Source organism: Gossypium raimondii, chromosome 10, assembly GCF_025698545.1.
Source record: "Gossypium raimondii isolate GPD5lz chromosome 10, ASM2569854v1, whole genome shotgun sequence".
Classification (NCBI taxonomy): Eukaryota; Viridiplantae; Streptophyta; class Magnoliopsida; order Malvales; family Malvaceae; genus Gossypium; species Gossypium raimondii.
This window is the reverse complement of record NC_068574.1, coordinates 21169356-21241444: the sequence shown is the minus strand read 5'-3', so window position 1 is coordinate 21241444 and position 72089 is coordinate 21169356. Positions and strand designations below refer to the sequence as shown.

Sequence of the window (72089 nt, the reverse complement as noted above, 5' to 3'; positions counted from 1 at the left end):
AAGCTATCGAAACCATTTTTCAGAAAACGGGGTCGACTTTTATTTTGAAAATGAAAACGAAAAAACAGGAGTCACCACCGACATTTTTTCCAAGGTGTGATCGGATCACCTTGCAATTTAATCATTTTAATAAAATGTTTTATTTTACTAAAACAATAATTTTGGTCTACGAAATTCGAGAAAAATGGGTTCCAGAGTCGGTTACGTGCGAGGAAGGATTAGCACCCTTGTCATGCCCAAAATTGGTACCTAATTGATTAATTAACGTCTTAATGTCGAAAGTTGAAAACTTTAAAGAGATTTAAAATATGATCCTTTGTTACAATATCGCTTAATTGAATTTTTCAAAAAAATATTTTACATTAATTGAGAAAAAGGATTACGTCACGTAAGTTAGGACGCAATACCTTAAACCCTCGAAATGAGAATAAATACCAAAAATTTATTTATTTTAAAAGATATTTGATTATCTCGGTTTTAGAAAGAAACCATATCCCGTAAGTTAGAACACGATCTCTTCTTAATTCCCGAGGTTATTTAAAAACTTATGTTTTTAAAAAAAGGTTCATTTATTTGGATTTATCGAGAAGATTGAAACCCCATAAGTTAGGGAACGACTTTGCTAATTCCAAAATACTAAATATTGCTCGTTTTTAAAATTTTATATTTTTTACAAATATGCGATATTTGAATCACTACATGAATAAAATGTTACATTAACATGTAGCACTAATGTGAAAATCTGAATAAACAAATAATAGTATACGGGATGCAATAGTCACAATGCATGCCACTTTAATGTCGATATCAACAATCAAAGAAAACGAAATAATATATAGAACAATTTGAGGTAAATAATATAAAGCAATTCAAAGTAAATAATATGCAACGCAAAATAAAAATAACATACAAAGCAAATTAAAATAAATAACCAAGAAGACAATTTTAAAAAATATGTAAAAAGTTTAAAATGAATAATATGTAAAAAGAAATTTGGAATGAATAATATACAAAACAGTTTTCTTTTCAAATAATAATAATAGAATGAAATAAAATAAATGATATGTAAAAACAATTCCAAATAGATAATATATATGGTTTAAAATAAATAATACATAAACTTAAAACGGATAATAGTTTAATATAGTTTAAAATGCCTAATATGTGAAAATTTTAAAATAAATAATAATAAAATAATTTAAAACAAATAATATAAAAATTTTAAAATAAATAAATTGCAAAAATAAATTGAAATCAAACAGATTTTGGGACTAAATCAGGACAAAAATGAAATTAAAGGTGAAAACGAGGGTAAATTAACGAATAAGGACTAAAATGAAAGGCGTGAAAAGGCCGAGGACCAAATGAATAAAAAAAATCCCTAGACACGTGTCCACTTTCCAGCGCATCAGTGGGTTGGGGACTAAATTTGGGGTCAATTTAAAAAAAAAGTGAAAATAAACAAAAGAGACTAAATTAGAAATAACAGAAATGCGGAAGGGCCAGGGGAGAAAATAACTCATCGAAGCAAAACACGAGGATCCTCCCCCTGGGTCAGGTCGACGCATGGGTAAGGAGGCCGTTTTGGCCCCTGAACTTAAAACTCAAAATGGCGTCGTTTTGATAAAGGTATTTAAGCCCAAAATTTTTTAAAACTTCATTTGATCCCCTTTTCACAAAAAAAAAACTCAAAAACACTCTCCCCCTCTCTCTCAACCCTCCAGAAATCTGGCCAAGTTTCGGCGCCCAACCACCGTGGCAGCCGCAGATCGCTGGTGATAGCACCGCTGTACACGGTGGTCAAAAAATCAAAAGAAACCCATTTTTTGGGCTTTTCGACTTCCTGACTCCAAAAAAAGGGTCGATTTTCATCAGAATCGGCGAACCTCTCCCTCCGGCGAAGCAAAGAAGGTTCCTTTTTTTTTTATCTTATTCTCTTTTTTAATTTCTATCTTCTTTTCAAAGCCAGTAAGCACGAAAAAAGAAAATAAATATGAATGAAAAAAAACAGTAGGATCTACCTTCGAAAAATATCCTGATTTTTTTTATTTCTTTCCGTTTTCTTTTGATCCCCCCTTTACAGTTTTGTACTCGGCTTTATATAGCTGCAACGAAGAGAAAAAAAATGAAAAATATTCAAAAATCTATTCTCTTATTCTGCTATTATTTTTTCCTAGAATATTGCCCTTTGTTGTTATTCGCATTTGTTGCTACTGTTTGTTTCTGTTCGTTACAGGTTCGGCCAGCTGGAGGTGCGTGGAAGGCGCGGCGCTCGTGGAGAAGCTGACGGAGGACCGGCGCGATCTGTTTGGCTAAAGAGAGGCTAGGGTTTCTGTTAGGGCCAAGGTTTATACTGGGCCACCGTAAATGGGTTTGGTTTATTGGGCTGGGCAAATTTAGGCTGATGTAACTGGACTATTATTAATTTTTTATTTGGTTTCTCTTTTTAATTTGGTTAATATTGGGCCCGGCCAAAATTAGCCTGTTACAATTATTCAAGTGAAAAGTAACATGATAAATAATAAAATACTGATAGAAAATACAAATTTAATAATTGTATATCTTAGTTTTCAATTTAGATATCTTTTTCTAAAGTCGTCTAGTGTTAAATCATTGTTACCAAATCACAATATACTTTATTTAATATTTTTTATCAAAATATAATTAAAATACTCGCCATTATATTACATCAATTTTAATGTTAATTTTAATATATAAATAAATATAATAAAATTTAAAGTGCAATATCAATAAAAATAGGCATAGTGACTTTTTGGCCCTCCAACTTTAAAAAAGTCAAATTACCTTAAAATAGATAGAAAATTTAACATTTGTTAATTTTGGTGATGTGGCATATCCACGTAATGACATGTCAAAGTTTAATTAATTTTTAATATTTAAAATATATTTTATAATTTTAAAATAAATTTAATGATTTTAATTTTAAAAATATTTTTTGAATTTTAAAATATTAAAATATTAATTAAATGTTGAGGTGTCATCCATGCTGCAATCCAAATGTATATCACATCAACAAAATTAAAAATATTAACTTTTCCATCTATTTTGGTGTGATTTGAGAAAAAGAAGGCAAGTCTAAGGACTAGAAAAGATGAAAAATTAATTGGAGAGCTAAAATGATTTTATTTTTATTTTTTAAGTTAGAGAGCCAAATAAATCATTATACCATAAAAATAAATATTTGATCACTCCTATTTTAATTTTCCTATATGTGTTTCATATGAGTTACTTAAAATATGATTATTATTTTACAATAAAATTTTATTAATTAATTTGGTGTAGTAATTTTAAAATGTATAATTGTTAATTTAATTTTTCAAATTATTATTTTAATATAAATATATATTATCAATTGGGTATTAAAAAGATGATGATATTTATAAAAATATATCCATTTTACTTTGTTCATAATAAGTTATATAAAATGTGACAATTACAATCATAAATTTTAGTTTTACAATGATATTATTTTTATGTGTTATATCGTTTATTATTTTATGTATTTTTATATTTTATTATAAATTATTTATTTTATTATTATATTTATGTTATTAATATGCTATGAAATGGTATTGTTTATGATGATCTTATACATACGTTAAAAATAATTATGACTTAACATATTAATAAATTTTCAAATAAATAAACGAAATAATTTTAAAAATTAATATATATTTCCTTTTAAAAATATTTATTTATTTATAATATTAAGACACTTATAAAATCTAAAAATTCTATATACAGTACACCAAATAATTTCCCTTTTTGAAAAATCAAAGGACAAAAAGAATGTTAAACGTATGAGGCAAGGCTAGCTGTCTAATCTCAACTATATGATGATTTTATTAAGTTCACACTTCATCATACTACAATATGTTAGTTCCATAGGAAAGGGTTTGGGAAGTTTCCCCCATTGATTTTGAAGCCTAATTAATTATCATTTTCATTTGTGTATTTGGATTCACCCAAACTATCATAATAAGTCTTCTACCTTGTTACTTCAATCGTACCTCTCATTTTCACTATTTATCAATTATTTCTTAGTCTTTATTCAAATATGTGAATTGAAATAATTACAATATTATTAAAAGAATCAATAAAGAAAATCAAAATACAAGAATTAGTATAGTTTTACGTTTACATATATAGTTAGTCGTCTCTATAATAATTACGGGCTATGATGCGGAAACCCGGATCTAAACACAAGAGAAACACAAATTAGAAATAAAACGAGAATAAATAAAATTAGTTAAATAATAATAATAATAATAAGGATAGATTTGCCCTATGGAACCCTTGGTTAACTTGTAACCAAAACGCTAATGATTGAGCGACTGCCTACGAAACCCCTAGAAGAAGAACCTCTAGAAACACCGATGAACGGGAAAGAAATTTGAATACTTGTAACTCCGAAATACCCTCGAAAGTAACAAACTCCAAACTAAATAGCAAGAGAAGAATCAATCTACTCTCAAAAATTTGCCTCACACAAATTTGGAAGAAAACAAATACTCTTTTTTTTTTTTCATATCCTTCAATGTGTAGAAAGCAAGCCTATTTATAGGCAAATTACAAGAGTAATTGAATCCTAATAAAACTTTCAAGAGTAATTGAATCCTAATAAAATTCTTTAAAATTATCTAAGAAAATAAATAAATAATAACCTAACCAATAAAATTACTTAACTCATAAGTGATGTGTCCCAACCAATGAGAATTAAGTAAATAATAATAATAATAAGATACATAAAAGATTAATCCACCAATTTATGGGCTTTCACCATTCCAAGGTTGGTCCAGTGAATTGCATTCCCGTATTTGTCAACGTCACGAACATGATGACTTAAATTTGTAGCAACAAAGTCTTGGACAAAAGCATTCATCTTTGATTTTAATTGCTGTGTCTTGCTTCGAGTGATTGGACCACAAGGAAAAACAACCCCTTGAGTGTCACCTCCTTGGCTCGTATCAGGCTATAACAACATTTCGTTATAACAATCAAATTTATAGTAGAATCGATTTTTTATATTTTATTTTAACCCATTATAACAATTTTTCACTTATAATTGTTAGTAGTTTGCAATATTGTTAGTAATCCCATATAAAGTATAGAGAATTTTTTATAACTTGGGTAAATGAGTTGGATGCCTAACCCATCATATAAGTGCAACAACGTTGATAGTTACAAAGTATGTTCTTTATTAAATTAATTCTCTATAATAACATATTGTCTTAGATATAAGTAAAATTGTAATTATTCCATATAAGCAAATTACCTATTAATTATAATTTATTAAATAAAAGTGATCTTAATTAAAATATTATTTCAATAACATGTTTAAATCTAACATGAAAAATCTACTAATCATATTTGATTAAATGAAAATAATCTTCAAATGGTAGAATTAAATATATTAATGCAATTAAATATTCTACAAACATCATAAATTTATAAATTGATTACTTGAATTTAATAACTTATGATAAATAAATTAATTAATTTGATAACTCATACTATTTTTTGAAAGGTAGATAATCCATACAAATTAATTGAAGTTGTTAGTTTAATGAACTTCATAATTAATCACGTGAAAGAATGTAAAATAAAATATGCATAAATATAATAATGATTGCACCCACTATACTTTTTTTAAAACTTCGTTGATTTGATTCTTTTTTTTTATTTGATAGAAATTCTCTATATGAATTCTATGATAGGTTTATAACAATTATCTCTTTATAACAGCATGTTGAGTAGTAAATATAAGGTTTTAAGCATGTAATTAGTGTGAACTCAAATATCATAATATGCATATTTTTTGTATTTAAAAAATAAATTACCCTATGATAATATAGAATATTTTAAATATAAAATAATATTTTTGTTATTTCTCTAACTAAATTAGTGCCCAATTAACTCATGACTCTAATTTTATTTCTCATAAAAATTTTGTTCTATACGGTATTTATATATTTGTGTATCTATACTATTAATAAAATCCTTAACGAGTTGGTGTCATGAGTCAATCGGGCACCAACTCGATTATGGAAATTACAAAATGTCCTTCCGTAATTAAAATAAGTTATATTATTTTATGGTACTTTAAATTTTATTTTAAAACCATTAAAATATGCATATTGTGGGATTGGAACCCAAACTAATAACATTAGTAAAACATTTAACTTATCACTTAGCTAAAACTTTATTTTGACATTTTCATACATTTTAATTTTGTTATGCACACTTTATTACTTCAATCAATTGCATATATATAAACACCAACTAAGGATTGATGATAAATAAGTATATTCATTCAGTCTTCTTAATAAAATGAATTTATGTGTTCAAATTTTGTTTTACTTACAATTTAATTTAATTTTAAATTTTAATATAACACATATTTCAAGTGTTATTATTAAGTAGTTTCAAAGCATACATTTCATTTGTTATTATTTATTATTTTTACACATATTTATATTTTAAATTTGTCATTTTCAAATACAGATGCGTATGATAAAATTTCTACCTTGATATATTTATAAATTTTTGAAATGGTTTTTACAGATTCAAATACTATTAGGTAATTAATTTAAAAAGAATACAAATATTAATCTTTTCATATTTATTATTTGAATCACTGTCATTCCTCAGTAAATCTGGAATTTTTTTGATATATTAGATCTGTGAAATTTATGTAAAATTAAATATTTGAGGCTTGTCATTTTAAAAATAATATATAAACTCACTAATTATTTTTACCATGAATCATGCCAACAATGTTAATGCTAATTTGATTAATTGACTTCAATTACTTTAAATTTCATAAAAAACTATAATTATTTTATTTTCCTATTTTTACTGCTATTTTATAGAAATAATAACTTAGTAAAAAAAAAAAAGAAAAGAACAAAGCGACAAAAGTAATTGACTAAGCGTTCAAGTTAGGCAAGAAAAACCCTCGAATAACCGAAAAAGACGTAGGAAGCATCGTAAAGCTAGTTGTGTGGCCTCAACCAGCGCACTAATCAGGTTTCAGAAAATCTACCAAATTGACCCAAGCCCTACGTTAAAAGACTTGCATCCTTACAAATTGTTCCGAAATTCCATGTTTCATTGTCAAAGACTTAGCAGGTATTTCTAAGTCAATGCCCATGGCAATTATTTTCAAAATTTAGTTTGGTTTTAATTATGATCGAGGATCTCAATCAAACATATCAGTCATTGTATGTGGTCCTCATCTTTTTACTTGATCTGCACGGCTGAACTCCCAATTATCTCTAAAAAAAATCACAATTTATTATCAATTAAAAATAAAAATGCTATTGTGGAATTATACCTTATATTTTTCGAGTTTTTTCAGTTAAATTATGCTTTTAGTTTTTTTATTTAAACTTTGATTAATGAAAGTTATTTTAATATTATTTAACCTACAAATTTAATTTATAAATAGACTTTTTTCACTCTAGAAAAATAACCCATTACATATTTAAGTATTAACTTTTACAATCTTTTAAAGAATTTTGTGTTTACATTTTGAGGGTTCTTATTTTGAGTTTCGGAGTTTAGTTTTATCTCTATCTTTTGTACTCTTTGTTTTTTCGTTTTAGTGAAATTATCTTTATTTGTGGTTTTTTATCCTTTGGAAGGGTTTTTTCACGTAAAATATTTGTGTTTGATTTTTCAATTTATTTGTTATTTTAATTGTTCGTTGTTTAACCGAGTTTATCCCTAACAAACTGATATCAAAGCTAGTTTGATTTTCGCAATCAACCCGTTTAGATATGACAGCAACAATGTTTGATATTGATAAGTTCTATGGCATCACAAATTTCAATCTGTGACGAGTTCGGATGACAACAATTTTGATTCAAAGCGATCTTGAAAAGGTCCTTACAGAGAAAAAGCTTACAGACATGGATAAATCAGAATGACATAGGTTAGGTAAAAAAAAACTATATTCATGATTCAATTATGCCTAACAAATAATGTGTTGCAAGAGGTTTTGATGGAGAAAACGACATTCACCTTATGGAAAAGGTTAGAAACCCTTTATGCGACAAAGCGTCTGGCTAACCGATTGGTGTTGAAACAACGTTTATACACGTTTTTCATGGACGAAAGTGTGAACCTTAGAGGGCACATCAGTCAATTTATTACTCTTTTGAATGATTTAAAAAACATTGAGGTCTAGATTAAGGATGAAGATTAGGCTATGCTATTATTGTGCTATTTACCCCTTTCATACAAGTCTTTAAGGGAGACCTTGATTTATAGCAAAGATAATCTCTCATTCGAGGATGTGAAGAGTCATCTTTTAAGCAAATACAAACTCGACAATGAGTTTGGTTTAGATAGCAAGTCCGACAGGTAAGTCTCGATTTTGGTAACATCAAGGAAGCGAGATAAGAGATGTCACTATTGCAAAAAGTTAGGTTATGTCAAGGCAAATTATTACAAATTGCGAAATAAAAGGGTTATTGAGAGTAACAAGGAAGATTTTGCTGGTGCTAATTTGGCCAATGACAAGGGTGATGATTTCTTGTTGGTGTCAACAAGTGAAAGTTCGAGCTTACCTCTTAATGGATCCAGGATTCGAGGTGTTCTTTCCACATGTGTTCCAATAAAGACTGGTTCTATACATACGATTCAGTTGAAGGTAAATTTGTGCGTATGGGGAATGGCTTACCCAATAAGGCAACTGGTATTAGTATTATTTAGATTAGGATGCATGATGAGAAATTAAGATATTGTCAGTTGTCAGGAATGTGTCTGACTTAAAGAGAAATCTCATATCCTTGAGAATTTTGGACTCAAATGGTTGTAGAATTAATATTGAGTCAAGCGGCATTAAGGTATCCCGTGGGGCTCTCGTTTTGATAAAAGGTAAAAAGATTGATAGTCTTTATATTCTGAAAGATTCAATAGTGATCAGTGAAACAGGGCATCCCTCGTCTGTTAAAGAGTCGAAGTCGACTCGCTTCAAGTAGAGACAACTTGGTTATAGAAGGGAAAAAGGTATGAATGTTTCGTACAAGAGATGTTCTCTTTTGGATGCAGGTTTTGAAAAGATAAGGCACTACGAAAATTTTCAAGTCCACATGGTTGAGGAATTAGTCTTCGAAGAGCCGATTAAATAAATTTCCAGGTCATCAAGCTAACGATGTTAAACAAAAGTGCTTTTTGGGAGGCAACCCAAATTTATTTTCATTTATTTAATTTTGAGTTTAAGTAAGATTTAGGTTGTAAATAAATAAATAAATAAATAAATTTTTATTTAATCTAATTAACTTAATGTTCTAATGGAGATCGTGAATTTTTCAAAAGTCGGATAATGATGTTGGCATGGGCACGACATGCTAACTAGTGACAATTATGTACATACAAGAAAAATGCCCAACATCTTTAACCTCTATAAAAACCCTAAAACCCAAATCCAATACCCACCCACCAACCCACTTAACTTACCTACCCATACCCAAATACCAATCCAAATGATCCACACAAAACCCCCAATACCCAAAACACAAACTAGCCCAACATGTCCCCAAAAAAAGGGAAATTGGACCGAACGGCCTAGCTGGCCCAAAGAAAAAAAAGAAATAGACAAGAGAACTAAACTGACCACAAGGAAAAAAAAGAAAACAAAGAAAAAGAAAAAATAAAATAAATAAAACACCCAAATTCTTAAATCCCCAAACCCTTTTCTTCTTCATCTTCACCAAAAGAAAAAACACTAACTCCTTAAAACACCACACCACACTGCCGCCGCCGTCGAGTATCATTGCTACCATCGTCATTTGCCATCTTTGTTGAGCATGAACCTCACGAGTTATCGTTGTCCTGTTGCCGTCGCCGAAAACCACTTCATGAAGCACCATCGTTTTCCCCCTTCATCCATTCGCTGTCGTTGAACTAGGACACCACCACATTGATGCGGCCTCGCCACTTCTCTCATTGTCGACCTACATTCTCGCAGCGCTGCTCCTCACATCTCAAAACACCATCTCATCTATTTATTCATTTTCTCCATAATCACCAAACACCCAAACCACATATCCCACCATCTTAACTGATGCTATACCTGAAATCCCCACCGTCACCCTTTGAAAAAATTGACCCAAACCATGTCGTCCATCGTCCGCCACCTTCGTCGTAGTCACCGTCGTTTTCCATCACCTGTCACCGTCGTAGCAAGCAGAACTGTTTATTCATGACGCTTGTATGGAAACCATGGTTCAAATTCAAAACCAAATGACTGACAATATTTTGGCTTCACTCAATCGAAGTCGACATCAATTTTCAGCACCTTCAGTCATCGATTTAGCCTACAACGACTCAACACCTTCTCCACCTCCTACAAGACAAACGGCCGCACCAATAAGAACTCGCCACCGATGAAGTCCAACTCTGGTCGAAACAGATCATTTGAACAACAGCCCCATTACTCTCGAGGAGGTCAGAACTTCTAATGACAATATCGAAAGTCCCTCAACTACAAGCGAGCGTATCTCTCAGCACCGATCACGATCGTCCACCACTCGATCTCATCGACGACTGACACATGAGTCAGCGACACCCCCACATAGCAGTACTGACGCTGCTGGAAATTCAAGTCCACCACTCGACTCACCTAACGAATATGTTTGACCATCATGAGACGGTTAACATAATAAACGAGGTCATGCAAACACTATTCCTACAGAAGGAAGATTATGATAATTTCTAAACTTTTTGACCTTAGAGAATTACGCAAAATATGATGACATTTGATAGCATCTACTTCTAGTCTGTAAGCAAATCGATCTTTTCACTCTTGATATGTTAAATATTCGTGATGCTGTGATTAGCTATTCTGATGCTAATGTTTAGAGTTTATTTGCAAGTATTTCTTGTACTGTATATTATGAATTGATTTATGAATTCTAAACCACATCTAGCTTCAATATTAATACATTACGAACTGTTGAAACACAAAGCATTATCTATTTTTGGTTACTAGGTAAGGACTTTAAGATGTCAATTTCTGAATTTAACATTGCCATGGGTTTTGTCAACCCTAACAATATTCAATCTGATTCCTATCAAACTGCTTTGTTAGATATTCCAAGTAAGTTTGATGCTCAAGATGTTTATTGTGCTTTGACTCATTCTAGAAATCAACTTTATAATCCAAAGACCACAAAGGACTTATTGGTGCATGAACCTGCTTTAAGATATATTCATCGATTTTTAGCTTTTAATTTTTTAGGACGAAATGATTTGTCATCTGTTTTAACTAACACTGAAATTTTTTTTTCAAGGTGTATGAATTCTAGATTTAAAGTTAATTTAGGATATTGGTTTGCACGAAAATTTCATGTTGTTTTGCGATGTAATCATCCACTAATACTTAGGTCATATATTATGAATTTAACCTCTCGACTTTTTCTCTCTAAAGTCGATTTCTCATCCTTAACATGTGCATATAGTATGGATAGCCTAGATAAATATTGTTTGGATTCTATGGGTTTGCTTGCCAGCACCCCTACTGCGTGTTATTTTGTTCCTCTAGGTACACGAACTACTCGCAAAAATATGGTCTTTCGCCAACGTCCACACTTTACTACTAGGGAGAAGGAGGAGCAACCTCTATCTGTGGAGGCACGTTTAAGCTGGATCGAAACTCGAGTTGGAACAATAGAAACCCAAGTCTCCACAATCCTTAACATCCTACAAAGCCATTACCCCCAACACCGACAACATCGTTAAAAGACACATGGGAAGTATTCTTAACTTTTCTTTTTACTTGTTATTTGGGTTACTGTCTTTTATTTCATATAAAATATACTTGAGGACAAGCATAGATTAAGTGGGGGGTTGAAATGGTAAGTAAAATGGTAAATATGCATTATTTTTGTTGCATGCCTCTCTTTTGCATATGTTCAATATTTTTATTTGATAGTTTATTTGACATTGAGCCTTTAATCTCATTACTTAGTCAATTTGGATAATTGGGTAATTTTTGAATTAAAGTATTCAAGTATCTAGATTAGTCGACATTTGTGTTTTAAGGTTGATATATGCACCCAGATTTTTCATATAAATTGATTGTTTGGAAAAAAATATTTGCTTGTACATAGATAAATAAATAAAATGAAAAATAAATAAATAAATAAAGGCTCAAGTTATGAGTGAAAGTTTCAAAAACGTGACGAAATTTAGTAACCGGGGTGAGGTGTTTGGGTTGTCATTTCATCTCGCATAAAAAGGTTCGAGTGATAAATCAAGAACTTACAAACATTTCGCTAACCTAGCCTTAAAAAAAGACTGTTTGAACTAAGTAACAGGGATAGGGTGCTTGGGTTGTCATCATAGTTTGCGTAAAAAGTTTTGACCGTGTCTAAAATTTTTTATTAAATGCGTGATTAATTAATAATACCTTGCAAATTATTGGATTTAAACTCAATTTAGTGAAATGATTTAGTTCACATATTTCAGTTTTATGACACTTGTTGATCAAACTATATATTCTGAGCATTTATTTATTTTTGCTTCTGTTGCTTGCACTGGTTATAGATGCGGAAAAGAGGCTCAATTTTTAATAAATTGTAGAATAATTTCTAATGTTTGAAAGAACAATATGGTTGAGGACAAACATGAGCTAAGTAGGGGGATTTGATAACATGTTAATTTACATGACTTTTTGTGTTTAATTCGGTTAATTTTTGAATTGATCCTTGCTGAATTAGTGCTTTTATGTTTTAATCTTATCAAGGATGCAATTGGGACGCTAAGAGTAAAAAACGAGCTGAAAAAGGACTAAATTGAAGCACAATCAATAAAATGAGGCCAAATAAAAAATGTGGAAAAAACCAAGGACTCATCAAATTCTTTTGACTTTGTAAAAGCCAAAAATAGAAAAAAAACAAATCTTATTTAATTTTAATTATATGTTGAAGTGGTTAAAGCCAAAATTAGTAAATACCATGTATATAAATAGGACTTTAATGTACTTAGGAAAGACAAATTTAATTTCACATTTTGTTTTCAATTTGGAATTGAATAGAATTATTTTCTTTCCTCAAATTTGGTGTGTAACATTATGTTACTTTATTTCCAATTCTTGGTTCTTTCAAAATTTGTCTAATTGTCTTCCAAGTCCTTTCCTTTCCTAATTTCCACCATCTTTCAATCAAATCACCTTTCATATGAAGCATGATTAAATCCATGTTTCACTAAATTCCATCTTAGCTTTAGGCAGGTGTTCTTTACGGTCAGGAATCGTGAGATACGTATACTTGCTAAAAATCCTTCCAATCGGTATTCACATCTTTCCTAAGTATCTAGATTGACAACTCATCCCTTAAATTTAACTCTATTTCAAGTCGAAAAGTGCACGTTGGGTTGGAGTCGTGTTTGCTAACAATTGGAGAAACGAGTCGGACATGTTGTATTCAGATTTTCGAAAACAAATCAAGGAAGAAGTGATCGGGTTTAAATTACCCACGTATTTGAGTCTGTTAATTCAAGTTGGGTTCTTCAGAGTGCAAGGCTGTCGGAATCTTGAATTGGAAACACGTGTATCTCGGTTAGATAATCGATAAGGGTTGGTTTGCAGGTCGTACCGGGACCAGCTACTAGAGGAAGAATTGGTGGTTAGGACGTTCTTAACTGCTATAATCAGCTTATTGTTTGGAGGAGAAAGTTAATTTTCAAGGTTTGATTCAAAAATCTGAAATCCACCAAGTCTAAGGCTATGGCTTATTATAGTTGATTACAAAATCTGATAATTTCCAATTTAATTTCTAATTTATTTAATTATTTATTTATGCTATTTCAATTATTTAGTTTCTAAACATTTCAAAACTCCCCTGATTTATTTGTTTATTTTTTAGCAGGTCTGTTTGGAGTCGTGGGTACAACTATAGCCACGACTATCGGCATGACAGAAATTTTGATCACAAGTTAAACGCGAAAGTTGATTATAATATCCAATCCCTATGGACTCAACCCTACTACCACTCTTTACTACTCTTTAGAGTTATTTTTGTAGGAATTATTTTCTGTGGTTTCGACGCCCATCACTAAAGTAAATTCATACTTTAAACATACATTACTTACCTATATTTCTTGTTTTTCTCTCCATAATCATCTGGCATGAGACCTTTACTCACTTATTTCCCTGTCGGAGTTCGACCACACTAAACAAATGCATTTTGGGCGAATACTACTCCGCCAACCGTACTTCTTCATGACCACGTACTAGATCTCATGTTTGCCAAAACCGGAGTGTTCTGGGCATACCCTAGAATTCCTATACATAGTCAAATTTCTGACATCGTGCATTCTCAGGACTTACTCTATTTGTTTTGCTTCCATAAACAATACTCGTAAACTAGAGCTTCGTCGGGCAGGATGTTACACTAGGTACATGTGAGCCTATATGTTATGCAAACCCTAGGTGCATGCAAGCCTATATGCGAACCTGTATTTGTGCTAGATAATTAGGCATGTTAATTGACATAGAAATCCTATACATATGACACTATTTTTTTTACTTGCACAAATTATATGTGCATGTATGAATATTACTATGAATGAATGCATGATCAAATGTCAAATGATAATAATATGTGACAATAAATGTGTTAAATAAGCATAGTATCAAATATTGATAATGAGTATGATATGGTGAGTATATGTGCATAATACATGAAATTTGGAATGGAGGACGAAAGAGTTCCGTAGGATACAGTGGCAATTTAAGTTTACACTGAAAGTCAGTACTGCACAAAGTAGGTGGCAATATCATCCAAAACGAATAAGTCGAGATGGTAGGTTAAAAAACCACCAAATTTGGTCAACCGAGATGATAGTTATTGTAGTAAAAAGCCATCAAAATCAGGCAACTTGGATGATAAGTCATTGTAGTAAAAGTCATCATCATAAATGACAAGTGAATTACCACTGTCATTAGAAATCAAACCTAGGAATATCAATTTTTTATATGTGTTTTTGGTGTATCGAGTGATGCCCAAAGGCGATTAGGATGAACGAGTGGGAAATTTTCATTTGCATTGCATCATATATAGACATATATATTTTGTATATGCATTTATTATATGTTCCTTATATTATGCTTAAATTGTTATTATGCTATAAATTAAATGATGTATTGTTTGGTGATTATATATAATGGTTTAAGATTAGTCTCACACTAAATCGTTGTAAGCTCATTCCCCTTTTCTTTACCTCTCAGATAGCGTAGAAAATTAGGACTTGAAATGGCTTCGAAGGAACCTTGAATTAGCAGCTTGTTTTTTGTTACTGTTATTTTAAAGTTGTCTCTAGGCAATTTATTTTGGGTTGTAATTATTAAGTATTTTCTTGCGTTTATAATGTTGGTTTGAAATTGTTTAGCTTATTTATTTTAAGCATGATAATTAGTTAAACTTTGGTATTTGCATGCTCTTCGGTTTAGAAAATCATTACCTTAAATGTTTTTCATTGCTTTATAAATACTTAATGTTTTTATAAAAAAATTTAAAAATTTAACCGTTTTCTCAAAATTACACATCAATAATATTGTAATTGAATTGTTAAGTAAAGTCAGCTTAAATTAATCAATGTAATACTTTCGACTTAATCAAAATTTGTAAGTCGAGTCAGGAATGTTACAAACTCAATTGGGGCATAAACACTTGGACTTAGACTTTAAACACACTAAAACACCGTATTATTTAGTTCGTAAATTGTGTTTTTAACTAGTTAAAAACGTAAAGTTGGTTTGCTTTGTTAATTTTTATTAAAAGAAAATTTTTCAATCTAACTTATTCTCCGGGCAATATTCAAACATATACATCTCTACCTTTAAATCAAACACATGCAATTTATTCTTTTGAAAATTTGTTCTTTAAAGAAAATGACTAAGCAACGTTAGAATATAAATTTTAACATAGAAAATTGATTATATTGTGTACACATTAAGAATTGCATATTAATTTTAAAGTAAAATAAATGTTGCACTACAAGATTATACAACTGATTAATGACGTAATAATAGTAAATCTATATATGATATAAAACCAGTTTTAAATTTAAGGGAGTCCTTAGGAGTTATTTTAAGTAGTGTAAAAGTTCAATTAAGTAATTAATTTTATTATATTTTAGTTATTTTTGTATTCTATTTTCAAAATCATTTAATATATAATCAGTGCTGGGTTATAATATTTATTTTATCCTTGAAGCTGATAAAGTTGCCAGAGTATCATTTATTTTATCACTTTTGGTGAATTTAGTGTGGTGTTGTAATGTGTATTCCAATGTGTGGATTGACAAAATAATTAACTTTAATTACTTCCATTTTATTATTGACTTATGTTTCCAATTTATGGTAGAGATTGAAGGATTAATTGGGTTTAATCTGTACGAGTAATTAATGTAAGGAATATTTCCAATTATTTTTAAGTTGACTTATTTTATAATGAATCAATTAGTAGCTACCAAATTTAAAATGTTACACTTATTTCTGAACTAACCGTTTATTAGTAATAATTAATGTAAATTTGAAACAAAAAAGAAATGTATGATTTAAATTAATAATATTTTCAAATTCTTTTCTTTCACTTGCACGTAAAAAAGATTATATATTTTCACTAGTGTTTTATTTTATAAAATGTTGTTGAAACTTGAAAGAAAATGGGATGGGGATTTATGTTGGGCTTTTTACGGGAAATAGGCCAGTTTTGTTTTAAAATAAGGGTTTTGGGTCAATTTTAATTTCAATTAGGGAAGTAGACGCGCTTTCTAGTTAACGGTAATTTTCGAACAGTCAAAAAGGTAACAATAACTTTTTTTTAACCCTATAAATACCCCTTAATTTTAATTTCAATTAGGGAAGTAGACGCGCTCTCTCAATTCTCTTAAATTCTCTCAAACCCTCTCAAGTCTCTCAACTCTCTCGTTTTTAATATTTCTCGATATTTTATTTAAAATATTAATTTTTATTTTAAATCAAATTTTCATGAATGGCCACCCCTCCTTAATCTGCTTCGACAATAAGCATATTCCTGCCACCCAATTAGTAATGGTATGATCGAAATTTAAATTTTGTTAATTTCAATAATGTTAAATTTTAATTTTTTATTATAATTATCATTTTTTGTGTGTGTGTAAATAAGCGGATAATTGCATTCTGGACGGCTTCATCTATAATATGGGAAAGTGTATGATTCCTAAAATTCATGGCCACTTTTAAGTAGCTGGATTTTTACACGTGTCTCAAATGTCTAGGGGCTACAGACTTGATTTGCAACTAATCAATGCATTGGTGGAAAGATGGAGGCTCGAAACACACTTTCCACCTTCCATTTGGCGAGTGTACAATCACACTCAAAGACATAACGCTACAACTTGGTGTGCCAGTGGATGGGCCAGTCAACATGGGATTTGGGATCATTTCAGACAAAGTGACCACCTACCAATCAATGTTGGGAAATGTAACAACCCGATTTTGGGCTTAGTCGGAACAGTGGTTTCGGGACCACAAATCTGACGAGAAAAAAAATTATTCTTATTATATTTTTATGGTCTAAAATTTCACGAAATAATTTCGTGAAATTTTTGTTCAAAAATTTTGACGTTTGAGCACTCAATTTAGTAAAAAGGACTAAATTGTAAAAAGTGAAAAAATTGAGTTCTACATGTTAGAAGTGTCCAATTGTTATGAAATTTTAAATTGGAGATCCTTATATGGTAATTAGACCATTGGTTAAGTTGGTGGACAAAAATAGACATGGTTAGGCATGTTTCCAAAGTTTTTCATTAAGGGCATTTTAGTCATTTAGTAATTAAAATAAATTAAAAACAAAATTAAAAGCCAATTTTTGTCCATATTCAAGCTAGGGGGCCAAAATTTGCATGGAGAAACCATGTCTAGGGTTTTTCAAGCTTCCAAGCTCAATTGTAAGTCCGTTCTAGCCCCGCTTTTAATGATTTTCACGTTTTCAAAATCCTTGTAACATGATTTATTTATTTCTACCATTTATTTGAGATATGATGGAGGTATAGGTTTTGAACCATATTAGAATTTTGTGTATTTTGATGGTTAATGGTAGATTATGCATGTTTATGGTTAGAGAAACAACTTTTACTCAGTGATTTTCGGTGAAAATGCATAAAAGGACTAGTTTGTAGAAAGATTGTAAAAAGTGTGTAAGTGTGTGAATAAGTGAGAATTGTGGACTGCTATAGTTATGAAAATGGTTCGGTTAGGCCTAAAATGCAAAAAAATTGAATAAAATTATTTTATGAGCCTAGGGGCAAAATCATAATTTTGTGAAACTTTAGGGGCAAAAATATAATTTTGCCAAAGTGTGATTTTTGGACTAAATTGAATAATGTGAGTGTTAAATAAGTTAAATGTATTGTTATAAATGAAGAAAGACGAGAAATTGAAATTGATCGATAAAAAGAAAAGTGAGAAAAAGTGAAAAATTCCCGAATGAACCTTTGGAATTAAAAAGGATACGAATGAAGTGCAAAAAATGATCACATGTGTGGCACGAACTATGTGTAGTCCACTATGTAAAAGTGAAAGTGATGGTCACGTGTGCAGTACTATGTGCAGGCTACTACGTGTATCAGAATGATAGGTCACATGTGTAGTACTATGTGCAGGCTACTATGCGACCAGATAGTTCTGATCACGTGTGTAGTTCTATGTGCAGGCTACTACATGTATCAGATGGTAATGGTCACATGTGCAGTACTATGTGTAGGCTACTATGTGAACTGAACATCATTGATTAGTAAGGTGGTTGCTACGTGCTAATTCCACTAGACATCATTGATTACTAAGGTGGTTGCTATGTGCTGAATCCATCGAGTATCTGTTATTATTCCGAAGTGTTTATCGAGAAATTGACTAAGTGTAATTAAATAATGGATATAGGTGTGGAATTGAATTGAATATCGACTTAGAAATGGAAAAGTGAATTTTGAATTGAATTGTGATTGAAAGTGAAAAAGTGAAATTATGAAAGAGTACATTAGCAACAAAACAGTTTAGACAGCGACAGTTGTGTGACTTCGAAAAATCACCAAAAATGGTAGAAATTTAATTAGAGGCGAATAATATATGAAATTGAAGCTGGATGAGTATATTTTTACATAAAAAAACAGAGCAAGCAAAAGAGTTATATATTTTGAGATATTTGAAGTTTAGTTAGACAGATTCAGAATAAGTTCGGAATCCCCTATTCTAACTTTGGAAAATTGTAAAAAATTGTACAAAATAATTATGGGATAAATTTTATATGTTTAGAATCCTAAGTGAATCTATTTTCAAGAGAAACAAACAAAAACAATATCCGAATTCCATACAATGAGATAATTAATTTTTAGTGAAGAGAGGGCAGAACTATCGAACAGTGAAACAGAGAAAATTTTAAAGAATAAACTGTACTATTTGGATTAACCAAAAATTATGAAAATTTTATGGTAAAAATATATGTGAATTTAGTTTCGGGGAAAATTAACGGTTCTTAATTTAGAGCTCTGTAGCTTCGAGTAAAAATAATTTAGTGACTCTGACTCGGAGAGACATTTTTAAGTATACATGTAAGTGAATAGTGAAACTATAGAAAATGTTATTTCTAAGATTGTTATGTACATTAAGGATGTGGAATGGAGGAGGAGGAAAATTGGAAGAACATATGAATGATTTGTGTATAATTTGCCATATGCTGGATTATAATTGATAAATGATGAAATAGAAATGATGCTTGTATTTGTGCATTATTGGTCATGGTTTAAGTTCATGTGGGAAAATAAAGTTTCCTAGTATGTGTGTATTGTATATTGGGTATATGATTTGGCATGAAGTAATGTCATGAATGGTTTATGAATTAACACATGTCGGTAAGTTACGTGTAAATAATAGTAATATATGTTTATAAATTGTGAATTATATTTGATATGTGAATTAATATTTAAAGTGGAAGGAAAAATTGTTCATGAATTATTCAAGTGATAAAGTGTATAATATAAAGTGTTAAGTGTAAATTCCTGGTTGAACTTAGGAATAGAAGTGGATACAAGTGACATGTCACTAGAGACCAGTGTTACAGTTGTTACAGTGAGTCCTGGGTGCTGGGTGATCTAGCATGTGTTGTAGATACCTGACAACTTGTATGAGCATGCCTGTGGACATTTCCAGTGTTATTGACCAATGGTAGCTTCGGCTACATTTCAGCAGTAGCTTCAGCTACATTTCAGTGGTAGCTATGGCTATATATCAATGGTAGCAGCTACATATCAGTGTGGCACGTATGTGCTAATTCTCTACGTATCCGTGTATATTCCGAGTGTTCAACGGGATTAATAATGAGTTAAAGTGAATATGAAATGTGGTGTACATGTTTAGGCTTTGGTCAAGTTGTGGCTCAATTATGCCACGTTAAACTTATAAGTTATGCATTGTATTGATATGTTTATGTTTTGTGTAATATGCATAGGAACGGGTGTGGAAACGTAATGAAATAGTAAGTTCATACTTGAAGGGTAAAATGACGTAAAAGGGGATGATGAGTTGAATTGATGTTGTTATTTAAGCTAGAGTGATATTTTTATTGTAAAATTGATAATTTCATAAATGTGTTAATGAATGATATAATCGATATACGTTGAGTTAAATGGTAACTACGTATTAGTATTGAACTTAATGACATTGAATTGTACGTAAATTAAATTGAAATTGCTAGTGATATGATTTAAATTGTGAGCATGAGAAATTGTGAATTGAATGAAATGGAAATGAAGCATTGAATTGCATGAGTATGTATCGGGTCTCGTAGGCCCTATTTATTATGATTATAATATTTTGAGGATATATTGTGAAGAGTTATAAAAGCAAGTTAATAATTTTGAAAGTTTTAATTTAGATGAAATTTTATAACTCGGTTAAATACGTTTACAAGTGTATGTGTTCTAGTAATGCCTCGTACCTTATTCCGGTGTTGGATACGGGTAAGGAGTGTTACAGGAAAGGTCCCGAACAAGTTCAACAGTGGTCGAATATTGATTAACTAGTTGGAGGATAATTTCAACGAGCTCCTTAAAGACCTTAAAGACCGAACAGAGAAGGTGATAGAACAATACGCCCGAGCATACATCATGAGGTTAATCGATGGCATATTAATACCTGACAAAACTCAAAATTTGGTGCACGTAAGGTGGCTACTACATCTAGTGGACTTCAATGACTGCGAGGAACTAAGTTGGGGATCTTCCATATTGTCCACGTTATACTAGGAGATATATAAGGCCACAAACTCGAGGTTAGTTTCAATCAGTGGTTGTCTACTCTGCTGCAGTCGTAGGCTTAGTGGCGACTATCATTTTTATGTCCCAAGGTGACCGACCCATATATGATCCTATTGGTGATGAGGTAAAACCATTTATTAACAAATATATAGTTTGTAAAATAATTTTTATTATTATACGTTTTGACTAGCATATCACTTGTACCAGTGGAACCATGGGTCGAGCGACGTGGGACTGCCCGAGGTCCTAAAATATATTAGGCTATTGTTAGATCAACTATTAGAAGCTGAGGTTAGTTACCTATTCTTTCTAACCTACATTAATTACGTAATGATTTATAAAAAAAATTCATAAATAATGATATTTACAATTTTGGTTATCAGTTTGAATGGATTTTGTATGCCGATATTGATGTCATATCCTGCATCCTACTAAAAGTTTTGAGAAATCGGTGGATGCGGGACCCGAAGGTGCCATTTATAGTGTACGCAACGGTGGAAATACATGAACCAGATCGAGTGTTGAGGTAATTTGGGTGAAGGCAACGAATTCCATCGCCACCGCAAGACCTTAAGGATCTGCACAAGTGGACATGCGGGGGAAGGACAACATCGACTGGTCGGTGGGACACAAGGTGCACATCGAGGTGTGGAATCGTAGGATGCAATCTATACCTATTCGTGAACAATTTTTCTCAACAGACACGACGAATGTTGATGATTACCTGGCATGGTTCAAAGCCATCGATAAGCCGTATCTCCTATCACTGGAGGAGAGGAGTCAACAAATTCGGGTGAACAGGTCACGTCGACCACCACAGCAAACTAGTAGGGGATGCAGTCGCACGACGAGTTCGTCATCCGTTCTGGCAGAGGATGCGTCGCCTATGGCCACGCAATATTTGGGTCACTTCCTTTCAGCTAATCCCTTTCAATTACCACCTCATATGTTTTATTCACAAGCCCCACCGCACAACGGGGCATCATCGCATGTGGCTATTCTCCTGTTCTTGCAGGTATATATTGGGCTCCACCGACGTCTAATCTCGCATACTACACCCCCGTACCGATGCGGAACCCCGTCTCGGGACAGTCGCCAACGTACCTGCGGCATTTGATGCATACACCATGCAACAGTCGATGTCGATGCCTGATACCTTTTCGACGTACTTAGGATTTGGGGCACCTTATGGTTTCACGCCTTTGGTAACCCAAACATCATGCACATCACTATTTTACGGGGTAGCTTATTGTCCCAACTGACGAACTAAGGAGCGACAGATACATAATAGCAGACGAGGACGATGTTGCAATTGATCACAGAGGAAGATGATGACGATGCCGATCCCGAAGATTAAATTGTCTAGGGGGTTACTACCTATATACTCAAGTGATGATGACAACGAGGAAGAAGTCTACGGGCCCGCACCTTCGGATACACCTCCGGATGCACCTCTGGTGGTACGACCGGTTATTCGTAGAAATCCTCTACACGACCGCCAGCCACCATCTTATGGCACACATTCTCCCTGACGACACCATTGATTGTATTTTTTTGTAATTTTTTTAATGTAAATATAGACAAGTCATAAATAAAAAAATCAAGGTTATTCATTCAAACAAACCACTTGTCATTATTACTATCTATGTTTCATTGATAAATAATAATTGTTATTGACATATTGTTTTGAATACGAAATTTTTGAGATTTGCCTTGTTTTTGACAACTAAATAAATTGTATGTCCTTAAAATCGATCTCCTCCCCCCCTCTATTATATTCGAACCCATGATTGCATCACGGCCGTCGATTGAGACCTTCATGTTAAGTTCGACCTCTGATCATATCAAACACTATTACCTTGAAAATCGAATTTCTCCTCACGATATGGGTTTCTAAAGTCATGGTCCTATCCCGCCATAACATATGAAATGTATGTGTGCTAAGGCACGTTATCACATCCTCGACCACTCAAAACTACGTAAAAATTTTCGTTCAAAACCCCGAACACTTTTATAAAACCCTAAACCCTAATAAAAAACCCTAACTCTAATAAAATAAAAACCTTAACCCTAGGAGAGAGACCTGGAAAGTGTGTTCAACTGGATGCGCTTTCTAGTAAAATCGGCTTATATCCCTAATTAAAACCAGCTGAAAAACCTAATTTTAAATTAAAAACGACTTAATAACTAATTTAGCCTTTACATTGATACATAAACATCTTTAAAACTAAGTTATTTGAGTTATTCATTAAGTTAACATATGCTCTAGCTCTCTCTATATTTTTATATATTTGTAATTTAATCTATTTACTTTTATTTTTAAGAATTTAGTTATTTTATTTTTAAATTTCAAAATTTAGGTTCAATTGTTAATACAATTAAAATTCTTTTGTTAAATTCGATACCGTGATATTTTTAAATTAAAAAAACTTATATGTTAGATATATAATAAGAAATGATTTTGTAACAAACTTCAATTATTAGAAGAATTTTAACGATGTTAACAATTGAACTTATTTTCAAATCTAAAAATAAAATGATTAAATTCCAAATATATATATATATATATATATATAAAACCTTCAAACATGTTTTGACCTCTTCAGTAACAACTAAAATTTAGTGACTAGATTTTTTTAAATAACATTTGTGATCACATTAGAATAAATTCATATTTAACATGTAAAGTAATATATAATCATTTTCAATTAATTCACTTAGGGATGTAAATGAACTGAATTTGAACGAACAAATTTATTTTCATGTTTGTTTGTTTATTTTAAGTTTGTTCGTGCTCGGTTTGTGTTCGTTAAGAATTTTAATTTTTTGTTCATGTTCGTTTATTTAATGTTCAAGAACATGTTCGATTAACTTAATCGAACATGTTCATGAACATATAATTGAACATGTTCAGAATAATGTTAATAAATAATAAACAAACAATAAATAAACAAATACAATAGATATTATTTTAATATCTTTATAAGAAAATATCATTAATAAATAAACTAGCTTATAAATGAGCTAATAAATGAGCTTATTTGTGAATATAAACAAACCAGACACACCTCTATTTGTGTTTGTTTGTTTATTAAACAACATAAAAATTTTACTCATACTCGTTTATTTAGCTTAGTAAACAAATATAAACGAACGTTCACGAATAATTTATCAAACGTTCTATTCATTTACACCCTAAATTTACTTTAATTCATATTAATTTGAATTAAATAGAATTTTACATACTAATATAATATTTGATATTAGTATCATATATCATACGTATAGTATATTACAAGATTTTGGATAAAATTGAAATAAACAATCATGTTCACATTCTACTTTTCTTTTCTTTTTTGACATTTGCATTAAACTATTTGACACATGTTTACACATTTTCTTGGCGTATTTCTTCATAAAATTCTTTAAATCACTCTTTCGAATATTATTGAAATTAATTTTTTATTTAAACCTGTAATATATAAAAGTGGAGAGTTGCCATATTTTCAATTGGCATATGTTTTTTTATAAAAAATTGTATGTATTGATCATATAGTTGTTTTTCAAATCATTCTTCTTTATAAAATAAAATATAAAAAAGAGAAAAATTATTTTAGTTTTTAGTAAATTTATAATTAACTTAAACATACTGAGAGAAGCAAAACATTGCCAACTGACGCATGCTATAAATAGGTTTGTCTCTATAATTTTAGAAATAGAATTATCTCTATATTTTCAACCCATTACATAATTCTCAGGGGTTAACATACAATCCACTAGAAAAAAAGGTTGGGTAAATTGTTGTTTTTTTAATTAATAAATAATTAAGATTACGAAAAGTTTTTTAACTAAATGCTTTTAATTAGGCCGTGGGGTAAGTTGTGTGTCGTGTGACATGCCATGTGTAAAACTGTTAAGCCACACAGGCGTGTGGGCCACACAAGAATGTGTGAGACCGTATGGGCCCAAAGTTAAGTTATAAAACATGGCTTTGATGTTTTGTTAGCATAATTTGATATGTGTATGCATGAATAGTATGTGGTAAGCTCAGTGTGATCCGTATGTATAGTAAATCCATTTTGTTTATATTTTACTGAGCATAATATGTATCTGATATGAAAGCATGAATGACATGTATATTCTAATATTTGATAAATTTTGTTTGTACATTTGGGGTGGGATTTGTGATATGGAAGAAGTGTGGACAATATAATAATCTATCGTATTTGGTGGCACAGGCATATATATTTCTGTAAATAGTGATAAGTCACCTAATAAACTAGCAGTTAAGCTGCAAATTCTCTGAAAAGTATCATACCGACACTTAGCGGTGTGTGGGGCTGGATGGGTATATAATACCTTATATGTGTGTTGGGATGGTCGGCGAGGGTGTGTAGCAGATGGGGTTAAGAATGTAATCTACATCTGTTATGCTCTGTTTATGATATATATATATATCTGATTTTCTTCTGTTGATAATATGATATGTTACACACTGAGTTTTTTTCTTCTGTTGATAATATGATATGTTACACACTGAGTTTCGAAACTCACTCTCTATTTGTTTGTCACCTCAGGTAACCCTCAAACTTAAGATTGGTCGATGTGATAGGAGCTCAGTTAAGATCTTTTAGAAATTTTTTTTGAATAATTTAAATTTTGGGTTATCACATTTTGTTATTTTTGGATTGTTTTGACATTTTGGGACTGTTTTGGTTTTGGATTTTATTTTCATTTTTCCACTTGAAATTTTTTAAACGTTTTTACTGACGACGCTTGTTTTTCCTGCAAAACATTGAATTTTTAAACAATAAATTGTGTTTTCAAAATTTAACGTGCTAAAAATTTCCCCTACAAACTTATATTTTGTGGAAAGTGTAAACACATTATAGTCTCTCAATTTAATTATGAAAGATATGTTCTTAAACAAACTGGATTTTTACGTCATAAAAGCAACAACTATGTCTTCACAAAATCAATAAATTCTAGGTTTTCAATTAATTTACAATAACATCTCCAAATCTAACCATAATATTTAGAATGGATTTGGAGTGTTACATTTATAACTATATCCTCCTCTTCTCACCAATCAGTCTTGAAACCAAGTTTTCTCCCAAATGTCTAAACCTCCAAGTTTTGTATTTTCTAAATTTCAATCTTAATTCCTCTTAGTTAGAGTTGTGTGACCCAAATTCTAAAATATTACTTGCAAGTCAAGTTAAACAAAATATATCTTCTTTCTAAAAGATTTAGTATTTATGAGTATAATATATTCAGCATTTATTAGCATAATATATTTGACTTTGATTAGAATTAGGTTTTTTCAACCTATAAATAGATATAGTCGAAACTCCTCTTGTAATCATTCGAATTTGACATAGTGGATTTTCTTCTCCTCTACCCATGGTTTTTTTCGAAAAAGGTTTCCACGTAAAAATCTGTATGTTATTTATTTTTATTTCTCTTTTCTTTGCGATATATTGTCATTACCGACGATCTATTTTTACAAATTGGTATCACAATTTTTGGGTTGTTCATCTCGATCACGGTAATGGCGTCTTTGAAGTATGAAATTTCGCTCTTGGGTCACAACACTAGCTTTTCGTTGTGGTAGATTAAGATGCAAGCAATTCTTGCGCAGATGGATTTGGAGGATGCCCTGCTAGGGATAGATAAGATACCTTTGAAATTAATAGATGAAAAGAATAAGCGAAATGATCGAAAGGCGTTAAAATAACTACATCTGCATTTGTCTAACGAAATTTTGCAGTATGTGATGAAGGAGAATACTGCTGCTATATTATGGAAGAGACTGGAACAAATATGTATGTCGAAAACTCTAACCAGCAAGTTGCATAGGAAGCAACATCTTTATGCTTATTGTTTGGAGAAATGTGCGTCTGTGCACGAACACTTAACAATGTTTAAAGAAATTTTCTCAAACTTGAAAGCCTTGAAGGTTCAGTATGATAAGAAAGATCTAGGGTTGATTCTGCTTTGTTCGTTGCCCCCGTCTTATTCAACCTTTAGAGACTCAATTTTATATAGTCGCGAGTCTCCCACAATTGATGAGGTTTATGATTCTTTTACCTTGTATGATAAGATGAAGCATCTTGTGGTTAAACTTGACTTTAAGGGAGAGAGTCTCATTGTTTATGGGAAACAATAATGTAATGTTGATGATGATCGTGGAAGGACACAGGAACGGAATCCTCGCGGTAAATAGGGTAGATCAAAGTCTTCAAACAGAGGTAAAACTTGTAACTTTTGCAAGAAGAATGGGCACATTAAATCTAAGTGTTATAAGTTACAAAACAAGATCAAAAGGCAGGCTGCGAATTGAAAAGGAAAATAACTAGAAAATTCTAGTGAAGCTAATGTTGTAGAAGACTATAGCGATGGTGAACTTCTAGTCGCTTCTGTCAATAATTTTAAAGTGAGCAAGGAGTGGACCCTTGATTCGGGCTACACCTTCCACATGAGTCCCAATCGGGATTGGTTTATAACTTACGAAATAGTGCCTGAAGGTGTTGTTTTGATGGGAAATAATGCTTCATGCAAAATTACAGGTGTTGGAACGATTAAAGTTAAGATGTTTGAAGGAGTTGTCAGAACACTTAGTGACGTACGACATGTTCTAGAATTGAAGAGAAATTTAATTTTATTGAGTACTCTTGATTCAAAAGGGTACAAATACACAGCTGAAAGTGGGGTTTTGAAGATTTTCAAAAGTTCTCTCATTATGATGAAAGTGTAGAGAAAGACTGCCAAGTTATATGTTTTGTAGGGTTGTACTATTACTGGTGATGCAGCTGTTGTTTCCTTTTCCTTGTTAGATGATAATATTACTAAACTTTAGCATATGCGCCTAGGGCATATGAATGAGAATGACATGATAAAATTGAGCAAAAGAGGACTTCTTGATGGGTAAGGAATTTGCAAACTAAAGTTCTGTGAGCACTACGTTTTTAGAAAGAAAAAGAGAGTTCGATTCACTAAAGGAATCCATAACATGAAGGGAAACTTGGGGTATATTCATTCTGATTTGTGAGGGGTCATCCAGAGTGCATATGAAAGGTGGAGCTAATTGTATGCTAACTTTTATTGATGATTTTTCTAGAAAAGTTTGGGCGTTTTTCCTGAAGTAAAAAAGCAATGTGTTTTTCGTATTTAAGTCTTGAAAAACTATGATTGAAAAATAGACGGGAAAATAAATAAAATACATTTGCACAAACAATGATTTAAAGTTCTGTTCTGATGAGTTTAATAAACTGTGCAAGTCAGAAAGGATCATGAAACACTTGACAGTTCGTCATACTCCACAGTAAAACGGTATTGCAGAACGAATGAACAGAACGATCATAGAGAAGATTCGATGTATGTTGTCAAATGCCAACTTACCAAAGTCGTTTTGGGTCGAAGCAGCCTCCACTGCATATTTTTTTGATCAACCGATCTCTATCTGTTGCCATTGAGAAAAAGACTCCACAAGAGGTATGGTCTGGTAATCTTGTTGACTATTCTGATTTAAAAATCTTTCAGTGTCCTGCGTATGCTCATGCTTATAATGGAAAATTGGAATCGAGATCCATTAAATGTGTTTTTCTTGGTTATAAAGCTGGTGTAAAAATATATAAGTTATGGTGTCTTGAAAATAGAAAATTTGTGATTAGCAAAGATGTTGTTTTTGATGAAACTGTTACGCTACCTTACTTATCTCTTAAAGACTCTTCCAATAAAGAAAATCAAAAGCAGGTGAAGCATCAGATAAATCCAAAATCTACAATAGAGTCGACTTCTCATGCTAGTACAAAAATTCAGAATAGAGTTGTTTCTTCACCACAATACTCTATCACCAAAAACAGAACTAGAAGAGAAATTAAACCTCCAAAGAAGTATGCCGAGGCTGATCTAGTTACTTATGCTTTAAATGTGGCTGAAGATATGATGCAAACCAAGAGCCATTTAATTACTCTGAGGTGGTTAGTTGTGAAGACTTAGAAAAGTGGATGTTTGTTATGCAAGAGAAGATGAAATCACTCCAGAAAAACAGAACATAGGATCTTGTGAAACTTCCTAAAGGTAAAAAGGTTGTCCATCGTAAATGGGTGTTTAAGAAGAAAAAAGGGACTCTAGGAGTTGAAAGACCCAGATATAAAGCAAGGCTTGTTGCAAAGGGTTACAGTCAAATTCTAGGAGTGGACTTCACAAATGTGTTCTCCCCAGCTGTGAAGCATAATTCGATTCGAGCTTTGCTTGGTATTGTAGCAATGCATGATTTGGAGCTTGAGCAGTTAGATGTAAAAACTGTATTTTTGCATGGAGAACTTGAGGAGGATATTTACATGCAACAACTAGAGGGTTTTATAGTCTCAAAAAAAGAGGACTATGTTTGCTTGCTGAAAAAGTCCCTTTACGGTTTGAAACAGTCACCAAAATAGTAGTACAAGAGGTTTGATTCCTTTATGACTTCTCATGATTTCAAAAGAAATAGTTTTGATAGTTGTGTTTACCTTTAAGAAAAATAGTGATAGTTCTTTTGTGTATCTACTCCTTTATGTTGATGACATGTTGATAGCAACAAAAGATAAATGAGAGATAAGAAAGGTCAAAGCCCAACTAAGTGAAGAATTTGAGATGAAAGATTTGGGATCAGCAAAGAAGATACTTGGTATGGAGATTCTCAAAGATAGAAAAGTAAGTAAATTTTACCTAAGTCAGAAGGGGTACATTGAGAAAGTTTTTTGCAGGTTCAAAATTCAGAGTGCTAAGCCTGTTAGTACTCCTTTAGCAGTCTATTTCAGATTTTTATCGGCTTTGTCTCCACATTCAGATGATGAGATTGAGTACATGTCACATGTTCCATACTCTAGTGCAGTGGGATCTCTCATGTATGCTATGGTTTGTTCACGTCCAGATTTATCATATGTAATCAGTGCAGTTAGCAGAAACATGATGAATCTCGGTAAAGAACATTCGAATGCAGTTTAGTAGATTTTAAGATACTTACGAGGTACTACTAATGTTTGCTTACAATTTGGAAGAACTAGAGATGGAGTCATTGGGTATGTTGATGTTGATTTTGCTGGAAACCTTGATAGAAGAAGATCTCTCACAGGTTATGTCTTTACAATTGGAGGTTGTGCAATCAGTTGGAAAGCCACTTTGCAAACTACAATCGCTTTGTTACCACTAAAGCTGAGTACATTGTGATTACTGAGGCTTGTAAAAAAGCTATTTGGTTGAAGAGACTCTTTAGTGAACTCAATGAAGACCTTCAAATCAGTACAGTATTTTGTGACAATCAGAGTGTCATCTTCCTTACAAAAGATCAAATGTTTCATGAGAGAACAAAACACATTGATGTTCGGTATCATTTTGTTCGTGATATTATTGCTCATGGTGATATTGTTGTGAGCAAAATTAGTACTCATGAAAATCCTGCAGATATGATGACTAAGTCACTTCCTATAACCAATTTTGAGCATTGCTTAGACTTGGTTGGTGTTCATTGTTGAAGTTAAACCCTTAAGGGGTTTTATGGAAGAGGTGAAAAACTTGTTCGTTGAGAATTTGTGTCAATATGGAGATTGTTAGAGTTGTGTGACCCAAATTCTAAGAGATTGCTTGCAAGTCAAGTTGAACAAAATATATCTTCTTTCTAGAAGATTTAGTATTTATGAGTACAATATATTTAGCATTTATTAGCATAATATATTTGACTTTGATTATAATTAGGTTTTTCAACCTATAAATAGATGTAGTTGAAAATCCTCTTGTAATCATTTGAATTTGACATAGTGAATTTTCTTCTCCTCTACCCGTGATTTCCAGAAAGAGTTTCCACGTAAAAATTTGTGTGTTGTTTATTTTTATTTCTCTTTTCTTTGCGATATATTGTCATTATCAACGTTCTATTTTTACACCTCTAATAAACTATTTCTGGCTGAATGTTGTTTACAACCAAAGTATCAACATTATGTGGTTGAATAATTACCAAAACATTTTTTACTTTCAAACCCGCAATTAGTAACTGTCTATTAATGTTTTTTAAGATTCCTCGTAGGTAGCATTTATTTAAGTTAAAATATGTTACAATCACTTATGTTGTTATATTTAATTTTTCTATTTTATTATTAAGAATTTAATCATTTTATTTTTTTATTTCAAAATTTATATTCAATTATTAATATTGTTACTTTTTTTTAAATTAGCAAATATAACTTTTAAAATAATAAAATAGTCACTTGATAGTTATGTAATAAGAAAAAAATATTGTAATGAGTTTAAATTTAATAAAAAATTTATGATGTCAACAATTGAATTTGATTTTTAGAATTTGTAAAATGAAGTAATTAAATTCCTTATGAGGCTAAATTTATTTAATATATATATATATATATATATATTACTCAAATGGGAATGTCACTATTTCTAGCATAATTTTATTATTTTGATAGGTGAATTTTATTGAAAGTAAAAGCAATGTATATTAAATTTCTAGTATAATTTTTTTATTAACCATTTCAGTGTATCTAAAGCAGTGGTTTAGTAATTAATTTTTGTATTAACTCTTACTATTGCTTTATAATTCAAAGAGAAGATGGTGGATCTATTTTATAAAAAAGTAAAAATGTAGACATAGAATCTAAATTATACTGCATCTCATAACAGAAATCAGATACAATTATTTTACCAAGCAAAGTATACAGAAATCAAAATATAGTCTACACTTCCATCTTATACAATGTTTGAACCAAATGTCTAGAACCACGCATGGAAGATATAGGGCTACATGTTTCTTCTGAAGCAGGGCAAACGACCAAGCCTATCCACGATGAAGAAATAACATGCGGTGCTGCAGTCTTCAACAAACTTAAACCATGCTCGTCTCCAGTATGGGTTTATGTAGAGTACAGCGACAGTTGCCAAGAATATAATTCCATAGGAAACTGCAAAGCTGATATAGAAATAACCCATGTCTACTGGACCATGTTCTTCTTCGCTAGATGAAGCACTTGGAGTACCTTCACTACAACTCTTGTTCAATGGAGGTCCGCAAAGAAGAGGGTTTCCCTTGTAACTGTTCTCCTCGAATGTCCCAAATTGATTTTTCCTATTGGGGAGAGGCCCTGACAAGTTGTTGTGTGCGACAGAAAATACCGCCAAAGCAGTCATCTCAGTCAGTTCAGAGGGGATCCTACCAGTTAAGTTGTTGTAAGAAAGGTCCAAACTCTCAATCTGCTTGAGTTTTGAGAAAGTTGAAGGGATGGCTCCAGTTAAGTTGTTGTGCGACAAGTTTAGTCCTCGGATTTCACTCAAATTCCCCATTCCAGGTGGGATTGTCCCTGTGAGTTGGTTGCAAGAGAGATCAATTGCAAAGAACAAGTCAAGAATTTTACCTTGGTAAGTGTATACTCGGTACTTTGTTGGAAACTCTATAAATTCTGCTCCATACTTAAGAAAATATGAACGTGAACTTGGAAGTTCATCATAGTAATAACCTTTATTGCTTATCTGATCATATATTGTGAATCTACTACCTGCCAATACATTGCGAAAAGCAGAATACATAATTATATTATTGAATGGATGGCTAGTATCCCTTTTAGTCCCTAGAATAAGAGTTAAATTACTCAAACATGACGGTATACGACCAGAAAGTTTATTCCGAGAGACGTCCAAGATGCTTAGTGCATACAGTCTGCAAAAGTGGACAGGTAATTCTCCATCGAACTGATTAGCTTTTAGAAGAAGAATGCTCAAATTCGGTAACATGCCAACCCAATCAGGAATTTCTCCAGTTAAGCTGTTTTCACTCAGGTCTAATGTTACCAAAGAACTCCCATTAAAGGCAGGTGACAGTGGTCCACTTAGCTTATTTTTTCTCAAATGCACATACCCTATCTTCTGTAGATTGGAGCAAGATGGAATTGTACCAGATAGATGATTTTCAGAAAGGTCCAAGAATAGAAGATCAACCAAATTGCAGAATTCCATAGGAATGGACCCCTCGAAATGGTTTCTGGACAGATCCAATCTCTCTATATTTGTGTTTTTCCATAACCATTTTGGAAGCTTTCCTGACAAATTGTTAAAACCTACATCCAACATGTAGAGATTTGTAGAGCTAATGGTTGAAAAATCAGGAATCTCTCCCTCAAACTTGTTTCCTCTCAATAATACCACTGCCAATGAATTAAAGAAATAATAAATTGGAGGAAATATTTTGCCACTCAATGTGTTAACTGAAAGATCAAGAAACACCAATGACCTACTCATTGCCAACTCTTTCGGTATTCCTCCAGAAAGATTATTAACAGACATGTCTAAATATATCAATTGTTGCATCCCTCCCAAACAAACAGGAATAGTACTTTTGAGGGCATTTTCACTTAGCCATAAGGTCTCCAAATTTGGGAAAATAGAACAAAAGTTCCTGGGAATTTCGTGTTGCAGGTGATTATAGGATAGAACAAATGTCTTCAAGTAAGGATTAGGGTGGGATGGTAAGAAAAGTGGACCGACGATTGAAGTATCAATCAAGAGCAGATCTTCTAATCTGGTATTGTTCTCTACCAACCAATGTGGGAACCCTATTCCACCATAACTACAATAAGAAAGATCTATGTATCTCAAGTCATATTGGTAATAGAGGAAGTTAGGAAGTTGTAGTTTCCCGTCTTCATCTATTTCGCAGGACGACATATCAAAGACCTTAAGTTGAAATTTGGACTTTGGAGACCAAGTTTGGGAAGTTGCTGGTTCTGCAACAAACTTGTTTCCTCTGGCTAAGAGGACTTTAAGATTCGAGTGGTTTGCAAAGGACTTGAATGACAGTGGAACATGAAATTGATTAAATGAAAGGGAGAGAAACTGAAGCATTGAGAGATTTGTGAGGGGAGTGTCGGCAACAATTCCAGTGAAGTAATTACCGGCTATGTCCAAGTACCGAAGAGATGTCAAGTTACCCAAACATGAAGTAATTTCACCTCCTAGAGCATTTCTTCTCAAACTAAGTTCTTCAAGACTCTTTAGGTAGCACCAACCTAAAAAAATAAAGATTGTAGTGGATTCAAAGTTATGATAATTTGGAATATTAATTCGAAAGAATTGATGTAGGGAATTGTAATTGCATGATTACCTTGAGTGGGTAAAGTGCCGGTCAAACCACAACCATACAAAGACAAGGTTTTGAGAGAAGTCAAGATGCCAATGCTTTGCAAGAAGTTGAAGGGCAGAGGAGTAAAATCCAGGATTAAGTTCTCCACATTTCTCAACACATGCAACTCTGTATGAAGTTAAAAAAAATAAATAGTGTTGAGCATATATATGCTAAAATCTCGAGTAAAAGCGTGTATAAAACTTACGTTGATTAACCTCTGTGTTGTTTAAGAAATAATTATCCCTTAAAAACAAGGTCTTAACAGATGGAAACGCCTCAAGGAGTGATACAAGTGTGGTGTTTCCGTTGGTTGAAAGAGCCTCTAAATAAAGGAATTTTAACTTCTTGAAACATCTCTTTTCTGCAAGTGGAAATGACTGTAGCTATTTAATGAACTCATGTAGTTGGTAATGAATGGAATTTACATTAGTAATCAATCCCAACCTTTAGAACTCACAAATTGGTTCACCCAATTTTGGCTCACGTCTAGACTCTCCAAATTGCTCCAACCACAAAACTCTGAGAGATTAAGAAAATAAAATTAATTGCTCCTACGTCTATTTTGGAGGTTTTTATTTATTTATTTGATTTTTCGTTTTTAAATTCAATTAATTAATTGTACCTTTAACATCTATTGATCCAATTAGTCGATTCCCCCTTAAATTTAAACACTTCAAATTTAAGCATCCACCAAGTTCCGCCAATATATTATTATCGAAGAGATTATAACTCAAATCAATTTCTTGTAAATTGATCAACCTGCCACTGCCTGCATATACGTTGAATGCATGAGAACATCTTGGTTGAAAGAAGACGTAATTAAATAGCTTTTGCAAATATTTACCGTAAGAAGACTGGAGGGTCTCGATTCCATTTTGACTTAAATCCAGCTTCTTCAGATTATAAAAGTCTGTTCAAACCCAATTCAGTATTATACTCCAACACAAATTAAAATTGAAGGAAGCTATACAACCAACCTTACCTTCAATTTCAACTGTTCCTTGTAAATAATTTCCCTGGAGAGTTAAACTTCTTAAAGATGAAAAGCCACCCAAATAGGACAAGTAATTGTTGGTCATGTTGGTTCTACTTAGATCAAGAATTTCCAAACTACTCATCCTTGAAAGCAACTTAATTTCTGGTAAAAGGAGTCAAGTAATTATATGAAGATGAATTCAGGATGTTATCTAATATAGACATACATGACATTATATAACTTTACCATCAGTAAGGTTTGAACCCGTAAAAAGATCATTTCCTGCTAAACTTAGATTCTGCAGATGTCTCAACTTGGATAGCTTTTCAATACCTGCATGAGAACACCTTTTCTTAATTATATGAAATTCACTATCTATATAAATTTAATTACAGAGAAAATGAATTACCTTGATTCTCAACAGAACCAGCGAATCCAATATAACTGAGATCAAGAGTCCTCAAATCTTCAAAGGGAAGAAAGATAGATGCATTAAAGAGATAAGAAGTATTCAGTTTATAACTGAAGTAATTCTTTGCGACGTTTAGGTAGATTCCAGTGACTCGTCTGGTGGTGACATTGCATTCAACCCATCCCCATTTCCATTCGCAGCAATCTGGACCCTCTTCCATCATTTTCAAATTGAAGAAAGATTTAAGATGCAAGAGTGCTGTACGTTCTTCATCCCAACACCCATTACTCCGCTTTGCTTCTTCTAAAACCAAAACACTTATCATTATAACTACTATCACCCTTGTCCATAGTGATCCCATTTTCTCAACTCAACACCCAAATTACTTCACTTGATTTACATACATACACACGTATATATATCTGTGTGCATGCCTTTTGAAATGAGAAATGTGCCCTTGGTTATACGTTAGTTATGCCCCACGTGTCACTTGAATTTGAAACTCCTGTCACTTGGGGTTGATATATTTCCACAATTATTTTTTCCTTTTAATTAAATGCCAAAACCTCTGGTATCTAGATGCTAAATTGAGGTTGGACCTCTAAACGGGAGGCAAATTTCTTTTAATATTATTTTCTTTCTATCTTATACTTTATTTAAAACACATCGAATTTTTTAGCAATTAAAACTTTTGCATATGATTATTTATTTTCTTGGTAATAAAATTCCACTGTACAATTAATGCATGGATGTGATAGAATGCCGCGACAGAAATTCTTGACTTGAGATTTTCAACAAATTAAAGCACTACACCACCTTATTTGCTTATTAGATACGTAAAAATTTGTCTCCAATTTTTAAATACCCAACTTCCTCAATTAATTTTGGTTAAAACCCTAATTTATAATAAATAAACATAATAATTAATATAATTTTATAATAATATTTTAAATAAAATATAAATGAATAAATTGAACTTATTTAACTTACAAAAGAGAAATTATAACTATTAGAGGAAGGATCCATTTATATTGGTGTAAACTATTTATAAAATTAATATTTAATTTAATGATAAATTTAGTCACTAACATTTATATATTTTGTCATTTTTTGAGCTTTTGTTTTTATTAGATATTTGTGACTGAGGATCTCCATCAAACATATTCATCGCTCGGCTGAACCCCCAATTATCTGTCAATCAGCACTGGAAACTTGGAATGGCCACCGTTTATCATCAATTAAAATTGAAAACTCTCACATTCACACAAATTCAACGCTTGTGACAAGATGGAGTCAACAAGACGTTATGCTCCTCACAGATTATTCTATTTATTTATTTTTGTTAGTAATTATTTTAAATTTATTGTCGTATTTATTGCAATTGTGTTAATATTCCCCAAACACTTTATTTATCTTATCATAATTATAAAATTAGGTTTCTTTTAGTTTGTTTATTAAGACATTTTGCTTGTTCTCATAACATTTTAATTAGTTTTGCCATATTTTGCATTTTCTATATTTTTCTTCTTTTTATGACTATTTTATTAGATTTCATTGAAGTTTATTTGTATTGATTTGAGTTCGAGAAAATTTAAATTTGTAACAATTAAAATCTTAAAAATTCAAGTCTGAAATCCGAGATGGAATTTGATTCAAGCTTGAGTCGATCTCAAGATATATCTTATCTAAAATTTGAAGAAGAAAAAACTGTTTATCATATTAGAGGAATGATCCACTTACATTAGTGTAAACTATTTATCATATTGCATATTCCATTCATGTAGATCATACATGTCAAATTTTAATTATATTAAAATTGTGTAACTATTTATTTTATATAAAAAATTCAATCATTAAATATATATTAATAAAGACCATATATTAGAGACATCCGATCAATTTAAAATTTTACATACATGATAAGTAAAAATTGTAAAACTTATTAAGTAGAAATAAATATTTTTTATAAATATCATTCATTTTAATAACTAATTGAAAATTAATGTCAAGTTAATACCTAATTAAAAATACATCAATTTTAATTAATAAAATATTATAAAATTCACATTTGAAAAAACTTAGTTACAATTAAAGATAAAATAGTAAATAGAGGAACATTATGTTCGACATTAAAATTTAAATTTTATGTTGTGTTTTATTTATATTTAAAATTTTATATAAATATAATAATATTAAATTAAATTACCATATGAAAATATCACGTATCACGTTCCATTAAAACTAGTATATATAATATCTATGCCTTTTGAAATGAGAAATGTGCCCTTGGTTACTTCTTTCTAATTCAACTGAGAGAGCTTTTGGTATACAGATGCTAAATTGAGCCTCAAGAATTATTAAGGTACGCTTAGATGGTGGGTTGTGATGCAGTGAATTTAGTTTATTTTTTACCTCATGTTACAATATTGTTCAGTATTAAATTTTACCATTATTTTTATTTTTATACTAACCGCAAGTAAACACACCGTTCATTCAACCCCACCCTAAATAGCGGTAAAAAAATTAACACTATTTTCATTTATCTATCATATTCAAACCTTAGACTTTATTAAAGAGACATCAAACTTCTTATGACTTAATTACTTAAGATTTTTCAACAAATTAAAGACCACACCACGTTATTTGCTTATTAGATGCGTAAAGTTTGTCTCCACTTCTCAAACACGTAAGTTTCTGAAGAAAAAAGATTGTATGAAACAGAGATATTATCCTTTTTTTATTTTATGCCAAATCAGTAATTTTATCTTGAATTTTAAGATTTTAATTTGGATTTAATTTTTTCGGGATAAAAATACTGATGTGACATAAAGCTATTAAAAATGAATATAAATGTCGTGACGTCACTATTTTATATAATCCTTTCCGTTTCGAATCTAATTTGAGACAAATGTTTGAGAGTATAGTATGTACAATTAAATTTGAGGAAGACGATGGTTATATATTTATAAATGTTTGAACTAGTATTTAGGAATTCTTGTAATAAATTCAAAACGAATTAAGTACTACTTTTTCCATTTTTATTTTCTCAATAATTGTCATCCTCAGTAAATTTCTGAATTTTTTAATATATTAAATCTGTGAAATTTATTCAATTGAAGGATGTCAAAATAAATATCTGAGGTGATGCCATGTAATTATTTCTCTTTTATCATTTTAAAAGTTTATATTTATTTAATTAGTGTTACTCATCAATCGGCTCTCAATTCGGTTAGGGAATTCTCAAAATTCATATTATTTTTAAAGTTAAATGATATATGAGTGATTTTATCTTTTATATTTTTAAAATCAATAAAAATATTTATATAATGAGATTTGAACCAATGACACCATACATATAAAACTTTTTCATTTACTATTTGTTATATGCTTTTAGATATTTCCGTATATTAATGATGTTGGTTTAGTGTCATAAACTAATTCGACACTAACTTAGGATTGTTGACAAAATAATGATAAACAATTGTATTCATTTAGTATTCTTAATCTAATGCATTTAAAATTTAAATTTTATTTTACTCTAATTTAATTTATTTTTTCATTTTAGCATCATGCATTTTCATACATTACTATTAACTAGTTCCAAACCGTACTTTTTACTATTTATTATATGTTACTTTAAAATACATTTTTATTTTAAAATATTATTTTTATGTGTGCGATAAGATTTGTAGAAATACATCAAATATTAATTGTCTATAAGTTTTAACTATAGTTATTACATGCAACCAAGACTCATGCAAATCATGATATCAAAATATTAATTTAATTTAATTAATTACAATCACTTTAATTTTTAAAAAAAAACTATAATTACTTTACTCTCTATTTTTACTGATATTTTATAAAAATAATAACTTATTCATTGATCATTGAACTTCATTTTTGTTCTTTGAAAAAGAAAAGCTTAAACGTAGGAAGCATGGTAAAGCTAGTTGTGTGACCTCAATCATCTGCACTAATCAAGTTTTGTTTTTATTACTACTAAGTCCCTGCCCAACCGAACAGGGAAGCATCTAATTGCAGTCTCAAGAAAACAATTAGTTTTGTTTTTATTTAGACATATTCATCACTCAATGTGCTCCTCATCTGATTGCTCGGCTGAACCGTAAATCAACTTGGAATGGCCACCGTTTATCATTAATTAAAATTGAAGACTCTCCCATTCACACAAAATCAATGCTTGTCACAAGATGGAGTCAACAAGACTTTATGCGTCTCACATATTATTCTATTTATTTATTTTTGTTAGTAATTTATTGCAATTGTGTTAATATTTCTCAATCACTTTATTGTCGTATTTTAATTAGTTTTTCCATATTTTGCATTTTCTATATTTTTTCTTTTTACAACTATTTTATTAGGTTTCAATTGAAGTTTATTTGTGTTGATTTGAGTCCGAAAAATTTAAATTTGTAACAATTAAAATCGTAAAAATTTAAGTCCGAAATTTGAGATGGAGACTAATTCAAGTTTGAGTCTGAACTCAAGATAGACCTTTTCTAAATTTAAAAAAAACTCAAATTTATAATTACATCGACACAATAATTAATATAATTATATGACAATAATTTAAATAATAAAATATAAATGGAAAAATTTTAATTTACGAAAAAGGATTTATGAATATTATTTAGCAATAAAAGTAATCAATAATAAATCTTCATATCAAATTATAAATTAGAAAAATTAGTTATAAATATAAAATATTTTAACTGTATAAAATGTAAAAAAAATAATTATTTAAATTTAGACATTATATATTGATATAATACATTCATCTAACAATATCATTAAATCAAAATTTAGTAAATTAATTTTATCATTTTCACAAATGATTAATAAGAATTTATATTTGTTATACTGAATTGTTTTTTAGATAATGTCTCACAAATAAAAAGAAATTGAAATTTGTAAATAATATTTTGGTATTCATCTTTATTTCCCTATGAATAGCTGTGAAACTCATAATTGATACCAAAAATTTGCATGCGTTTCCTGTAATGATTAATCATTTTAATGATGACTTTGAAATTTAAACTAAAAGTTGAGACATTTTCTTATTAACATCAAATCAATCTGAAATAATTATGGTTTATAAAATGATTGCTGAGCTTTTTTTTAAGCCAACGGCAAGAATGGATGATGCGAAAGGTTGAGTTTTCCTCTCATTTTTTTTTTTTTTAGTTTTTAGTATTTTTTTCGCAATACAATTAAAAATTTATCATAATTACTAAGACTTTTAAAATTATTATAGAGTGAATTTTTTTTAATAGAATCCTATATATCTTAATATAATTTCAACTTTAACAAATTAAGTTAATATTTATATTCTCGGGTATATATATGTTGCCGGTCGTACTGGCACAATTTTTTTTGAAATTTTGTCTGTCTTTGTGACACGTTTTTTAGGGTTCTATTTTTCCTAGGGTTCTGATTGTTGTGAATTTGTTTCTTCTGGTCATAATAGAGAGTTTAAAAGTACGGATCTAGATCCTGGCTGGAAAAATAGCTTTGATATGAGGACAGTATTGCAGATCTGTGACTTGATGATGGGGAGGAAAAGGCTTGGATGGTGGATGGAGGTTCGAAGGGGGAATAATCGAGGTAGTAGGTTTGCTTGGTTGGTTGTTTTTTTTACCATGAGTTTGGTATACTTCCCGACCATGAGGAACACGATGACCAACTTATGGCATCCGATTTGAGGGGTTTTAATTTCAGATCTGGGGAAAAAAGGTTTTTGTTTAAATTTTATAATAAAGTGGATATAAGTAGGTTTATTAATGGTGCTCCATGGACATTTAATAATCATCTGTTGGTGAAGGAGGATTCGATGGATGTTTCATTGACAAGTTCTTTTTTCTCGGTTTAGATCTATGACTTGTCGCCAGGTATGGTTTCTAAGGAAATTGTTAAGCAGTTTGGAGTGTTCTTGGGTTCCTTTGTGGAATATGGTGCGAAGCAAATCAGTAAGAGTTTTAGAGATTATATGAGAGTAAGGGTTATAGTGGATGTTAGAGTTCCATTAAAGAGGAGGAAAATACTAATAACATCGACGGGTAAGCAATTTTATGCTAGATTTCAGTATGAAAAATTGACCCTATTTTGTTTCCTACGTGGACGCCTTGGGCATGGTGATAGGTTTTGCCCTATTAAGGTAGCAAAAGGAATCAATACCTAGAATTGAGATGGGATCTATCCTTAAGGGCACCAGGGAAGAGAGCGACAATTACCAAAAGTATTTGGTTGAGGAAAGATGATGGAGGCGGTCCTTTTGGGAGAAGGGTTGGTGGGAAGGATGTGGAGGGAGGAATAAAGGGTGGGGATTAGATATGTTCACAATTTTGAGGGTTTCAATAGGTGAATTCTATCTTAGGGATTAACTTGGAAGGGAAATCAAAAAGGGAATGAAGGGTTTTGGGGAGGAACTGAATGGAAACAATGGACGCAAGAGGCAGATGATAAGCTAATAAAAAAAATCAGATGGAAAGAAGAGACCGAGGTTCTCTTTGAAGGTTTCAGAAGAGGCTGGAAATTCAGAGCTCATGAATTGTAGGGAGGTTCGGGGATCAGTTAGCCGACATAAAAGATTGGTAGTCGTCACGACGTCAGCTGACCCAATGCAATAAAAATCTTTAGTTGGATTGTCCGAGGATTGAGGAGTTCTCGAGCTTATAGAAGGTTTCAGTATGTGCTGAAAGTCAATCATCCCTAAGTGGTCTTTTTAATTGAGACAAAATTGAACTGCATTAGAATGGAACGTGTGCAAAGAAAGTGTGGTTTGCATAATGGAATCTATGTACCAGCTGAGAGTACAAGAGGCGGGATAAGTATAGGATGGAAGGAACCAATGTGTCTTTGAAGAGTTTTTCAGTGAACCATATTATGTGGAAGTGGAGGATGAGGGTGTAAATGAGAAGTAGAGGTTTACAGGTTTTTATGGTTCTCTTGATGGGCATCAAAATGAGGAAACTTGAAACCTTTTAAAAGCTTTAGGACAAGATCGTAGCATGCTATGGTTGGTTGGGAAGACTTTACTGAGATCCTATATTCTTTCGAGAATAAAAGGGGGTGGTAAGGGAGAGAGAAGGAATGGAGGCATTTAGAGAAGCTTTGGAACATTTTCAACTAAAGAATTTGGGGTTTGTAAGCCCATGGTTCACCTAGGAATGAGGGAATTTTGCAGAGAACAATATTAGGAAGCGTTTAGATGGATATGTTGTAAATATGGATTAGGGGACTCTTTTTTCAAATTATAGAGTCAAACATTTGAGACATTCTTTTTCGGGTCGTTGCTCGATGTTATTGGAGACAGATTATGTTGAAGCATGGCCAAAAGTCCAGAGGTTCAAGTTTGAACAATGGTAGTTGTTAGAGGATTCGTGTGAGGAAATCCAACGCTTGTGGGAAACTAGTGGTGGGGATGTGCCTAATCGGCTTGCATCTTTGGGGAAAAGCCTCCAAAATTGGGCTAATTGGTTGAAAGGTAAAAAGGTGGGAAGGAGAAGAGGGTTGGAAAATAGAGTGGCTAAGCTGAATAATGAGGATTGCATGGATGAGGTAATTGGAAACCTGATTGGTTTGAAATTGGACCTTAATATGGAGATAGATAAAGAAGTGTTATGTTGGGAGAAAATATCAAGGGCTAATTGGTTAAATATGGGAGGTTACAACACGACTTTCTTTCACTGATTTGCATCCTAAAGACGTCGAATTAATCATATTAAGAAATTAAAAAAGAAAGATAATTCGGTTACTATAGATAAGTACTGTGAGATGGCAAGGATCATGAAAGAGTACTTTTCTAATTTATTCAAGTCAAGTAGGGGAGAATTGAAGGTGTGAATAGATGTGTTATGGAGGACATGAATCGAGAATTGAAGGAGGTTTACAAAATTGATAAGATCCAAATAGTTTTGAATGAGATGGCTCTATTGGACGCTGTCGGAGAGGACGACTTTCTAGCATTTTTCTTCCAAAAATTTTGGCACATTATAAGTAAGGATGTGGGGAGCTGCTGTCTTAATGCTCTAAATGGAGGTGATTCTTTGGAAACTATTAACTCTACCCTTATTGTCTTAATCTTGAAAATTTTTAGGCCAAATAACTTAAAGGATTTTAGGCCTAATTAGCCTTTGCTCAGTTCTCTATAAGATTATATCAAAAATCGTGGTTAATTGTTTCCGAAGAGAACTTGAAAGTTGTATTGATAAAGTACAGAGTGCTTTTATTCCAGAAATAATGATAACAGATAATGTGTTATTGGGCTATAAGATTTTACATTTTTTGAAACATTGAAGAATTGGTAAGAGAGATCATTTGCACTAAAATTAGATATGAGTAAGGCTTATGATAGAGCTAAATGGGGTTTCTTGTATGAGGTTATGTTGAAAATGGTTTTCGGGAGTGAGTAGGTGGATTTGATAATGACTTGTATCTCTTCAGTGTCGTACTCAGTGTGTATTAATGGAGAGATGAGGGGAAATTCAAGCCTACAAGGGATCTCAGACAAGGAGATCCTCTAAGTCTTTATCTATTTCTGATTTATGGGAAGGGGCTGTCGAAATTGATGAAAATGACAAAATAGGAGGGGATAATAAAGAGTGTCAAGGCATGTAGGAGGGGTCTTGAGATTACTCATTTACTCTTTACAGATAACTGTATGTTATTTGGTAAAGCTACAGAAATGGGAAAAAATATGACAAAAAAGATTTTGCAAAAGTATGAAGAATATTTAGGGCAGAGTATTAATTTGGAGAAATCAGTATTATTTTTTAGCTCAAATAGTTCTGTGCAGGCAAAGGAACCGATAGCTCAATTATTAAGAGTGTGCTGTTTGATGAATTCGAAGAAGTATTTAAGGCTCCCAAATATTGTAGGGAGATAGAAACGACAGACTTTTCATGGTTTGAAAGAGAGGATTGCAAAACGAATAAATAATTATTGTTAGAACACTCTCCTAGGGAGGGAAGGAAGTTTTTATTAAGAGTATTTTGCAATCAATTCCAACTTATACCATATTTTTATTTTTATTACCGAATTCTTTATGTCATGACATGGAAAATGCTATAAGTCGATTCTGGTGGCAAAAACAAAAAAGGAAGGAAATGGATTCATTGGTACAATTGGAATAAACTATGTGAATTAAAGGAGGATGGGGGAATAAGATTTAGGAGTTTATCTAAGTTTAATTTGGCCCTTCTTGCAAAATAGGGCTGGCATTTAATGAATTACCCAAATTTTCTATAACTAGAACTTTGAAAGCTAAATACTATTCAAATGTTGAGTTCATGCATTCAGAGTTAGGAAATTATCTTTCTTATACTTGAAAGAGCGTATGGGTGACGAAAAATTGTTGAAGAATGGAATGGCTTGGAGAATGGGTAGTAAAGATTGTATATCCATCTAGCAAGATGCTTAGATCCTTGGGTTGAAAGATCAGAAAATCCAAGAGTCAGTTAAAAATCACAATATAGTTAAGGTGGCTGAATTGATTGAACCTAATTTAAGACAGTGGAAGGACCTTGTTACCTTCTGCTTACAAGGGAAGAGGCAGAAGCAAGTCCTGCAAATTCCTCTGGTGAGACATCTGAGGGAGGAGTGTAGGGTATGGAGTGGGGAGCCAATGGGAGAGCATACAGTGAAGAGCGATTACAGATGTCTATTGAAAGAGACCTCTAGCTTAGATGCCTAAACTATTGATATTACAAACAAAGTTATCCTAAAAAGCCTATGAAAAACAAACTTGCCAGCGAAAATCAAAATTACAAACTAGAGGATTTATAACAGTTATATTCTGACTTTTATCAATTTAAAGTTTCGACGAGTGTATAATTCGGATATTTCCAATGTGAAAAAGTGGAGAAAAGACGCTAGAACACACGTTTAGGGATTGCTCAACAATTAAAAAATTTGGGGTGAGCTAGGAGTTCAAAAAAGTTAGGGGGTAATGGGAAAGAGTTTCTGGCAGTGGATAGGGGAAATACTTGCCAAATGTTTGTTCCATTAGAGAAAACTTATCTTCTGTAGCTTTTGGGTCATATGGACGGGACGGAATAAGGCCTTGCATAAAGGATTTCATCAATCAGTGTTAGAAACTATACAATTTACTAAGGCATATCTTAGTAACTGGGATAGGGTAAACAGTAAGATACCTGCGCAGAGGATAGAGGAGGAACGATGGCGACCACCGGCCTTTTCTAAAGTTAAAATTAATTTTAACACTACTTTTGAGAAACAATCGAATATCTCTGGCACCAATATTGTCTGTCGGGATTTAAAGGGGGTTATTTTGGGGTCTAAGACAATGGTTAATTTGTGTGGTCCAACTCTGTTTGTTTGTTATTGTGGTGGTTGCAAAGGTCTTGATTGGTATGATGGATTATATCAAGGATTAGTTTCATAATTCAAGTTGGGATGATCCTTCCACCCGGGATTGTAGGTGTTGGAGAAAGGATCATAGTGTCTTTGCAGAGGTCCCAAAAAACCTCTAACAGCATCAATAAGTGCTGTTGAATTGTCTTTAAGGATTGGGCACAAATCCGTCGGATGTTCAGACATAGTACAAATTCCACACATTTGGGTCAAATTCTTCTTTTCTGTAAGCATAGATTAAAAAATATTAGTAAGCTTATCCAATTTATCTTCTAAGGATGAAACGTTTACCCTATTAACTAGTCTTGTGGGTTCTGAATTCGGCCGATACTGTTGAGAATTTGTCGCCATGGTGGATATTAGTTCTCTTGCCTTTTGAGGAGTCATATTGACAAGCTCCCCTCCACTAGCAGCGTCAATCATCTTCATTTCCATAGGGAGCAAACCTTCGTAGAAATACTAAAGAAGTGATTGCTCGGTCAAACCGTGTTGAGGAAAACTTGCACACAGTTTTTTGTACCGCTCCCAATAGTCATAGAGTGATCCACTCTCTATTTGGCGAATTCCCACTATGTCTCTCCTAAGTTCAGCTGCTCGCGATGCTGGGAAGAATCTGTCAAGAAATACACGAGATAAGTCATCCCATGTTGCAATAGAACCAGGGGGTGAGTAAAATAACCATTCTCTTGCTGTATCGAATAAAGAAAAAGGAAAGGCCCGAAGTTTGATTTCATCTTCAGTTACTCCCTAAGGTTTCATGCTTGAGCAGACCATGTGGAATTCTCTCAAGTGAGCATGTGGATTTTCGTTCTTGAAGCCTCGAAAAGTGGGCAAAAGGTGAATCAGCCTGATTGCAACTCGAACAGGGTTTCTCCGGTTGGATAGTTGATGCATAGCGATGTTTGCTCATTGAGAGCAGTGGCTAGTTGACGAATGGTTCGGTTTGCCACCCTTTCTGGTTCACTGGGGTTGTCTTCTGCTTCTTTTGTTTCAAAAAGTGGTTCGGTCTCAGGTTCAACCACCTCGACTTGTTTCCCACGTCGAATTGCCTCTGCAGGAATTGCTTGGCTCAACTTTTCGATGTCGGATTCTAGGATCCCTTGTCCTAGCTCAACTTCTGCTTTACTTGCATGTTTAAAAGCTTCTGTCTCTTTTCGTCGTGCTCGTGCCGATTTCTCAATCTCTAGGTCGTATTCGAGATCTCTGGATGAAGATCTGGTCATGAAGACGATTCAATGTAAATTTGAGAAAATCAGTGGTGCATTATCATAAATTGACCAATTAAATTACATAAAATATGTACTTTTTGCATTTAATCACACATGCCGGTGTCTCAGGCCGTGTGGACATTCGAAATAGGGATACACGATCATGTCCTAGCCCATATCCATGCTCGTGTAACTCATTGACATGGGTCACATGGTCAAGCCTTATGCTCGTGTGTCAGGCTGTGTAACTCTCAAAATGGCCTCACACGCCCGTGTTCTAGACTGTGTGCTAGGCCATGTAACTACTTGACTTGCATGTCTTTAACCTGCAAGGGACACACAGTTGTGTCGCATAGCCGTGTGTCATACACGGCTGAGACACATGCCCGTGTCTCAAGCCGTATGGACCCAAAATGAACCTTTAAACACAAGTTTACCATTTCAAGTTTGCTTGGACCTTAAGAAACTCAAATACCAACCAAAATACCAATTCAAAATGACATTAATCAAGCCAAAAACACACCAAAACAACCTAATAAGTGTCTAACCAATGTACCATCATCGGTGCCACAAGTATATATATAATAATGCATTAAAATAAACACCAATTCAAATCATCAATTCATTCAAGCATTACCTAACCAAAATGCCTATCAAATATACCACAATCACAACATTTCCTTAATACATACCATTCATACTAGCATAAAAACTATACCTCTTTCTCATGTAATAAATAAGTTGGTTATTTGCACAAAAGATCATCCATCAAATTTACATAAACCAAAAACATTAACAATATCCACATAAGAGCCTATACATGCCATATAATTTGAATTAAAAGTTTTAATAACTACGGAGATGATCTGGATAGTTTGACTTGAGTATCGACCCGATTGTCCAACCTTCCGAGAATTTACAATAACATTAAACAACACAAGTAAGCTTAATGAAGCTTAGGAAGTTCGACGTATTAAACGAAAAATCTTACCGAAATAAGTGTAATATTTCAATAAGTAATAATAACTAAGAAAGTATCCTGTCATCCACAATCCCAATTGATAAATTATAAACGATCAATTCAATGCTCAAATGAATATAGATATTTCATTAAAATTACTCAACAAGTAACCTTACCAAAAATTCCAATCCAACAAACGTTTTACGGATAAGAGTACATCGTCAGTCCAACCGTAGCACTCCGATGTTCATAAGAGCTAATCCACCTGATATACGCCAGTGCTCATAAGAGCTAATCCACCCGAAACACGCCAGTGCTCATAAGAACTAAACCCTTGAAACACGCAGTGCTCATAAGAACTAATCCCTCGAAACACACCAGTGTGCTCATAAGAGCTAATCCACCCGAAACACACCAACAAAGATAATAACTCGAGAATTTGAAACAAACGCTAAACCTCGGTTTACTTGGAAAATAACATAAATAACCCTCCAAATCATCTTCACTCCAATCCAACTACAACATACCATGTCACAACTGTACTCTATCTTTCATTCTATCCAATTCGAGCTATTAAATTCAATTAAGTATCTCAAATAACGATTCATTTTCAACAATGGAATTTATATATATTATATCTTTTTATACTATTTATCAAATTAAATAAATGTTAAATTTAAACCGTACGAACTTACCAAGACTGAATTGTAGTAGTTGCTGAAGTTCAAAGACTATTCATATTTTTCCTTTTCCACAAGTATGTACGAGATCTTGATCTAAAATATAGAATTCTTCAATTATTAGATCACATTTCACATTCCAATCCATTTTACAATTAATACCCTTTTATTTTTCAAATTTACACAATTACCCCAAACTTTTATAATTTTTGCAATTTAGTCTCTTAACCCGAAATTCATCAAATTAATCATTTTCTCAAGTAAATATTTTATCCAAATACACTAGGCCTTTAAAATTCCTAATAATCATTAAATTCACAATTAAACCCTAAAATTTTGATATTTTCACAATTTAATCCTAAAATCAAAATCTAACAAAAATCACTTTACAAATTCATCAAATAGCACAATCAAAGCTCCATATACATGGTATTCATAAAAAAACATTAAATATTCATCAATGGAAACTTCCAAATTTTTTTAAAAAATAAAAAACAAATGTACGAGCTAGCTAGACATAGTTGCAACGATCTCAAAAACATAAAAATGACAAGAAACCGAATTAAAATAGACTTACATGCAAAGCCTTTGAGTTAGCCGAAGGTGAAGCTTCAAAAATGGAGAAATTTTATTTTGTTTTCGTGAAACATGGAAAGATGATGAATTTTAGTTTTGTTTTATTAAACTTTAATTTAATTATTAATTTACATGTTTATCCTTAAATATATCTTTATAAATTAACCATACCCATTATTGTCCATCAATTTGCTAATGTATTAATTACTAATTAAACCCTTTTTATTTCATAATTAAGCTATTAAATCTATGGAATTCAAGATTTTCTAAATTTTGTACCTTTTTCAATTTAGTCCTTTTCTTTTAATTAACTATCTAAACGTTAATATTTTTAAACCAAATTTTAATAAGACTATAATAACTCTATAAATATTAAAAATAATATTTATGAGTTGACACGATGGAAATTTATGGTTCCAGTACCACTGTTCTATCACCACTGAAAATCAGGATATTATACTTGTATATTACAGATATTAAAGCTCTAAGCAAAATGTTTAATAGATTTTTTTTTCAAGAAAATATCAAGAAAGGGAAATTAAGTTGCATATGTGGTGGCTAGGGAAGGTTTGAATCGAAAGGAGACTACCTAAATGGAAGGACGAGTACCAGAGTCGGCAGTAGCGGTGGTGGCAGAAGATGATGGAAGACGAGATCTATCATAAAACGGGGTGAAGGTTCGAGTACTTTTACTAGAAGATGAAATGTTACAGTGAGGAGTCTTGGGATTCGAGTTTTCTTGTTTGCCTAAAAGAGATAAGGAGACTCATCATGATTACGCTGGGCATTGGGGATATCGAAACTAGGGTTTAGCTAGATTTTCGTATTTTTGTTGTTTTGGTTTGGGCCTAGTGGACACCGTTTTCATTTGGGTTTGTAGTTTTTTTAGGAAGGTTAAGTTGCTTTATTTTATTTTTTCAAGTATGTTGTTGAATAGTTAGCTAGGCCCTGATTATTAATGAAAGTCCCAAAGCATTTTTCAAAAAAAAATTATATTCTCGGGTTTAGATTTGTTATAGGCTCAAATTTTCTTATGTTCAAGCCTTTTTGAACTTAGTTTTTTTCAGGTTCGAATTTTTTAGATTTGGGCTCAAATCGAGCCGAACAGACTCTAACAGATTTAAATTATTTTGAATTTTATAAATTATAAATCTTTTAATTTCGAATGTAATAATTCATTTTACTTTCATGCAATGATAATGCAATTCAAATTTTCCTTACAAAAAAAACATAAATTATAAACATTTAATAGATTTTTTATATAAAATAATTAAAGTGCTTATTGTATGTAAAATTTATCATTCAATAATATTAGACGAGTTAACAAAATATCTTTTATTGTTCATTATCATATTATTTATTATATTGACAACTAAATAATTTACTTATATTTCTTATTAAATTTATAAACCTAACACTCATATTCTAAAATATATTTTTCAAAACTCAAATATATTATACTAAGCCCAAACTCAAATAATATACTCATTATTACCCAATCTCAAAATAAACTAATTATAGCACAAATCTCATGTCCAAAATAGAAAAAATTAAACCCAATATCCAAATACAATTTGTAAAGATTAAAGTTCATTTCAAAATCTATTTTAATAAAAATAATATTTTATTAAGATATTAAAATTTTAATAATATTTTATGTATTATTAGTTATAGTTATATATTATTAAGACATTCAAGACTTCGAAATGTGGTTGAGAAGACATATGTTGTTCTAATTTGTTTTCCAAATTTTACATATGTTGGACCGCATTAGCATGTTGTATATTTCATAACCTCAACCGTAAGTGGAATTGAAATAATTCATACTTCGAAGAGTACATGGAAGAAGGATATTTGATAAATTTAATGGTGCAAATTTAAATTCAGATGAAACAAATAACGATAAGGAGCATATGTTAAATGTTAAAGAGAAAATAACCTGACAAATATGCTCTAAACCAATTAGATAAAATTGCATATGACATTTATTTTTCTTATTATTTTTATTAGTAATCATATCATTACCTACTTTTTAGACTAACATAATACATATGCTGATTTGGTTTTAATTTCTATTACTTGTTTAGAAATTATTTTTATCATATAGCCCAACCAAGTTAATTCTTTCACAAGGGTAAAAGGACTTATATTGTTAGTGTTTGATATAATGTCTAAAATTACATATAACCCTCCTTATCTTTTAAATAAAAGGATAAAACATGTTTAAATGTACTCGAACTCACGTCCTCTTATACCGACAAAAATATCAATATCAATTAAGCTAAATCTCATACGACTTATTGATAGCTAAGAGTATAGTTTTGAATGGCTAGGCTAGTCATCCAACCAATAGAGCTTAAAAAAGGTCTTACTTTTGTGAAATTTCTTAACTTTCTCTCATTATTTTTTAAATCACTTATTGATAGTTGAGAGAATAGTTAGATTTTTTTCTTTTTCAAATAGTTAGGTACTTATTATGATAGTTAAACATCTGTAATATTATGACTTGGGTGAAAATTTTAACTAAACTCTAAAATTTTATGTCTTTTACCTTTTCTATTAAACGATGATGAAATCGTATTGTTGGTGATTTGTGATTTTAAGTGAATTTTCAGTTACATAAGAAATTATACATATTTGTTTGATCATAACTAAAAAGGATTGAATATTTATTTTAATTATTAATGTTGTTGTTAGTAGTTGAACAGAAAAGGAAATGCCAGATATTATGATCCCAAAACTAGAAAGGTATATGCAAAAAGTATAATATAGCATATAGGTATGGATATTAAATGCAATCCATCTCATAACTAAAATTAGATATAATTAGATATTGCGTAGACAACATGGCACATTTCTAGCTACCACAATGTCTGAACCAAATTATCTAAACATAAAAAAGACAAATATCCTACCAACGAAAAAAGGACAAAGATCTATTGACCTTGAACTTGGAGTCCAGAACAAGTGAACAAGCACAGGGTTAGATGTTTCTTCTGAAGCAGGGCAACCTATAAAGACTATCCACAACGAAAAAATAGCAAGTGATGCTACCGTCTTTAATGAAATAATAGCATGCTTGTCTCCAATATGAGTTTATGTAGAGCACAATGATAGTTGTTAAAAACATAATTGCATAGGAAACTGCAAAGCTGATATAGAAATCACCCATGCCTAAAAGACCATGTTCTTCTTCGCTAGCTAAAGCACTTGAAGTTCCTCGTGAATCATCATGATTACAACTCTTGTTCAATGGAAGCCCACAGAGAAGAGGATTTCCCTCATAACTGCTCTCATCAAAGGTCCCAAATTGAGCTTTTCTATCAGGGAGAGGCCCTGACAAGTTGTTATGTGTGACATTGAATACCTCCAAAGCATCCATCTCCGTTAGTTGAGGGGGGATTCTTCCATTTAAATGATTGAAGGAAAGGTCCAAACTCTCAATCTGCTTTAGTTTTGAGAAAGTTGAGGGGATAGGTCCAGTTAAGTTGTTGTGCGACAAGTTTAGACCTCGGATTTCACTCAAATTTCCCAATCCTGGTGGGATTATCCCTGTGAGTTGGTTGCAAGAGAGATCAATTGCAGACAACAGATCAAGAATATTTCCCTTGTAAGTGTATGTTGCACCCTTTGTTGAAAACTCTATCTTTTCTTCAGCAAAGGTGAAATGATCATATTTGCGTAATGGAAATACACTTCCCATATAGTCTTTTGTGAGATTATATATGGTTAGTCCCATGTCTACCAATACGTGGTCAAAAGAACCAAACCCATAATTGGCAGAATTGATGTGAGACTTTTCACTCTTTGGCTTAAAAGTTAAATTACTCAGGCAAGAAGGTACATGACCGGAAAGTTTATTTTGCGAAAGGTCCAAGATGCTTAATGACTGCAATCTACATAAGTGTAGAGGAAATTCACCATGGAACTGGTTTGCTTTTAGAAGAAGAACGCTCAAAGCTGGTAGCGTGCTAATCCAACCTGGAATTCTTCCAGTTAAATTGTTTTCACTGAAATCCAGCGTTACCAATGAAGAGCTTTTACAAAGGGCCTTTGATAGTGTTCCACTAAGCCTATTGTTGGCCAAATGTACATGCTTCATCATTTGTAGATTAGAGCAAGATGGAATAGTACCAGACAGATGATTTAGAGAAAGATCTAGGAATTCAAGACTCACCAAATTGCATAATTCCATAGGAATGAGACCTTCGAAACGGTTTTTGGACAAATCCAGTACCCACAAATCTGTATGATTCCATAACCATCTTGGAAGCTTGCCAGAGAAACGATTATTACTTAAATCTAACACTTGGAGACTTTTAGAGCTAATAGTTGAAACATCAGAAATATCTCCCTCAAACTTGTTCCCGTCCAAATATAATGCTTCCAACGAACCGATTAAATGATAAATTGCAGGAATTATTTTGCCGCTCAAGCTATTATTTGAAAGTCTAATCCGAAGTAATGAGGTACTCGTGGCCAACTCTTCAGGTATTCCTCCAAACAAATTATTGTGGGACAGGTCTAATCTTTCTAACCTCTGCATTCTACTGAAACAAAGAGGAATAGTAGTCTTAAAGGCATTTTTCGACATGATTAAGAACTCTACATATGGAAAAAGTGAGCAAAAATTCCTTGGAATTTCATGTTGTATCCTATTATTGGATATATCAAGTACTGAGAGCTTCAAATTAGGATGTGGTGATAAGGTTAGAGGCCCCGCAATTGAACTATCTATCATGTAAAGTTCTTGTAGCCTTGTATTATTCTGTAGCAACCAATGTGGGAACCTTATCTCGCCAAAATTGCAATATGAAAGATCAACGTATCTCAAATCATGTTGGAAATAGAGGAAATTAGGAAGTTGTAGTTTCCCATGTTCTTCTATCGTACAATTTAACAAGCTGAAGATCTTTAGTTGAAATTTTGGCAACCATGTTTGGAAACCAGCTGGTTCCGCTACCAACTCGTTTTCATTGGCTAAAAGGGCTTTAAGGTTAGAGTGATTTGCAAAGGACCTGAATGACACTGGAACTTGAAATTGGTTTTTTGAGAAGGAGAGGAATTGAAGCATTGTGAGGTTAGTGAGGGGCGTGGAGGCAATATTTCCAGTGAAGTGATTGTTAGAGATATCCAAATAGCGAAGAAATGTTAAATTAACCAAACATGAAGCGATTGCACCAGCCAGATCATTTCCTTTGAGATTCAATTCTTCAAGATGGTTTAGAAAACATAAACCTGAGAAAGAAAATTAAGGATAATGTAGAGGTTTTGTATTTATGTAAGATTGTGTTTGGTTCAACAAAATAAAGAAATTTTTTAAGAGTAAGTACAGAAGAAATTGACTGTTTGTATTACCTCCATGAGCAGGTAAGGTACCGGTCAGACCGCAGTTAAACAAAGACAAGGCTTTGAGGGAAGTCAAGATGCCAATGCTTTCCAAGAAGTTGATGTGCAGAGGAGTATAATCCATGATCAAGTTCTCCACATTTCTCAACACATGCAACTCTGTATTAAGGTTTTAAAAATGTATGAATACCAAATTGAGTCAACATATATACCTTAAAACTGACAGCCAACCATGTATAGGACTTACGTGTATTAACCATTGTTTTGTTTAAGAAACAATTATCTCTTAAAAACAGGGTCTTAACAAATGGAAACGCCTCAAGGAGTGATACAAGGGAAGTATTTCCGTCGGTGGAAACAGCATCTAAATAAAGAACCTTTAACTTCTGCAAACATCTAGTTTCTGCAAGTGAAAATGATAAACTAAATTAGCAGCTAATATCGGAATGAAATTTATATTAATCATCAATCCGTACCTTCATAAGTCATAAATTGGTTCACCTCATTTTCGCTCAGGTCTAAACTCTCTAAATTGCTCCAACCACAAAACTCTGCCACATTCAGCAAATAAAACCAATCAAACACTATATATATAGGATTAAATTAAGCGCTCCAACATCTATTTTTGGTCTTCACGTTCATTTTACCACCATTACATATTGGTTAGTTCTTTACCTTTAACATCTATTGATCCATTTAGTTGATTCCACCTTATATTCAAAGACTTCAAATTTAAGAATCCACTGAGTTCTGCAAATATATTATTATTGAAGAGATTAGAACTCAAATCAATTTCTTCTAAACTGATCAGCTTCAGATGTCTTCCACTTCCTGCATAAAAAAATGGGCATAATTTCAGCTTCATTATAAGGTTTATTTTCTACACTATTTATTTTTAATCATGTTGTAAACAAGAGACTTAATTAAGTAGTTTTTGCATATATTTACCATAGGAAGATTGTAGGCTCTCAATTCGATTTTGACTTAAATCCAACTTCTTCAGATTATAAAAGTCTGTTCAAACCCAATTCAGTATTATACTCCAAAAGAAATAAAAAGTGAAAGAGCAACAAGAAAGCTATATAAGAAACCTTACCTTGAAGATGAAGTGTTCCTTGTAAGTTATTTCCCTGAAGACATAAAGTTCTTAAAGATGAAAAGCCACCCAAATATGACAAGAAATTGTTGGTCATATTGGTTCTACTAAGATCAAGTTTTTCCAAACTATTCAGCCTTGAAAGCAGCTTAATTTCTGGTAAAGGAGTAAAATAATTATATGAAGATAATCAATTACATTACAAAATAGATATATAAATCACATGATATTATATAACTTCACCATTAGTCCGGTTTGATCCTGTAAAAAGATCATTTCCTGCTAAACTTAGAGACTTGAGACTTGAAACTTTGCTCAAAGATGATAAAATGCTATCATTCAAGTGATTCCCAGTTAAGTTAAGAACCTGCAGATGCCTTAACTTGGATAGCTTTTCAAAACCTGCATGAAAAGGCCATTTTTTATATGCAAATAACTATGTATATAACTTTAACTACAGAGCAGATGAAATACCTTCATTTCTTACGGAACCAACAAGTCCAATATTACTGAGATCAAGAATCCTCAAATCTCCAAAGGGAAGAAAGATAGAGGCATTAAAGAGGTAAGACTCATACTTTGCAACGCATAGAGAGAGTCCAGTGACTCGTCTAGTAGTGGCGTTGCACTCAACCCATCCCCATTTCCATTCACAACAATCTGAACCCACTTCCCTCATATTGAATTTGAAGAAAGATTTAAGTTGCAAGAGTGCCGTACGTTCTTCATCCCGACATCCATTACTCCACTTTGCTTCTTCTAAAATTAACACGCTTATCATTATTACAACTACCACCCCTGTCCATTTTGATTCCATTTTCTCAACTCAACACACTTATTGCTTTAACTCACTTGATATATATACACGTGCCAGACTATTTGGTGGGAAAAAAATTATATAAAAATTAATGTAAAAAATAAACAAGATTTTAGTTGAAATTGTTAAGCTGATATATTAAAATAAATGACAATATTTAGTAATTTTCCCAATTTTGATTCATGCAATGAAGTGACACTCTATGATTATGTCACATCATCACTTAAATTTTGTAAAAGAATTTATAATTTTTTAGGTAATAGCATGGCAATTTATAATTTTATAAAAGTATCACATCGTCACGTGGATTAAAAGTACAAAAGTATTTAACAAATTTTAGGACTAATGTAGACTAAAAATATTTAAGAACTAAATGATGCTTTATTATGTTTTCAATCATAAAAACAGCAGTGAGCTAGATCTTAAACGAAGTTTCTCCTGTTCTTTGTATGATAATTGGATGCAAAAGGAACTCTTGTTAAGGGCTTGGAATTGATTTATAAAATATTGGAAGCTAAAATGGAAAGATTATCTGTCACAAATTTTAAAGGCTCAAAAGCAATAGCACCAATTTAAGGGAGCGCGAAGGCTAAATTTAGAATGGATGGTTGTTCGAATTGTTAAATTAGTTGGATCGAGAATTGGTTTAGGTATCAATTTAGAGAGGGATATTAGACTCGTTGATCTGCTAGTTAAATTGATTGGATCGAGAATTGATTTAGGTATCAATTTAGATAGAGGCATTAGACTCGTTGACCCGTGAGCCGACTCAGACTTATTGAACTGTGCTAAAAGATTAATTGAATCGATTTTTTATTTTATTTTATGAATTTTAATCGATCTGATTGATGAATGAAAGACTTAATAGGTTTGATCTGGTGGGATTTTTTTAAATCCATAAATAAGATTAAAAACCACCATAGATCTCATTTATTTAATTTTTTTTATTTTTTAAAATATTAATTAAAAATGGATGAAAATTTTCTAACCCCACAAATTAAAGGTTTTCAGAAGATGAAGCTTTTTCTTGTTTCACGTAAATTGCATGTTTCAACCAAAAATTGTAAGGTTTTCATCACTCCATTTCCAGAAAAGCTTCGACCTGAGACGTCTTCCATTCAGTGAGTAGTAAAATGGGGGACTCCACGGGGTCCTCATCTTTTACTTTGTCTACCCGGGTTGAACCGCAGCTATCTTTAAAGATCTGTAAATCATCGCTGAACACTTGGATTGAAAAGACTGGCAACCATTTTCATCGAGTCAAACTTAAAACTCTCGCACTTACCAAATCAAGATTACGACCTTTCGAAACGTAATTTGCATGTGTGAACCAAAAGTTGAATGATTTGTCATTTGTCATCTCTCCACTGATTAGGGAAGCTTCCACCTGTTGTAAAGTTATAGGGAGCTATCTATGCGGTACTCCGATTTTTTTAACATAATAATAAATTTAGCTATTAATATTCACACATAGTTTTAATTTTAGTTTTAATTTTTAAAAATATTAACTCTTAATATTTACATATTATATAATTTTATTACAATTTTTACATAAAATATAATTCAATATACAATGAGTAAACTAGAAATAAAAATAAAACATTTTTAAACTGTTTATTATTAAATTAGATAATCCTTAAACACATTGTTTTTCTTTTACTTTAAATGGTTAAGAACTTGATATCTTTCAATGAAAATTAACTCATTTTTTTTTTGTTAGCTTGAGTTGGCTGTCATTGATGAATCAAATAAAAGCTTAAAACTTTTCTAAAGCCGTTAAACTTAAAGTTGGGTTGAATTAACGTAGTGGATAGTTTATCTTTTGAAGTAATGGAATTGGCTAGTTTACAAAATTTAGGACATTTTGTTTATTCTTGTTATCATTCATTTTTCCATTTAAGTTAAATGCAAGGAAGACATCACAAAGGGATGAAGTTGCAACGTTTTAATTGTAACTAATTTGCCAATGAAATCTATTGTTTGATGCCAGCTTTGGTAACCGATAATACAAGTTCATTCATGGTTCTGTTTAACTTATTGATCATTCTCTAGACTTGGTTAAACTTTCATTTTCCTTTTAACATTGAGTTAATTGTACAGATGGTGGGATTCTCTGTGTTCACTAGAGATGTTAATAATGACAACGAAAACAATAACAAGAACATTTTGACAGAACTAACGTCAAACGATTCCATCACTAATTTTTTTTTCTCTATGAAATCAATGAAGAGTGAACTATCGAAGACCAAATCATCTCAACCATTAGTGTTCAATCCAATGGTGGAGAATCAGAGTATCAAAAACAAAAAAGAATGAAAAAAGGTAAAAATTATGATCTTGGGTTTTTGGGTGTATTTCTATTTTTAGTATATATATATATATATATATATTTATCAAATTTGGCTGATAAATTTATTTTTCCAGATTGTTAGGTGAAAGGGTCACAAAGAAATAAAATTGCAAAAAGGATCAAATTACACAATGTATAAATATTGATGATTAAATTTTTAGAATCAAGACTAAACTAGCATAACATATAAATGTTTGAGGATCAGCACTGCTAATATGCTAATTTTAAAAGCTGACACATTATCTTTCCATTAGCCATTCAATGACGAGTGACCAAAAAATAAAAAATCAAATAGTTGTGTGACCATTTTATAACTTTTCAGAATTTGGTAACCAAACAAGAAACTTACCAATCGTTGGACGACTATTATTACTATGACTAAATAAGGGCTTATACTTTTCCAAAATATTCAATTAAGTTTATCTAAACACACACACTTCATTTAAGACTTCAGATGTTAATTAATTTAGTTAACTCACGATTTCCATCATTAACCGTTAATATGTTAATTGTGACAGACACAATTATTGACGTGGCTGAAATAAAAGTTGAAGTTCAAAATTACTTGGGATAAATTAATGGAAAAATTAATTTAAATTTGAACATCAAATTGTCCAGATTCATTCTAAATTTAAATTTTTAAAAATATTATTAAAATTTTGTAAAATATTATAAAGATTATATAAAAATAAAAATATTAAAATTATCTAAAAATTCAAGATAAATGAACACAAAAATCATTTGAATCTAAACATTCTATCTCAACTAGTAAATCCTATCTTTTTTAAAATAAGCTTTTAGCTACTGTTGTTGATTTTTATCTAAATTGGTAATTGTATCCTTGGTGTTTGATATATTTTCAAGATTGTTTTTATTTAACTTTAGATAACTGGGTTGTAACAAATAATTTGGTAATTGTATCAATTGTTCAATTAAATCTAAATTCCATTTGTCAAGGTTAATTTTAGATTTATTTTTAAAAATATTTTAATAAATTTAAATTTGAATTTCTTATTTTTCTATAATTTTATAATGTTTTACAAACTTTTAATAATTATATTTATATATTTAAAATTTTTAATTTTTATAATTTAAAAGTTTCAGATAAAATGAATTTGGACAAATGAATATATTCAAATTCAAATGTACTTGAACATCCATTTATTCGAATTCATTCTCAATTCTTTTTGAATTTTTTTGCTGACATAAGCTGCCACATCAATTTTATAACGACTAACTCAACCGCCACAATAATAATCAATGAAAAAAATCATTGGTCAAAATACTTATGAATTTTTAACATTTAAAATTTTAACTAAAAAATTTTAAGAAAGTATAAAGGTTTGTTTTTACCCTTGTATCTATCGATGGATACCCATTTTTGCTCCAGTAAAAACACCTCTAAAGTGGTAAGACAACTGGATTGTAACTTATAACTCAAGATAAAACAAGTAGGAAAATTGAATGTAAATGAACCTGAGTTGTTGCAAGTAGGCTTACAACAAGTATAACAACAAAAGAAAAAATAATTTAGTGTTAATTTAAGTTTGTGAAGTCTTACACGGTGGAAAATGTATTATAAATTTACAATATAAACTATATTTTAAACTCGACACGATTATTTAATTCAGATTTAATGTGAAAATAATTGTTAAGTTAAAGACCTAAATTGAACGAAAGAAATTTTAACCTAGAAAAATTGTAGATAAAAAATAGTGATTTAATGGTTAATTTATTAGGTTATAAACCTCAAATTTTGGCCTTCATATTTTTGTGAAAAAAGCGGATTCGGTACCGTTTTATAGAGCCCAATTGGAAAACCTACAGTTATTTAATTATAAGCCAACAGAGGGGTATTCCTGTAAATGTGAAAAAAGTAACCGTTGCAGCTCTGGGTTCTTATAAACAGAAATCGAACTCTCTTTTTTCAATTAGCAACGTTCAAAGGAAACAAATCCAGAAAGCAAAGCCAAGTGCAGAATCTGCAGATCAAAAGCAAGAAATTTTGACTCATCAAAAAGCCGTCGTAAGTTTTTTTTATAGGTCTTTGTTTGCGTTTAAAGTTATTTTGTATGCTTTAATGGTTGAAAGAGAAATATTCAATTTTCTTTTTCTTTTTTCTTATACTTAGGGTGAAAATGAAAAAGGGGATTTGAATTATTGATTTGTTTCTGAATGGAAAACCATAAAAACAAGAACATCTGTTTGTTTGTTGAGAAATGAATGGAAGAAGGAAAGAATAATTCCAAGAATGACCCATTTGTCTGCTGTATCCTAGGTTTCTTTTTCTCCCTTTCTGGGTTTGTCCTTTGGGATTATCATAGAATTCCATTGTTTCCCCTTCCTTTGTACCGCATGTATCTTGTAAACCGAAAGGTTTTTGGGTTTTGTAAATTAAGGTTTGGATTTTAGTTACATGGTTCATTTTGGACTAAGTAAGGCTTTTGATATGCTTCGGAGTTCACTTTTCAAAATTTGTTCTAACATCTGATGATGCCTTAATATGGAAATAGAAAATAACAAGAGCCTTGTTAATACTCAGCATTCCTTGCATGAGCTTTACAGTTTACACTGAGTTCTTGCACTGTTAGTTTTAGGATGAGTGCTGTAATTGAATCAAAATAGACGGTAAATGATACTCGATTACATGTAAATATTTGAAAGCTACATTTCTTATTGGACAGTTTCATATCTTGAATGTCTTTCTATTTTAAGCTTTGACATGACATCTTCAAAACCCTTTCAGTTTCCTCAGGATTTAGCATGATTTCTCCCCTATTTCTTGTTAAAATTTCCCCTCTCTCTGTATGGCACTTTGGTGGATCTTTTTACATTTTTAGACCGTAACTTTTCTTCCCTTACATCTCATAGGTGGTGTTGATTTGGATCTTATCAGCAAATTCTGCAGATGGCATCGCGTACTGTCAGTTTGATTCAAGATCAGAATCTAAATGTTCAGTTTAATGGTACCATTCCCAACACTTTCTATTATGTTTTTGGTTTTGTCCATTTTGTTTTTCATGTTGAATTTGATAATTGAAAGTGCTTCCTACAGGCAAGGCTAATATCTCTAAAGCACTGAGAAAAGCCAGTACTGGTGGAAGAAAACCACTTGGTGATCTATCAAATTCAGTGAACCCAACCGCAAAGCAGATATCTAAAAAGGAGAATTCCAAGATCATTACTTTCACTGAGAAAGAAACAGTTGCCTTTAAACTCCCAAATGATTCAAGCAGGAAAAAGAGTGTCCCTAAGGCCTCAGAGAAAGTTCAAGCTAGTGGCAGGAAAGCTCTCTCTGACATTTCTAACTCAGGCAAGCCTCACTTGCAAGGAACATCAAAGAACCAAACTGCAAAGCTATGTATTCCAGAAGATATTTCAGAGGAAGGGTTTCTGCACAATCATGAAGAATGCATCAAAGCACAGAAAAGAGCTATAAGCACTAATGAATTTTTGCGGATCCTCGGATTAGATGGTTAAGAAATTCACTAGGCATATTCATTCATATGTTTACATTGAATTAACATTTGGCTGACTGGATACTTACATTTGTATGCATGTTTTTTTTTTTTTTTGTTTAGATTTCTGCAAACATTCTGCATCTGCAAAGCAACATTCATTGTCAAACAAAATGGAGGTAAACGTTCATCTAATTTTAGCAGTCTCATAAGCTTTAGCATATGGGTTGTCCTAAGAATACTAGTTTACTTCTGTTACAGCCTACAAGTCCTTCAAGGTATGCCAAAATGAACGAGATAACTGCAATGCTGATTGAAGAACTATCTCCTCCAAAGCATAAGTTGTCTAGGAAACTCGACTCTTGCCCAGCTAGTCCAGAGGCACCGGATCATTATATGCAGTGGGATGATCCTAAGTACATTCCCAGTTTTAAGTTGATAGAATCACCATAATGGTGAAAAAGCATTGACTTCAAGTTTCAAGGCCTGGTTGTCTTCTAGCTGGCACCATATATTAGCAGGAATCCATGTATTAGAAAGAAATTCTTTTATTGTACTTGACTGCGGTTATTTTTGGTAGTAGGAAAACTGTAAACATGTTGCAACTTATGTTGCATTCAAGTTTGAGGTGAAATGAAAGCCTGGTTGAATGGTGTGTCATCTGGTTTTCTTCTGTCGAACCAAATAATCATAGTGCAGCATGCTCATTTTTATTGCGAACATGATATAAAACGAGAAATTGACATGGAAAATTATGTAAAATCTTTTGAAAGTACTAATTTTCATTTTTTTTTGTAATGTCGGGAGTTGATTTGTACAATCTTTTAGTAAAGTGACATTTTGTCTCATTTTACTCAAAATATGATATTAACTTATAAAAACATGACATGTGGTACATTTTTATTGGATGCCATACATTTTTCTTGGATAAATTGATAAATAGAAAACTTTAAATACCTAATAAACAAAAAGAGTAAATTTGTAGTTAATTTTTTCTAGAAATATACAAAACCGTTTTTCAATGGTGAAAATTTTTATTTATTGAACAATAACTTATTGAAAAATCTAATATTTTTCTTGTTTTTTGGATTGCAAAATCTAATTTATTAATCTCATAAAAATATATAATTATAAAATCGAACCGAGAGCTAGAGCTGAACCGGTTGAACCACCCCGGTTCAACTTTTTTGGGCAGCACCGGACGAAAATCAAAATGAGTCACATATATAAAGGGGAAAAAATCCGAATCTAAAAACGCCTATTTGCGAGAGAGTGATTTCTTCATCTCTTTAATTTCTATCTATAAAATTTATAGTTCTTTATTTTCTCATAGCAATAAAACCTTGTTCAAAAAAAAACAAACAAACCAATAAAACCCTTCAATTTTTGTTCCCATTAATCCTTAGATGGCTGTCAAGTCTCACATAATCTCAGGATTTACCATCCCATTGAAACCCACTGCTTCTTCTTCAAGCTCCGGGAATAGTAGCACCCTCTGTTTAGTTAAGAAACCACTCACTTCTTCCTTCTTCAATGGCGGAGGTACTCTTCCTTGTTTTCAATTTAAATGGGTATTCGTTATTTCTATTTTTTAAGATGGTTAATGCAGTTTTTTTCCCTTTTACTTGCTTTTGGAAGAAGATCAGCGTTGGAATTTGGAACTGAGTTTTGTTTATTAGATGGCATATATCAAATTTATGCTTTTTTTCTCGTAAAGGAAAAAAAAAAGGCTTTGATTCTTGTTGTAATTTTAGAGTCATTGTGTCTTAGATAGCTTTACTAGTGAAAACAGGGTTGCTATGAATGTTATTTGATAAGTAGATTGACTAGGCTGCTAACTTAACTCAAATGGAATACATAAAATACTTTTCAAGCTCAACTGGTTGAATTGATGATGGCATTTCTATGTTCAATGAGCTACGGGTTTATCGGTTGTCTGCTAATGGTATAGTTAAAGCAAAAGCTTAGTTAAGTGGTGAGTCAAATGTGTTCTTAAAGACATTAAATTATTAAAGCATAAATGGTTTTCTGGATAACAGCATTTGTACGATTTACATGTCAAAAAAGTTTACGAGTTCTATAACATAAAAAATTTGTCGATGAACTGGTTCGGCTCTCTAGCAATTACGTATGCTTTTTTAGTGAAGGGCTTTTTTTTTTGGTAATGAAATTTTGAACTGCTTATCATGTAAGCCACCATCTTTTCAACCCATTTTCTTCCTCCCATTTTTCTATTTGACTATTTTATCTGCATTCTAACTTATGATTAGGGAGTAATATGAAAGTGTGAAACTCCTGTAAAGAAGGACGTACATACGACATGATAATACCAACTTTAGAGATCCTCTAACATCATTTGAAGGAGCTAAATATAAACTTCTAAAGTGGTTTATCATTTTATTTTCCTTTTTTCCCCTTTAAACAGTAGCTTCCCTAAAACTTACAAGCTTAAGGAGTGTTCCTGGAAGATCTCATTGTTATAGACAAAGAGGAGGTGCCCTTGGTACGCGCATGAACCTTTTTGATCGGTTTGCTAGAGTTGTTAAGGTCAGAGTTTAGGACCTGTTTATATACATTAATGCAACAATACCATGGCTTCTGATTCCAACTTTTGGTCTGTTACATTAATAACATGACTCAATTCAATAATGATGGCAGTCGTATGCAAATGCACTCTTAAGTTCCTTTGAAGACCCAGAGAAAATTTTAGACCAAGCTGTGCTTGAAATGAATGATGACTTGGTAAAGATGAGACAGGCCACAGCGCAAGTAAGCCTCATTTTATTTATTTCTTTTGTTTCTTTCTTAAGTTGTCTTTTAGATCCTTTATTTCTGTTCTCGTGATCTCCTTTGTCTGACCTTTATTTTGATTGTTTTTAATATTCTTTTGTTCTCTTTTATTCATGATCGCATTGCACATTTACTCAACTATAGATGCCTTTATGGTCTTAGAATCTATGTGACTTTTCATTCTTCCTTTCCAGTGTAATTTTCTTCCCACTTTACCATACATGTTATCTTTTATCCTTTTTGAAGGTATTAGCGTCTCAAAAACGGTTGGAAAATAAGTACAAAGCTGCACAACAGGCTTCTGAAGATTGGTAATTGATTAAGGAGTTCATTTTATTTTCCCTCTAGTTGCAAAATACGTGGGTGTTTAAATGTCCCCATTACGTTTTGGTTTCATTCAGGTACCGTAAAGCACAGCTGGCTCTGCAGAAAGGAGAAGAGGATCTTGCACGTGAAGCCCTTAAGAGGCGTAAATCTTTTGCTGTAAGATGTCATCCTGATATCAAATAGAGTTTCTCTGGGCATTCATATAACATCATTCCATATCTACAATTTCGTACTCCTCGAAATTTGTCAAAAGAACATTCATGAAGTTTTCTTCCAAGTATTTGATTTCAATAAGATGATAGGACACCTAAAATTTGATATAGAAGTAAATTTTCCCTAGTCAAGGCGTTTGCTGAACATTCTTTCTTCTTTTTCTTTTTTGTCTTTCTAAAGGATTTGAGAAGCTGGAAATTTAAACTAACAAGATTAGCATAGTTTAGCCGTTTATCGTGGTGATTGTATGTTTAGAGGTTACTATTTCAATCTATGGAGAAGTTATGGTTTGGAGTTGCAACAAGGAAAAACAGATCAGATTTGTTGGGCTCGGGCTTTTATGGTTCTATTACTTTTGTTCATTTTAAAGTAGAGGATATACAAACGGATGCTGAATTTATATGGAGAAGGAAAAAGAATAGAGAAAAGAAAAGATGAGCTGATGAGTGGAAAAAAAATGGCTGATATAAGAAATAAAGCCATTCAGGACATTCTCAATTGCTTTTTAATATTTTTATGGATCAAATTCTAATTTCCGGTTTGTAGGATATTTTAGGATTAGAGTTGGCATTTTGAATCTTAAGATTATAAGTTGTAGGTATAAGTGGTTTATGTTATTTTGGTTTCTGTTAGCTTTGGATTTGGAATTAAAAGCTTGAGATTTGAGGTTTTGGTGTTGACTTTTGTACTTTTATGTTTCCTTTCTGTTTCCTCCATGTCCCCCACCTTGGTCTTGTTCTAACACAAAGTTACAAAAAGACACATGGGCAGAGTATTTGGTTTATTGGCTAAGAGCTTGAGACTGTCTAACTGATGCATAGAATTTGATAAAAATGGATTTTTTTTTTTTTTTTGTTCTAGGACCTGTTAAATTCTAAATTCCTAAAGTGGATAGTATCTTTCTGACTGAATGATTGATTAATCATCATTTTTTCTTTTTGTTGCAGGATAATGCTAATTCATTGAAAGCTCAACTTGATCAACAGCAAACTGTTGTTGATAATCTTGTCTCTAACACACGGGTATCTTTCTATTTAACTTTTTTACTCTAAATTCGATTGAAACATTATTTATTTAAATGGTTTGGAATTTGATTATGTCATATACTGCTTAGGTTTTGAATTCACTTTACTTAACGGTTGGCATGAATTGAAATAAATGATTATTATGTCTTGGAATATGAGACTTGAAAATCTAAAGGTTAAAGATCTGTTTTCAATATATGAAACATGAAAGAGAGTTGTGTTGATCTTGGTATTTGAATTATAGGTTAATTAGGAACCTGGAATAAGTTAGGATATGGAACTCAACTATCGTCTTGCTGTATATGATCCATTAGTTAGAGATAGTAAATTGTGCTGAAAACATGATGGAGCAGTTTTAGCTGTCGTGTTAAGTTGCTGAGTTATCAGGGAAACTTCATGTCAGCAATGTGTTGGGAATTTGCAGGATGTCAAGTAGCTTGAAAATTATCCAATCTATCTTGCTGTATATGCCTTTTAATATAATTTGTAGGTCATTTTGTTAAACTGAGACATAATTTTTGCCTTAGAATTATGACAGACTTAGAATTATGACAGATGAGTTTGATGGAAATAAAATTGATGAAACACTTAATAAATAAATAATAGATGTAATGAGAGAACTATATATGTAATTTTTTTTACCTTGTTATTTATACATTGATGGATTTGTTTGCGATTTCATTCCCTCAATTTCATTTTGTGTAGCTTTTGGAGAGCAAGATACAAGAGGCAAAGTCGAAGAAAGAGACTTTGAAAGCTCGTGCTCAATCTGCAAAGTAATCTCCACTATTCCCATTGTGACCTCCCTTTTTCTCTGTGTTTTATACATTGGACTTTCTGGTCATGATCACTTTGGTGTTGCTTCAGAACTGCAACTAAAGTCAATGAGATGGTGGGAAATGTCAACACTGGCAGTGCTTTAGCAGCTTTTGAGAAGATGGAAGAGAAAGGTGAGTTTGTCTTAGGTTGGAAGCTATTTTTTCTAAGTGAGAATTGCAAATTAATTTCTGCTTCAGCGTTAGCAAGATGAGAATTTGACTTGACAGAAAGTGTGCCTAATTAACTTTCTTGAACATATCTTAAACATAAGTCTTATCCAATCAAGTTATTTTGTGATTTCTTCTAGTGCACTGACACAGTATTTCCAGTTCCTGTTTAGGAAGCTGAGGTGTGAAGAAGCTCCCCAAGTTGAAAAAATCAACTTGCTAAGGGATGTGAGTTCTGAAGTTCGGGTGTCCTTATTGGCTTACAAATGATGCTGTTTAATCAACTATAATTTTCTGTACTAAAAGTTTCATAAAAGTGGTGCTATTAATAATCATATATTATTTATATAAAGTCCTTGTTACTCATACTTAGGTGTAAGTATCAGATAGGGGTATGTGTCCGATATGAGTATATTCATCTTTTTCATCCACATAGAAGGTCCTTAGAGGGTCATATCCCCTTATTCATTTTCAAATGTGTACAAGTCAGGGGTACTTAAAAAAAGAACAGAAGAGTCAAAATACATAGTCTGAAAGCATCCTTATCATGCACCTGATGATTTGAAATCCCTCCTAAATTCAGTTCTTGATCACTCTAGATTGACCATCCCTTGCTTCTATTTTCCTTTTTTTGGACAGTTTTGGCAATGGAGTCTGAAGCAGAAGCCCTTGGGCAGTTAACCACTGATGATCTTGAAGGAAAGGTAGTAACTGCTCTATCTTTATTTCCATTCTTTGAATCTGATATGAACTTTATATGGCCAAATTTCTCTTGTTGATATGTGAAATATACATCATTAATGGCGGTGGCCATCATAGGCCTGGTATTTAACAACATAATGGCTTGTTGATGGTGTGACTAGGAAACGTCAATTTAGCTGTAGGTTTATGCTTGAATTTTTTTGGTGTAAACCTGGGGTATCCCCAAGCCACATTAGATTCAAGGCTAATCTCTGTCAGGCCAGGAGTGTTTAGGGTAAAGTCTTCGCCCGGGGATGGAACTTTTGCTCTCATCCTTACGGGATGAGGTTGATACCACTTCAACCAACAGTTTTTTGGTTTATGATTGAATCTTTTTGAAATCGGGAGCTATTTCTTTTTGTTTCTGTTGAATTTCTCCTAGGACAGGAAATAAGGAAAAGGTCCTGTAAGTTCTCTGAACTGAAAATAGATGAAAAGTCAATTTGATGTGGTAGCCATTGTTTTCTGTAGTTGTGGCATGAAGGTCATGTAGTCGGGATAAGTAATATTTTTATTTTAATTTCAAGATAAAATCAGAGTTGTAGTCAGTTCTTAGTCAGAAAAACTGGATTGTCTTACCACCTGAAAATTCATAATAAGAATGCAAAACTACAATGTGCTGCAGCATTTGTAGAACGCTTCCGCAATGATAATATAATGTATTTTTCAATCTCATTTCAATTTGCAGTTTGCATTACTTGAGAGCACATCAGTTGATGATGATCTTGCAAAAATGAAAAGGGAACTCTCTGGTAGCTCGCAGGTATGTCTCATACTTGTTTCATGAAAGGTTCTGTTTGATTATATTAGGTTCTCTCACATACATAACTTCCCCTGCCTATACTAGGCTTTTAAAATTAAATTACGTTAATAATATATTGAGCTCCATCTGGATGTTGGGTGATGAACTGAATTCAGACCTGACTGACCAGAAAACAAAAGGAAAAAATAAATAAAAAAACAATGAGTCAGAATTGACTGAACATGCAGAATCTTTTTGTGCATATTTTTTCCCCTTTCCCTAGTCTGTTTTGGCAGCTAGAGCAGTATTTTGAGGAGGAAAAGAAATTCCCCACAGTTTGTCAAAACCTCATGGTTATTACTTATTTTTGAAGCTGTAAGCCAAAGGTACATTGTCTTGAATTTCAACCTTATGGAAGTTTTTAATTCTCTTTTTGGCCTCTTATTTTGACTAACAGAAAGGAGAGCTTCCACCTGGAAGAACTGTTTCTGCTAGCAATAATACAGCATTTCCTTATCGAGATTCTGAGATTGAGATGGAGCTCAATGAACTGAGGCGAAAGGCAAAGGACTTCTAAGTTCCTGATCTGGATACCTGAATGATGGTATTTTTATTTCATGAACAAATCAAAACAGTTTTATCATATTGAGCTAGAATCCAAACAGATCATTTGTATAGCTGCAGTCCAAACTCAATGAACTATAACCAGTTTTGGATGGTTATGTACATACTTTTTATGTATTTATCATTGTCATGTTGCCCTTATAACCTAATGCCCACCAGCGGCAATGACCCATGTTTTTGGACCATGTATTCAATAGCTTGCTAATGTACAATACTACAAATAGTCCATGGCAATTTAGCATTTTAATCTGTTTTGCATACCTTATTGGCGACAACCAGAATACTTTATATATACATATAAAGTCAATTACAGGCGGCATGCAAGGACTGAGTCACGATTCCCTGGCCCTTGTTAGGTACTTTTCTCCGTTTCTTCCGAAGGATTTTAGTATACCCGATTATGTGAATATTGTATTGAAATTCCCTTCTTTGGTCGACATGGAACAGTTCTACTTCTATGGGGAGCCTGAAAGACACTGTAGAAATTGCTTACCAAGTTGAAAAGGAGGAGACGTGTCAAAACTTCAAGTAGAGGGAGACTATAAACTGCGGTCATTGAACGAAAAATGAAGTGCCATCCCAGTACCTCCGCTGTTAATAGCAAGAGTTTCGGTCTTATTGGAAAGTCATTCCATTCAAATTAAGCAAAGTACTTGAAATTTTCAAAACTTTGCACTTGATTAATTTTGAATAAAGAAAGAACATTGTAATAATAACGAACAATTTGCAAATAAAAGTAATCTAAAATGACAAAACCCAACTTTCTACTCTATGGAGAAATGACAAAAACCAGCTTTCTACCTTATGGAAAAGGGAAGGTTAAATTCTGCCATTAGTGCCTGTATTTTATAAAAGTTGTGTATTTTCCTATATTTTAATTTGGTCATTTCTAGTCTTTGTACTTTTCAAATTTTAAAATTCCAATTCTTACCAAATGATAGTTGTTAACCTCTCTATGTTAAGTTATGCTATTCAAAAATCTGATTTGCATACATATTATCATATGTGTAATGCCATGTCAACTTATTATTTTTACATATTACTCACTAAAATCCAGTTAATAGATTAACAATGGTAATTTATGTCAACTGAAATTTCAAAATTTGTAATTATACACATAATATGAACTAGTAATTGAATTTTAAAAATTTAAGTATTATTATTTAAGTTAAGATTAAAATTTTAAAATTTGAAAAATTTTTACACGTCATATAAGAATGTAAAAGCTAAATGCACGAAAGCGCAAAAGAAAAAATAGAATTTAACCAGGAGGAAACTACGATGCATATGCCGTATTAATTGAAATGTTCAAACAACTTGTGCTTCTGACACGTTCAAAACCCCAATCCCAAACCCCATTTTCACACAGTCCTTCTTGTTAGTATTAGTATTTCCATTTTATGTCTGCTGCATGCATGACTGTTTCAAAACTCCTTGGTCAACCACACGTAATCTTCTTTGTAAGCCAAATTGACAAAACCCTAACTAATATATTCAAACTATTTTACTTGCGTCTAAGTCTAGCCACCTTTCCTCTATATATATACCCCCATTTCGCTTCCATACTTCATACAAACACAACCACCTTCATATATAGCTTTCAGGGAAAAAAAAGAAAAAAGAAAAGGTTTAATAGTTTGGGTGACGGAAAATACAGTGTGTTTGGAAGATGAATAGCAGAAAATTAAACACCCTTCTGATCATTTTTGTCATCTCAATGGCCATTTTGAGCCATGTTGGGGTGGAGGCAACGAGAGTTTTAGCAGAGGATTTTGCTAAAGCAAATCACTTGGAGACATACTCGTCGGTGTACGAGAAGGCGAAGTTCACCATGTCGTGCTGGCTCGAGCGGTTGGCTTCTGGACCCAGTCCTAGAG

The 72089-nt window shown here is 32.0% G+C and overlaps 4 protein-coding genes and 1 long non-coding RNA gene across 8 annotated transcripts in view; 2 read left to right on the top strand and 3 right to left on the bottom strand.

Annotated features, from left to right (window-relative positions):
• The window catches only part of LOC128033801 (uncharacterized), a 3815-nt gene extending 1072 nt beyond the window's left edge, over positions 1-2743 (bottom strand). The window contains exon 1 of the long non-coding RNA XR_008189879.1: positions 2022-2743. This is a non-coding gene — a long non-coding RNA (uncharacterized LOC128033801). The remainder of the gene's footprint in view (positions 1-2021) is intronic.
• Positions 2744-31968: 29225 nt separating this feature from the next.
• On the bottom strand, positions 31969-36260 carry LOC105777218 (receptor-like protein 15). 3 transcript variants are annotated; one of them, XM_052621851.1, is made up of 11 exons: positions 35875-36260; positions 35712-35798; positions 35472-35627; positions 35334-35399; positions 35112-35258; positions 34934-35008; positions 34695-34850; positions 34469-34615; positions 32982-34373; positions 32829-32867; positions 31969-32672 (listed from the first exon to the last, which is right to left on the bottom strand). In XM_052621851.1, exons 1-11 carry the CDS (start codon positions 36236-36238, stop codon positions 32116-32118), a joined length of 3186 nt encoding a protein of 1061 aa, XP_052477811.1. In that variant the 5' UTR covers positions 36239-36260; the 3' UTR covers positions 31969-32115. The 3 variants fall into 3 exon arrangements, with proteins under 3 accessions (XP_052477811.1, XP_052477810.1, XP_012455803.2); XM_052621850.1 differs by having other exon boundaries at positions 31969-32867; XM_012600349.2 differs by having other exon boundaries at positions 31969-34373.
• Positions 36261-52501: 16241 nt separating this feature from the next.
• On the bottom strand, positions 52502-56955 carry LOC105777217 (receptor-like protein 15). The gene is made up of 9 exons (XM_012600347.2): positions 56614-56955; positions 56383-56541; positions 56140-56295; positions 55992-56057; positions 55719-55874; positions 55520-55594; positions 55291-55446; positions 55053-55202; positions 52502-54932 (listed from the first exon to the last, which is right to left on the bottom strand). Exons 1-9 carry the CDS (start codon positions 56918-56920, stop codon positions 52678-52680), a joined length of 3480 nt encoding a protein of 1159 aa, XP_012455801.2. The 5' UTR covers positions 56921-56955; the 3' UTR covers positions 52502-52677.
• A 4238-nt stretch (positions 56956-61193) lies between these two features.
• LOC105778206 (hypothetical protein) lies at positions 61194-63424 on the top strand. Its single transcript, XM_012601865.2, has 5 exons — positions 61194-61332; positions 62203-62272; positions 62362-62781; positions 62888-62943; positions 63026-63424. The coding sequence occupies exons 2-5, from the start codon at positions 62215-62217 to the stop codon at positions 63215-63217; spliced, it is 726 nt and encodes a 241-aa protein (XP_012457319.1). The 5' UTR covers positions 61194-61332; positions 62203-62214; the 3' UTR covers positions 63218-63424.
• Positions 63425-64016: 592 nt separating this feature from the next.
• LOC105777713 (membrane-associated 30 kDa protein, chloroplastic) lies at positions 64017-70459 on the top strand. Of its 2 annotated transcripts, none has more exons than XM_012601102.2 (11): positions 64017-64306; positions 65193-65311; positions 65423-65533; positions 65801-65865; positions 65956-66037; positions 67042-67116; positions 67825-67895; positions 67987-68069; positions 68745-68809; positions 69535-69609; positions 70046-70459. In XM_012601102.2, the coding sequence occupies exons 1-11, from the start codon at positions 64171-64173 to the stop codon at positions 70163-70165; spliced, it is 1002 nt and encodes a 333-aa protein (XP_012456556.1). In that variant the 5' UTR covers positions 64017-64170; the 3' UTR covers positions 70166-70459. The 2 variants fall into 2 exon arrangements, with proteins under 2 accessions (XP_012456556.1, XP_012456555.1); XM_012601101.2 differs by having other exon boundaries at positions 64018-64306; positions 65190-65311.
• The last annotated feature ends 1630 nt before the right edge of the window (positions 70460-72089 follow it).

What these genes read in the sequence shown, in the direction of transcription:
- LOC105778206 (XM_012601865.2), top strand. Translation starts at nt 62,215, where the DNA reads ATGGCATCGCGTACTGTCAGTTTGATTCAAGATCAGAATCTAAATGTT. An exon ending in GCGGATCCTCGGATTAGATG is followed by an intron (nt 62,782 to 62,887) that starts GTTAAGAAATTC and finishes TTTTTTGTTTAG; the next exon opens with ATTTCTGCAAACATTCTGCA. An exon ending in CATTGTCAAACAAAATGGAG is followed by an intron (nt 62,944 to 63,025) that starts GTAAACGTTCAT and finishes CTTCTGTTACAG; the next exon opens with CCTACAAGTCCTTCAAGGTA.
- LOC105777713 (XM_012601101.2), top strand. Translation starts at nt 64,171, where the DNA reads ATGGCTGTCAAGTCTCACATAATCTCAGGATTTACCATCCCATTGAAA. An exon ending in AGAGGCGTAAATCTTTTGCT is followed by an intron (nt 66,038 to 67,041) that starts GTAAGATGTCAT and finishes TTTTTGTTGCAG; the next exon opens with GATAATGCTAATTCATTGAA. An exon ending in GCTCGTGCTCAATCTGCAAA is followed by an intron (nt 67,896 to 67,986) that starts GTAATCTCCACT and finishes GTGTTGCTTCAG; the next exon opens with AACTGCAACTAAAGTCAATG.
- LOC105777218 (XM_012600349.2), bottom strand. Translation starts at nt 36,238, where the DNA reads ATGGGATCACTATGGACAAGGGTGATAGTAGTTATAATGATAAGTGTT. An exon ending in GACCCTCCAGTCTTCTTACG is followed by an intron (nt 35,259 to 35,333) that starts GTAAATATTTGC and finishes ACGTATATGCAG; the next exon opens with GCAGTGGCAGGTTGATCAAT. An exon ending in CAACACAGAGGTTAATCAAC is followed by an intron (nt 34,616 to 34,694) that starts GTAAGTTTTATA and finishes AACTTCATACAG; the next exon opens with AGTTGCATGTGTTGAGAAAT.
- LOC105777217 (XM_012600347.2), bottom strand. Translation starts at nt 56,920, where the DNA reads ATGATAAGCGTGTTAATTTTAGAAGAAGCAAAGTGGAGTAATGGATGT. An exon ending in CCAATTTATGACTTATGAAG is followed by an intron (nt 55,447 to 55,519) that starts GTACGGATTGAT and finishes TTTCACTTGCAG; the next exon opens with AAACTAGATGTTTGCAGAAG. An exon ending in CAAAACAATGGTTAATACAC is followed by an intron (nt 55,203 to 55,290) that starts GTAAGTCCTATA and finishes ACCTTAATACAG; the next exon opens with AGTTGCATGTGTTGAGAAAT.